General features: G+C 45.7%; 2 protein-coding genes across 7 annotated transcripts; both read left to right on the forward strand.

Moving 5' to 3' along the window:
• Positions 1-2,407: 2,407 nt before the first annotated feature.
• Positions 2,408-33,717, forward strand: SLC22A15 (solute carrier family 22 member 15). Its single transcript, XM_079960282.1, has 12 exons — positions 2,408-2,543; positions 5,570-5,782; positions 7,465-7,597; positions 8,976-9,140; positions 9,845-9,974; positions 12,813-13,028; positions 21,134-21,274; positions 22,459-22,544; positions 23,119-23,239; positions 25,529-25,601; positions 27,080-27,268; positions 28,314-33,717. Exons 1-12 carry the CDS (start codon positions 2,457-2,459, stop codon positions 28,395-28,397), a joined length of 1,638 nt encoding a protein of 545 aa, XP_079816408.1. The 5' UTR covers positions 2,408-2,456; the 3' UTR covers positions 28,398-33,717.
• Positions 33,718-39,823: 6,106 nt separating this feature from the next.
• On the forward strand, positions 39,824-54,345 carry MAB21L3 (mab-21 like 3). 6 transcript variants are annotated; one of them, XM_079960324.1, is made up of 8 exons: positions 39,824-39,930; positions 40,172-40,480; positions 40,900-41,086; positions 42,987-43,127; positions 47,715-48,006; positions 48,796-48,977; positions 51,172-51,366; positions 53,190-54,345. In XM_079960324.1, exons 3-8 carry the CDS (start codon positions 41,039-41,041, stop codon positions 53,421-53,423), a joined length of 1,092 nt encoding a protein of 363 aa, XP_079816450.1. In that variant the 5' UTR covers positions 39,824-39,930; positions 40,172-40,480; positions 40,900-41,038; the 3' UTR covers positions 53,424-54,345. The 6 variants fall into 6 exon arrangements, with proteins under 6 accessions (XP_079816450.1, XP_079816449.1, XP_079816451.1 ...); XM_079960323.1 differs by lacking the exon at positions 39,824-39,930 and having other exon boundaries at positions 39,959-40,480; XM_079960325.1 differs by lacking the exon at positions 39,824-39,930 and having other exon boundaries at positions 39,959-40,375.
• The last annotated feature ends 5,570 nt before the right edge of the window (positions 54,346-59,915 follow it).

The following is a 59,915-nucleotide window of genomic DNA, read 5'->3' on the forward strand; positions in this document are numbered from 1 at the left end:
GTGATAAGAAATGAATTCAAAATGCATTTTGTTGAAATGAGCAAATTAAACTGATTTGGATATGCAGAAGATATTAAAAATAAATTTAAGGAACTGCAGAAAGAGGGGAAAGGAAGTCGAGTTTTGAAATGTCAAAATGATTTTAAAATTCGTAAAATGGATAAACTTGAAAAGTATAATGTTTTAAAAAAGAATAGGTTGTTTCACGAGATGAGCATTTGGTATGATCCTTCTTATGCTGTTAATTCCAAGTGATGTTGCGTGCTATAACATCACCAAAAGCCGCCACTTTCTAATTTCTACAAATATGTGATATTAGCTAAAAAAAGCAGAGTCCCCACACAGAGCTACAGTTCCAAGCGTCCTTAAGAAACTAAGGATTATTTGGGGGAAGGTCGCATTACTGTACAGTGGTACCTTGGGTTAAGAACTTAATTCGTTCCGGAGGTCCATTCTTAACCTGAAACTGTTCTTAACCTGAAGCACCACTTTAGCTAATGGGGCCTCCCGCTGCCACTGCGATTTCTGTTCTCATCCTGAAGCAAAGTTCTTAACCTGCGGCACTATTTCTGGGTTAGCGGAGTCTGTAACCTGAAGCGGATTTAACCTGAAGCGTCTGTAACCCGAGGTACCACTGTACTGTCAGAATGGAGGGCATGACTTCAAATGTATGGTCTGGATGTGACCTGTAGATGTTTCCAGATGGGGGCTTAGTGGGTCTTTGAGACACCACAAAAAGGTTATTGGTGGCAGGTGTCCATGCAGCATACCTTTAAAACACATTCCTTCCCCTCATAAGAGGCTTTGTAGTCTGTGACGGGTTACGGGGAACTGTGTGTCTGCAAAGGGGAAACTACAGCCCTCAGAAATCTTGGAGGAAAAGGATGTGCTTCTAATACACTTTAAATGAATGTGCGCACAGTCGAGTTTTCCTGTGGAAAAAGTAAATCTGGATTTAGGGGATGCTGAGGAATACAGGCTGACATTTTGATGCCGGCACTGATCCAACAATGAACACTCATCTGAGGTGCACCGCTAAATCAGTCTGCTGAAATGAGAAACAAAAGAAAACTATCCGGAATGGACCTGAATGTGGGGGGGGGGGGGGGGAGACTGGAAGTCCACTTCAGTTCTAAAATAGAAAAGAGATTTGTAGTCTCAGATCGAGGTGAGAAATGAGCCCCTGTCTTTATTTCCAGTTGCAGGCCTGTTGCATCTGGCTCTGGCTGGCAGGAGCAACTTATCTTGGGAGATGCCAGGAAAACATGATGTTGACCATCTGGCGGTCCTGAAGTCTTGCCCAGCCCCGTTCCAAATAAATCCAGCCTGTTACAAACTCCCTTCTTGGCGGCTGCCTTGGCTTGTTTGAGGGCGAGGGAAACTTTGCCGCCCAACCCACAGCTACGCTGAAAGCATGAATTCCCATATCTATTTACATTATTATTGTAGTTGTTGTTGTTGTTGTGACGTGGGGTTTGTGATTTCAGCTCTCTTGACATCATATGCTGGAGACAGTTCTCTAGTAACACTTCTTTATTAAAGCAACAAGACTGAGACCTGAGGAGGGGAGAGCTTCATTTATAGGGACAGGGAACTAGCTAGAAAGGATACATTTTGGAGGGAACACTATCAGGCAATCACAGTCCTGCCTTTTGGAGGAAACCAAGAAGACAGAGGATCCAAATACAGCAGCTTAAATGAACCAATAGTAGCTGTACCCTCTGGAACCAAAAGGCAGTTTCTTTACCCTAATGCAAATACAGACAATAATAATACAGATATAAAATCCTTTGACTCAATACACAACAATTATTATTTTAGAATGGTTAGCATTTTTAATGGTTTGGTTTTTAATGGTTAATGAAACCAGGAAGGAGACAAAAGGGATGAATTTGATCTCTGGGTCATTTGATTGTAAGCCGCCTTGAGTCCCTGTCTGAGAAAAAGGCGGGGTAGAAACGAATGTTTTATATATTATTTTTAAAAATGCACACACACACACACACACATATATAATTATTGTGTATCTGGAGATACAGAATTAAAATGAGTCCGAAGGTTCGCCGCGAATTTTTTTGCCCGCCCGGTTTCGCCTCCGTCTCCGCTTCCCCGCCCAAACCTAGATCTACGAACTCCTGCCGCGTCTTCCGGGTCCAGTGAGAACTTCCGCTCAGCCTGAAGAGAAGAGGCCGCGACGCGACCGGATTCCGGCGGGCGGGGACTTTGGGAGGAGGGCGGGAGCATCTCGCGGCGTTGCCCAATCACAGCTCCGCCTTAAAGCCCCGGATGTCCACGGGGGGGCCGGCGCCGCCGTAACCAGGAAGTCGCGTTTCCAGGCGGACGTCGCGCTCCCTTCCTGGCACATGCGCACTCGGGCGGCGCGTCTCCTGTCAGCGCGGCGCCGGCCAGCGGGATGCGCTTCTCGCCGCCAGGAGAGCCGGGCCGGAGCCCCAGCCATGGAGGTGGAGGAGGCCTTCCCTCAGGTGGGCCAGATGGGGCCCTTCCAGGTCTGGCTCTGCGTCCTGCTCGCCGCGCTGCTCCAGGTGAAGAAGCCGGGCGGGGCGGCAAGGGAAAGGGACCTCCGGAGGCCTCTAGTCCGACCCCCGGCAACGCTGCAGTCGAGTAGGAGGAAGAGCAACGACAAGGATTGATTTGGGCCCCCCCAGCCACTCTGCGCAGCTCCCAACAGGATAGAACATCAAACATGAAAAGCTTCCCTAAACTGGGTTTCCCTCAGATGTCATCTAAAAGTCAGAGAGTTGTTTCTTTCCTTAACATCTGGTGGGAGGGCGTTCAGAGGGCGGGGGCCACCACCGAGAAGGCCCTCTGCCTGGTTCCCTGGAACCTCACTTGTCGCAGGGAGGGAACCGCCAGAAGGCCCTCGGAGCTGGACCTCAGTGTCCGGGCTGAACGATGGGGATGGAGATGCTCCTCCAGGATCTGCTGCCTGCTTGGTGGCCCCCCACCCAATGCTTTTCCAGGGAGGCTGACCTGGCCCCTTCCTTGCCTACCTTTAGGCACCAGGGGGAAATGTTTCCCTTCAACCAGACATTGGACGTGCCTCTGGGGTGGGGGTGGTGATTAGTTTCTGTTGCTTTTGCCTGTGTTTTATTATGTGTCCTGTGTTTTCGTTTTGTCATTTTATGTTGTGATCTTTGGAGGAAGGGCGGTGTGCAAATTTAGCAAGGAGTAATAACAACAATAACAACCACCTCTACCATGCCCTCATGGTGAAAAGGAGGTGCTGCTGGTCTCCTCCCACCCCTGAGCCCAGAATGGTTAGAGTGTTGGGCTACGACCTTGGAGACCGGAGTTCGAATCTCCCGTTCTGCCATGAAGCTTGCTGGGTGGCCTTGGGCCGGTCACCATGTCTCAGCCTAACCTCCCTCACAGGACTCTTTGTTGTGAGGGTGAAACAGGGAGGAGGAGAGCCATGGGCAGCACCTTGAGCTCCTTGGAGGAAAAGGTGGTATATAAATGTAAGTAAGGAACAAATAAATAAATAAATAAATAAATAGTGGGGGCTGCTCTCTGGGGTCTCCTGGGCTTTGCACCTACCTGGCATGATTCAGCGCACCCCCTTCCAACAATGGCCTTTGATTCCCATTTCAACCTTCAGGGGAGGTTGATTTGATCCCCCCTCTTTTTCTCTAATGTAGATCTTCACTCACCTCTTCTTCCCTGGTTCGTGTTGGGGGGGGGGGTGAGTCCTATTTGTGGTTTGCCTGTGGTGCCAAAATGTATTGGGCTGGCCCTGCACCAAGTAGATGGCTAGCCCTAAGGGCGACAGTCGCTTGGACAGTATAGCCTCAAGGAGAGTCACTTTGGTGGTGGTGAGTGCAGTGGCAGAGCTTCATGCTCCGGCATTGGGGGGCACATCACCTGCGGGGGCGGGACGCCCAGCGCGGGGGGGGGCAGCCGCGATCGCACCCCATCAGTATCGCGCTGCCAGGGGCGGTGCGCTCCCCCCCCCACTCCCCTTCGTCTGCCACTGGGTGAGGGTTCCTGTGTAGTTTGTGGCTGTCACACAAAGCCCAAAGGTGAATTGGAAACTACCCTTCAAAACTGTAATTGGAAACAGACAGGCACCTCCATTTTTTTTTGCTGGCCATGGCAAGCCTTTCTCCAACTTTGCAGCTGCAGAATTGGGTTTGGCCAGCAGTGCAGAGATCCCTTCTCTCTCTTTCTTCCTGCCTCCCCTTGGGTGAGGAAAGCTGAAGATGCTGTGGCTATTGTAGGCTGAGGTTTGCCAAACCCAACAGCCGGACCCAGGAAGCCTCCATATACTGAGTGTGGAGCTAAGCTCTGCTGCTAAGCAGCCAAACCAATAAAACACTGCCAGCTGTGCTGGCTCTGGAGCTGGGAAGTGAGGTGGTGGCTGCCGTCGGGTGCCCTGGAGCAGCTCGGCCACTCACGGCCATGTCAACAAGCCTTCAACACCCTTCGCAGTCCTAAAGTTGGACCTGGAGATGTTTCCCTGAGGAGGAATCATTCTGCCAAGCACAAAAATTATGGATCCCAGGAAATCATTCCATTCTGATCTTGGCTTTCTCGAAGACCACTTGGATACTCATGACTGAGAAGGCCTAGTTCGCGTTCAGATTGTAAGCTTGTGTCTGGTCTGTACTATTTCAGTGTACTCACAAAAATCTTTGTTGACTAGAAACAAGTTTGTTTAGCCTATAACTCATTTTGACGTGTGTGTGTTTTTCTTGTAGAAAACTTATTTTGTATGAAAGAACTTTGAATTATGTTGTAGTGGTAGAGAAATTCTTATAAGCAAACAGGACTATTGGTTCTTCAGGTGGCATGATCTAAATTTCACAGATATGTGTACAGTGGCCCAGAGGCTAAGATGCTGGGCTGTGAATCAGGAAGCCCCTGTTTCATATCTCTACTAGACAGGTTTACTGGGTGCAAGCGGGGCAATGCATTACTTTGGCAAATGCGTATTTAGAGAAGAGGACTGGAATGTGTGCGCTTAACACTTTCTTCACCATAGTTTGCAATTGGTTTCATATCCTGACTTGTTTTGAAGCTGCTGACAATAGTTTCGTGGTTTGGATGGAACTGGGGGCCTGCCCACATTTCTGTTCCATCATTTCAAGAGGTTCTTCTTTTCCCCACTACTTCCCCCAGGAAAACCTCTTGTTTACTGTTGAATCGGAACCAGAATCAATTGGGTTTGTTCCAATTTAGCAGTAAAACAGCAGGTTTTCCTGAGAAAGGCAGCAGAACAAATAAAAACCCCTCTTGGACCAGTGACTTCAAATCACAGGACAAATGGAAGTGTAGATGGACCCTGGAATTATGGTTATTGCAAAGGGGTTGTATAGCCAAGCAAAAAGAGCATTCATAGGATCTATTGCTATGAATTGACAAGGTGGGAGAAACATTTCCAAAGCTGAAGTATGTAAAGGTAAACCTGAAATACTGGCAATTCTCATTCTAAAAGGCAAATAACCTCTGAGCTATTGTGTAGATATGATCAAGGATATTTGTTATTTAAATGTCTGGAAGTTCTTGTTTGTTCTGGCATTGATTTTGATTCTGCTTCTCATTGTTTCAGCTCTATGTGGCCAGTGAAGCAATCCTCATTGCACTAGTGGGGGCAACACCGCCTTACCACTGGGACCTTGAAGGGACCTCTGCAAATAAAAGCCATAGTAATGAGTCGGTCAGCGAAGAAAGAACTTTTGGGAAGTGGCTCCTGACGGCCAATGGGAGTGAAGTTCAGAAACACATACACTTCAGCAGCAACTTTACATCAATAGCCTCTGAGGTAATTGAGCCAAGATTGTGGTGGGGATCTTGGCACTTAACCTTCTAAATTATTGCTACAAAATTGTAGGTGATCCATTAGAGAGAGAAAATCCAAATTCTGCAGTAATGTAAGATGCACCAGGTAAGATGTCCCAAAACAGTGAACAAGCTTTTTCGCAGCTCTCTTAATCAGACTGAGCAACACAAGCAAAATGGGAAGGAAGAGGTCAGAGAATATGGTGCAAACAAAATTCTGTCTTGCACCTAGCAGAGACTAATTAAGTCTGTGACCCTGGGCTCAGATCCTACTTAGCCAAGAAGTTCCCTGGGTGACCTTGAGCCAGCCGCTGTCAGCCTAGCCTACCTCACAGGGTTGTTTTAAGGATAAAATATGGGTGGATAGAACTATGTATACAACACTGAGTTCCTTGGGAAACGCGGGATATAAATGTGATAAACAAATGAATTTCCGTCATTCCCAAATTGAGATTGCTACAGACCACAGCCTTTTGGGATGCAATATTAATCTCTTCCTCTCCCACTGCCCTGCCATTTTGCTTAGGGTCCAGGCAAAAGAAGAGTTAAAGGTTTGCTCACTATTTTTGTCCCATTCTTGTTGGTTCAAAGTAAAGCCTTACCCAAATGTAGCTCTTATAATTTTTCAAAAATAAATGTTATGATCCATTCATAAACATTTTGTCTAGCTGTGATCAGATGAACATCTGGGACTTTTCTAAAAACCACCAGATTAATTCATTTGATGAAGTGGACTGGAGTCCATATAAGCTTATACCATAATAAATGTGCTAGTCTTTAAAGTTGTTCCTGCAAAAACACCTAGCATGACTACCTCTCTGGAAATCGTGTGTGTGTGTGCTTAAAGGGGAGGAACTAGTTTATGACTCCATAAAGAAGAATAAGATCATCCTTTCTTTACTGGGTTCATGAACAGTGCTATGCTTGAATGGTAACCTAAGTGTAGGACAATCTACTTCCTCACCAAGTCTGTTTCACAACAAGCATTGCATAAGTTCATTCCATACTTCAAAGGATATGGTTTGTAGCATTTGTGAAGTATTAATTTCTAAGAAGAACTGTGGCTGAAACATATCACTGTTTCTGAGAAGATCAGCACTGAAGCTAAGTTATGAAGTATATGTCTGTTTGCAGATTTTGGCAATGGAGGTGCTACACATACTCATTCTCAAAAGACATGTCCTATTAACAAGATTGCAAAGCCCCCACCTTAATGGATTATGTTCATGCACTGGAATTGTCATATCAGCCAGTAACAAGTCAACAAAATAATGAGTATGCCTTCAGGAAATGCTTTTGCCAATTACCCCAGAGTGTTACATTTGCCATTTATCCATTGTACAGAAATACACCTAATATGTACTCCTGTGATCTTTTAAGAGCTGCATCTTAAACTTGAAGCATCTCAATATTGGCCTTTCTTCGGAAGTTTTGCCACTCCTGTTTAGCTTCTGTATGTTGTACATGGACAAGAAATATGCAATGTTACCTATAGATATAAATCAGTAAGGAGAGAAAAGTACTTTTTATTTACAATAGGAAATAACTTTTTGTTGGGTGCTAGTTGTTTGGTGCATGATAATGTTAAAGATAATTTATGGATTTTAAAAAGAAGCTCTTGCCTTCTGTTGGATTCTGCCTAACTCTGCTTTCTTCTCCCCCTAGTGGTTTTTAATTGGCAACACATCATACAAGATCAGTGCTGCTAGTTCGTTTTTCTTCAGTGGTGTGTTTGTTGGAGTGATTACTTTTGGACAGCTCTCAGATCGTTTTGGACGGAAGAAAGTCTACCTTGTAGGTAAGTTGTCATCAGAAAAAGATGAAGGGAAAACCCTCCGTCTTTCTTAGCATAGTTGTATTCTCTGCTCTGTCCAGGTATTTTAAAGGAAAGCCATGAATTTGAGTACTCTATAGACTACACTTCATATATTGGGAATCTCCTCATAGCTTTCTCTTTCCACAACCTGTAGGGTTTGGTCACCTTCTGGGACATTGGAGACTGTTGTAGAGACAGGGGGGAGTATGGGCTGATAATAAGAGGTTTTTTAATTTCTTGTGAAAAGAATCCATGAATGGATTTTAATTGGGGCCCAATTGTCCCATTTGGATTTTGGGGAATTCTCCCTTGTGTCAGATTGGCTAGTGACCTTGTGGTGCTTTGCACTGTGCTGCTTTTCTCTTCCAGTAATGTGTGCTCATTACTTCAAGAACTTCAAATGGTCGTGGTGATCTGCAGTAGTTTGTTGCAGTTTTGTGGCTCAGTCTGATCTGCATTGTGAAGAGAAACTGCAAAGCTCTCCATATACTTGCAGCCCTATAGTTCTAACCTACTTGTCGGAAGCAAATAAAACAGCTAAATTCCTGTTACTCAAATATTCTGGATATTTATTTGTTATCCGAAATATTTGTAGCTTGCCTTCTTACTCACACATGGATCCAAGAAATTTAAACGATAACATGGGATTAGTTCACCCTCTCTAACTGAAGGCTCACAAACATAGTTACCAGTTCTCTTTTGGTATAACACACACCCTGGCACCAGGAACATCTAACAACAGATGACAGTTACAAGAGGCAAGGTTTGCCTTTGCCTGGGCTGCTGATCTTAAGTGTTGCCTCAGCTGCTCCATCTTTCTCTCCTTAGCAGCCCCCAAGCAGCAAAAAGGGCTGTGGGGACAAGATGGCAACATTCCTCACCCTGGCTCAGATATTTTGGCTGTTGCTGCCAGCTCCTAAAGCCCTGGCAAGCCCAATGTAAATAATTGCCTTTAAAATGGCCACTAGGAAAGCTTGATAGCAGCTGGCTATTAAAATGGGATAATCATATGCACTATTCATTGCAGAATTAGAATCCATTTAAAGATATGGGAGCTGCTGATTTTTAAAAAGAGAGAGGATAATTGTAAAACATGATTCCCTCCGTCGGGTGTGTGTCTTTTCCATAAAGCGAACCAGACAGCGTATCCTATCATACGTAGAGAACTTTTGTGTAAGATACAGTCAGCTATATTTTTCATTAACAAACACTACATGTGCTTTCTTGAGCAACCAAGCAGAACTGCATTAAAATATTGCACTGTGTCCACAGTGGCTAACTTTGGAAAAAGGGGAAAAAACAACAACCATCATTTACGTCTTGGGAGATGTTCTGAAGGAAATTTTTCTTTGCCTTCCAGGTTTTGCCCTTGACATTTTGTTTGCTGTTGCTAATGGATTCTCCCCTTCGTACGAGTTCTTTGCAGTCTCCCGCTTCTTGGTGGGAGTAATGAATGGTGGGATGTCATTAGTGGCTTTTGTCCTCCTGAACGAATGTGTGGGCACCGCTTATTGGGCTTTGGCAGGTACAACATTTAATTACTGATCTTTATATTAAAAGCTTAAAAAAAATTCTGGCAGCAAATCCAAATTTTAATTCATGTTTGAGAACTGCTTTATACATTGTGAGATTGACGGACACATCCAGGTAATCTGTATGCATCCAGCCATTAATTGATTGATTACCATGTGCACACATGCTTTTGTTGGAAGCTGAGACTTGCTCTTGCTTCCATCAGTTTGTAGATAGGGTAAAAAAAAAAAAAATTAGCTTGCATGTTATGGTCATGGTGTATCCTCCAACTGTAATGTGTGTAGTTTGTGTTCCCTGTATGCATACGATTGATCCTTCATCCACAAAGCTCTGCAAATTTTTTGTTGTAAAATGCTAAGCATTCTGATTCTTACACATTTAAAATACTAGCACAAACTTTAGACTCTGTAGGATGAGGATAACATACCTAATATATCACGTGTTACACTGCCTAAAATTCTCAGTCCAGTTCTGCTCATGCCATTTCACCCGCAAAGTTGACCTTTTTTTTTTTTTAGGAAGACCTCACAAATAGTGATTTTAAGAACAGGTTGTAGCATAATTTGTCTTCTCTTTCCATCTTAAATTATCTTTATCTTTGCATCTTTGTTCAGGTAGCCTTCTTTGCCTGTCTGTTTTGTGTTAACAAACATTAAATGGTCAATAACTCTTTTTTCCCTGTCTGCCTTATGTTAGGATCAGTTGGTGGCCTCTTCTTTGCTGTGGGAATTGCCCAGTATGCTTTGTTAGGATATCTCATTCGCTCCTGGAGAATTCTAGCAGTTGTGGTTAACCTGGAGGGAACAGTAGTCTTCCTCCTGTCTCTGTAAGTTACCTACCTTAAAATTGTTCTGATGGTGTTCATGAAAAGGTGTGAAAATCACTTATCACTGAATAGAAGTAGTAGTTATCTCTCTTTCTTGCACCCCTTTAAAGTATTTTAAGCTGTTTGATTTCTACTTTCCCTGATCCTACTTTCTCTAAGCCTGGACATAGATTTAGCCTCTTCTCATAGGATATTTCTAGACTCTTTCATCTTAACAGTCCTTAGAATCCTTTTCAGTGTCTGTCTTGACGTGTGCTCCCCAGAACTGAACACAAAGATTCAGGATGTGGTTTTAGCAGTGCTAAAGGGAAAAGGAGTACTACAGAATTGTGCCAGCACTGCTCCTGTTCACACAGCATAGCGTTGACCTTGGCCTTGTGCCACAGCATCACCTTTTGTCTTGTTAGTTTTATCCACTCTGCTCCCTAAATCTGTCTTTGAAGTGTTGCTGCCTTGCCAGATTCCCACCATTTTAAGTGCCATTGTGTGGCTTTTTCCTGCTTTGTCTTCCTTCCTTTATGTTCTGATAAACTCTGCCAAGTTCTGATCATCCAAGTTAGTTGCCACCTGTCCCAAGATTTCATAAGCTGTAAGCTTCAGACTTCTTTCCCCTAATGTCATCTGTAGCCACTGCTTTAGAGGTAGGCTTTCAGTTACATAGAGGCAGACACCTGTTAGGATGAAGACAGACGTAGGATTTGAAGAGCGTTTGCAAGAGGCATTCCATCTACATTATAAACTGGCATTGACATCTGTAATATACAGACACACACATTAAGTTGAGCACTGCATCAGCCTTCAGTCTTGCCTCTCTTGTGCTTCTAGCAAGTTGCTTATTTCTTTCCCTTTTTTTTTTGATGCCTATAAATTTTCTTATTCATTCAAATGAGGAAAAAAAGTTTGAAAATCAGTTGCAAAACTGCTCTGGAATTTTGGGTGGTAGGGAAGGTGCTTGATTGATGTAGGAAGTACATGTCCACCAAAACTGACTTTTCCTTGTTGAAAGTAAATTAATTTTTTTTTTTGTAGAGTTCAGTTGAAAGGGTACATGTGTGTGTGTGTGTGTGAGAGAGAGAGAGAGAGAGAGAGAGTGACTGGATGTATTTAGCAAACGGTCTTGGTTGCATCGGTGTTACATATGAAATTACTTGGCCAGGTGGGGAACAGGATTCTGCCTGCAGGCTGAATCCTGAGTTCCTCCATGGGCCATGATGATGGATGTGGGAGGCTGATTCCAGTTGGGTTTGCATTTGACACCAAATTTAAAAGGCACAGGGAGTGCACTTGAAAACCCCTCATTGTTCCTTTGCAGAGGCATCTTTACCTGTGTCTGCCCCACACCTGATGACAAGTGGGCGTGGCTTGGGGGAAATGGCTTCGTGGGCCAAATTAGGACCTCCATCAGCCTAATTTGGCCTATGGGCTGGAAATGTTTCCCATGCTTGTCTTGTACAAATTGAAAACTTCAAGCAGCAATGAAAAATGGATGATTTCTATAAGGCTGCAGTGACTTTATCTGGAGAAGCCCAAGTCTGTTTTGGGGGGGGGTGCTAGTGCATACCAGTCATACGCTGGTGGCAGGATAGAGCATTGTCAAGCAATGCATAATCTTTGAGCGCAATGTGATTCCTAGTACAAGACCTAGGTTTTACATTTGCCCATTGCGGTTTTGCTTTATTTTGGATAGCATTATTTGGTTGATTGCAGGAGGCTTTAGGCAATTCATACCTGGTGAATTGAAGTTGCTCCCTTGCTTGTGATAGCACAGTGGATAGAAGTCCATAGGCACCTATAATCTTCAAAAATTAGCAGCAGTCTGATTGCTAAACACAAATAATGTGAAGGCCTTTCCAAGATACATCTGTGCAATCCAGACTCTAGTTGAAATGTTGTAATTTCTTCTTCAAAAATGTTTCTAGTCTTATTGGGTGCAGAGTACCTTGACAAATTAAAGGTTCAGGGAGAACGTATTTTCCAAATAATTATGTGATTAATCATTTCAAAGAGCATACTACTAGTTTTAAGGTTTTCAATACAGTGCAATTTTGTACACACCGAGAAATAAGTTCTATGTTCAAGAGGGTTTCCTCCAAGGTAAGTATGCAGAGGGTGGCAGACTGAATTAAAGAATAGAATTGTAGAGTTGGAAGGGGCAGTGAGGGTCATCTAGTCCAACCCCCTGCAAGGCAGGAATCTTTCACCCAATGTGGGCTCGAACCCGTGGCCCTGGCATTAAAGAGGCTCAGGCTCTACTGCAGATAGAAGTAATTACAAGCATAGTTTAATTCATAAATACTTTAAGTAGGTCAAAATATTCATAATAGGTTATGAAATAAAGAAATACTTGAAAAAGGAAAGAAGTAATCTCTTTTAAATCTAAAAGTATAATAAAATAATCATTTTACAATAATGTAAATAAATTGTACATATGCATATTATGACAATGATAATTTATTATTTGTATTATTATTACAGAATATGCATATTTTGAATAATAGGGAGATGAACTGGGTCAGTGTCAAGTGCTATTCTCAATACGTTTCCATACCACTGCTTTCACACTACTTTTTCAAGTTCTGTATTAGGTTTACGTTTGCACATTCAGAATCTTCCTAAATTAGCTTAACATGGCTGCATTCAGCGCATATTGTGAGCTGCAGTCCTACAAAATTGGTCTTGTTTATCCCTGTGCAAAGCAGCAAAGATTGAAGTCTATTTGCAGTATAAAACTTGTTAATGATTGTACTTTTTTCTTTTTTACCAGAAATGCCAATATTGAGTAGTAAAACGACTCTAACGCCATCTGTGGAAAATTTTCTCTCTTTTTGTTCTTCGTAGATTCATTCCTGAATCACCTCGTTGGTTGTATTCACAAGGACGGCTGAGTGAAGCTGAAGAGTCCCTCTACCTCATTGCAAAGAGGAACCGCAAACCAAAGTGCACTTTTTCACTTAAACTCCCTACTGAACGGAGTTATAAAGAGACCAGTAGCATCCTGGACCTGTTCCGGTACAAGATCCTTTTGGGACGTACTCTGATCATGATGTTCATCTGGTACTTGCGCTATCTTTTGACCTGATTTTGAAATTGCTACTACTGTACTGTTCTGTCAGAGCTGCCTCCAGGTCCCAGCTCACAGAGGACCAACGCTAGGCTGTAGTTATGTACAAAAGTCTTTATTGAGATTCAGTCTCCATTTTAAAGCCGCAGCGTGCAGCTCTACGTCCCGACCTTAGACCGGCGAAGTCCTGTCTGAGTCTCCTCCCCCTCCACACCAGTTTAAGACTCTCGCTTTGCTCCACCTCTTCCTAAGTTCCTTTCTCCTCTGGGCCCTCCTGCCCGCTAGGGTCTCATCCTTCCTGGACTCCTCTGACGCTGACCCTGACGATTCTTGCCCCTCCTTCCGGCGGGCTTTAGGACCTGGTTCCCTATCCGGGCTACCTTCTGTGCCGCTCGCCTGTACCTTTGAACTTGGCGCGCGCGCCCAGCCTGCAACTTTCCTCTTAACCGTTAACTCGCTCTCCGATGGAGGCGTGGTCCACCCTGACTCATCTTCTCTCGCTGGTGGTGCATGTGTGGGCTCTGACACCTGGGACTCCTCCCCCCCACTACGCTCTGGTGGGGAAGCTGGTCCTGATTTGCAACTGCTGCTCTGGGAGTCCCCGCTGGCCCCTTGCTTCTGGGGTGTCCCCCTTGTGTCGCCCCTTGCCCTGCCCATCGGCGCCCCCTTCTGTGAATCTTCCGATTCGCTGGAGAGGCTCATGGAATCTATCGGGCTGCTGTCATATTCTCCTACGCTCCCCTCGGATTGCTCCCCCTCGCTTTCCATCTCCTCTCCTCCCTGCGCTCCCGCTGAGTCCCTGACATCCATCCCCCCCTCGAAGCCCCCCCTTCCCCCCTCCCCCTCTTCTGGCGTGGGTTCCGGGTGCTCCAATGCTCTGGGGGTGCATGCCGGATACCGGTCTTCCCCCCTGGCATGCTGCCAGTCCGTGACGGGTACATCGACGTCGCTCTCCTCCGCTTCCATCTCGTTGCCGGCGTGCTCGAAACCAGGATCCTCCCCCAACCCGTCCATGCCCCCTTGTTCCCCCATTTCCTCTGGGTAGTCTGCGTGCCAGGGCCCTCTGAGCAGTCTCCTGCGCCACTCCTCCTCGGGTTGAGTGTCCCACCAATAAGAGCGCTCCGCACCCAAGTCTGAGACCGACCCCTCCGGCAAGGTAGTCTCTGGAACCGTCTCCTCAGCCGAGGAGAACCCCTGAAACGTACTGGCTGAGAGTGTGGGGGTGAAAAGATATTCGTCAAAATAATCCTCCGGCATGGGCCTGTGTGGGAAGAGTGCGTGGAACTCGTCTTTGAGGTAGTGCTCCTCCACCGCATAGTACGGCACCCAGCTGTTGGCGCTGGCCGGGGCACCTTCCCTTGCGATGAGATATTCGACTCCCTCTTCCCCCCATCTCGAGTCCAAAATCTCCGTCACCTCGTTGAGTGGCCCCGCCCTCGGTGACCCCCCTGTCATGGGTGCATCTCTAAGCGGACTGGGAGCTGTTCCTGGCTCCTGAAACCTGTGAGGTGCCTTGTAGGGCGTTAGCACCGATCTATGAAAGACTGGGTGCATTCTGGAACCCTCCGGTAGTGTCAAACGGAAAGCCACTGGGTTGATCTGTGCCTCGACTAGGTAAGGGCCCAACTGCTTGTGTCCTAGCTTCTTCTTAGCTAAGGATCTGGCCGGCACTGCCTGGGCCGCTAACCAGACCCAGTCCCCTACCCGTATGTCCTCCCCCACTCTTCTGTGTTTGTCTGCTTGCATCTTGTATACGTGTTTTGCTAGGTCTAACTGTCTACGGAGCTGTTCATGGACCTCCTGTAACTCCTCTGCCAATGCCTCTGCTCCCTGTGGCTCCCCCTCCCCCTCCTTCTCTAAGCCCGGGAAGGTCCTGGGATGTCGCCCGTGGTTGGCAAAAAACGGTGTCACCCCCGTGGACACGTGTTGTGTGTTGTTGTAGGCAAACTCGGCCAGGGGCAGATAGTCCACCCAGGTCGAGGGCTGCTGGTTGGCGTAACATCTCAGGTACTGCTGCATGACGGCGTTGACCCTCTCCGCTTGTCCGTTGGTCTGCGGGTGTCTTGCCGACGCTAGGTTGACCTTGACGTTCAGGATCCCCATCAGCTTCCGCCAGAAACTCGAGATGAACTGACGCCCCCTGTCGGACAGGATAGACCGTGGCAGGCCGTGTACCTTGAACACGTGGTCTATGAACAGCTTGGCTGTCTGTTCCGCTGTGGCCACCTTCGCGCAAGGAATGAAGTGCGCCATCTTGGTGAACATGTCGACTACCACGAGTACTGCTGTTTTGCCCCTCGAGCTGGGCAGGTCAGTGACAAAGTCCAAGGCTACCCTCTCCCACGGTTCGGACGGGGTCTGTAGCGGTTCTAACAGTCCCGCCGGCGGTCTGTGTACTGGCTTGGCCCTTTGGCAGGTGTCGCACCTCGTGACGTATTCCGCGACTTCTCCCCGCATCTTGGGCCACCAAAAGTCTCTGGCTACTAATTCCACCGTCTTTTCCTTGCCGAAATGTCCGGCGCTGGGTGCGTCGTGTAGCTGTTGCAGTACTGTCGCGCGGAGTTCATCTCCCGGTACGTAGATGGCCCCCTTGCGGAGGAGCAGTCCGTCGCGTATCTGGAACTCGTCGTCCTTTGCCGTGCCGCTGCGCACCTCCTCCATCTTGGAGCGCGCGAAGGAATCTGTTCGCAGCTCGCGCCGTATCGCTTCCAGGTCTACTGTGGCAGAAGCGCATGCCCACGCCTTGGGTGCGAAAATGTGTTTGGCCGCTACCGGTGCTGCTTCCTCCAGATACTGCGGCTTCCTGGATAGCGCATCAGCCATGACGTTGTTGTCTCCGGGGATATATTCTATCCTGAAGTCGAAATCCGCAAAGAACTCCGTCCAGCGGATGTGTCTCTGGTTCAGGAACCGCGCAGTGCGCCAGTACTCTAGGTTCTTATGGTCCGTGCGAACTTGCACCGTGTGTTTGGCTCCGATGAGGAAGTGCCGCCACGCCTTGAATGCTGCATGAATGGCCAGCAACTCTCTGTCCCAGATGGTGTAGTTCTGCTCCGACTTGCTGAGCTTCCTGGAGTAGAAAGCACACGGCCTCCAATCCCCTTGCGGGTCTCGCTGCAACAGGACTGCCCCCACGGCTCTGTCGGAGGCATCCGTCTCCACCCTCATGGGCTTGCTGGGGTTCACATGCAGCAGTTGTTCCTCGGAAGCGAAAAGACGCTTGAGTTTCTGAAAGGACTGCTCCGCCTGCTCCGTCCAGATGAACTTCTTCTTCTTGGAGCTGAGGGTGTCCGTGATGGCCGCCGTCTGCATAGCGAAACCCTTGATGAACTTGCAATAAAAGTTAGCAAAGCCGACAAACCTCTGGACCTCCTTCCGATTGCGCGGGCTCTTCCAGTCCAGTACTGATCGTACCTTGGCGCTGTCCATGGCGATTCCCTTGTCGGACAGCTTGTAGCCCAGGAAATCCACCTCCGTCATGTCGAACTGGCATTTCTCCAGCTTGGCGTAAAGCCTGTGCTCCCGTAGTCTTTGCAGGACTTCCTTGACATCTCTCTCGTGAGCCTCCTGCGATTCCGAGAAGATCAGAATGTCGTCCAGGAAGCAGACGCACTTCTTGTAGAGGAGCCCCGCTAACACGTGATGCATGAAGGCTTGGAAGCAGTGGGAGCCATTTTGTAAACCGAAAGGCATAACCCTATACTCATAGGTGCCCAAGGGCGTGAACATGGCCGTCTTCCACTCGTCGCCCTCTCGCATGCGTATAAGATTGTACGCCCCTCGTAGATCCAGCTTGGTGAAGATGCGTCCCTTCCTCACCGTCGCGAGCAAGTCGTCGATCTTGGGCATCGGGAAAGCCGTGGGCTTGGTTTTCGAATTTAAAATTCTGAAATCAACTACAAGCCTCTTCTGGGGCGTGTCTTTTTTCTTCACAAAGAACACAGGACTGCCCCCCACTGCTTTGGATTCTCGGATGAATCCCCGCTTCAAATTGTGATCTATGAACTCCCTGAGCTCTTGCAGTTCGTCTTCAGACATGGAGTACAGTTTTCCGGTTGGCAGCGTTGCCCCCGGCAGGAGGTCAATCTTGCAGTCGTAGGGTCTGTGGGGAGGCAGCTTGTCCGCTTCCTTCTCGCAGAAGACCTCCAAAAACGCCTTGTATTTGTCGGGTACAGCTTGCAGCATGCCCAGTTGTAGCTGTGGGTCATCCTCTTGCCCCTCGTCCTCCTGGTTAGTCATGATGCAATGTTCTGCACAGTAGGAAGAGCAGAAGGTCAATTTACGCTGGTACCATGCCAATGCCGGGCTGTGCCTGTCCAACCAGCTCATGCCCAACACTATGGGCGTGTCTGACAGTTGGGTGACGTTGAAGCTGATGACTTCCCGGTGATTTCCAATGCGCATCACCATTGGCGGCGTTTGCTGTACCACCTGTCCCCCCAGCAATTCTCTTCCATCGACTGTCACTACTTTCAGGGGCATCGTGGCAGGCAGGAGCGCTATGCTATGTTGCTTGATGAAATCCACCCCCATAAAGTCTGCATTGCTACCAGAGTCAATGGTAATAGGCACTTCCATGGTGAGCCCATTGGGAAGCTGGAGTGTTGCGGTGAGCTGCACCACTGGTTTGGGCGGGAGGGGGTCTGTGGGCTGTAAGATTCCTGGGGACTGCTTCACTGATTCGTCTGGCTGGGCCCCAGCGGCTCTGCTTCCAGCCAGACTTCGTCGTTTCCCTGCTGCGGTTCCCTCTGCTGAGCTGCTTCTGTTACTTTTGCTGAGGCTGCATTGTGCTTGTGGAGCCTCTGGGGGCACTCTTTTGCCATATGCTGAGCACTTTCGCAGATGTAACACTTCCTGTTCCCTCTAGGAGGCTTCACCTTGGCTGCTCCTGGTGTGAGGGCTCTGGTCGCTGACTGAGCCTTGGCACCACCTATCTCCATCGGCTCCTCTCCCCCTCCCAGTGGAGGCGTGGATTGAGCGCGCGCTGAGTCTCTGGGGAAGAAAGGAGGTGCCCTTGCTGGCGTGCGTCCCCAACGCCCTTCATCTTTGCTCCAGGGACGTTCTTCCAGCCGCACACCAATCGTCAACGCCTTCTGGACCACTTCTTGAGTGCTCCGTGGCCTCTCCCCCCTTGCGATTTCGTCTTTCACAGCCCCGTTGAGCCCCTCCCAGAACAGGTCCCTGACGGACGCTGAGTCCTTTTCCCATCCCAGCGCGTTGACCAATGCAAAAAAGCGGGAATGATATTGCCTTACAGTGGCTCTGCCTTGTTTCAGACCGTGAATCTCTTTTCTAGCGACATCCACATCTATCTCCGATAAAAAACAATCGTCCATCGCCTTAATGAAGGCTTTTGCGTTTTGGAGGGCTGGATCATTATCTCTCCACAGATTGCGCAACCACGCTTTAGCTTCTCCATGGAGATGCGTTAGTATGAAGCCTACTTTCTCCTGCTCATCTCTAAAGTCCTTCTCCAGCAACTTTAGCGCAAAAACTACGTCTGCTCTGAAGTTAGGATATTGCTGCAGACTCCCATCGAAATGCGACACCAGGCTCCCCCCTCTCTTCCCGAGCCCGATCCCTTCTGATTTGGCTGCCGGTGGCCCCTGTTTAGTCAACATTTCCAACCTGTTTTGCAGATCCTTGCAGACAGCATCTGATTCCTCTTCTCTCCTCCTTGCCGCTCGTATTTCTGCGTTAAGTTGTACCACGGCTTCTTGCAAAGCTGCCAGTCGTTCTTCTGTAGTCATCTTGTGCTGCTTTTGTGAGCTCGCGAAGCACCAATCTTCGCCCCTCGCTGCGTCCTCTCACGTTGCGAGGTTCTTTGAAATTTGAGACAGGACTTACTGTCAGAGCTGCCTCCAGGTCCCAGCTCACAGAGGACCAACGCTAGGCTGTAGTTATGTACAAAAGTCTTTATTGAGATTCAGTCTCCATTTTAAAGCCGCAGCGTGCAGCTCTACGTCCCGACCTTAGACCGGCGAAGTCCTGTCTGAGTCTCCTCCCCCTCCACACCAGTTTAAGACTCTCGCTTTGCTCCACCTCTTCCTAAATTCCTTTCTCCTCTGGGCCCTCCTGCCCGCTAGGGTCTCATCCTTCCTGGACTCCTCTGACGCTGACCCTGACGATTCTTGCCCCTCCTTCCGGCGGGCTTTAGGACCTGGTTCGCTATCCGGGCTACCTTCTGTGCCGCTCACCTGTACCTTTGAACTTGGCGCGCGCGCCCAGCCTGCAACTTTCCTCTTAACCGTTAACTCGCTCTCCGATGGAGGCGTGGTCCACCCTGACTCATCTTCTCTCGTTGGTGGTGCATATGTGGGCTCTGACACCTGGGACTCCTCCCCCCCACTACGCTCTGGTGGGGAAGCTGGTCCTGATTTGCAACTGCTGCTCTGGGAGTCCCCGCTGGCCCCTTGCTTCTGGGGTGTCCCCCTTGGGTCGCCCCTTGCCCTGCCCATCGGCGCCCCCTTCTGTGAATCTTCCGATTCGCTGGAGAGGCTCATGGAATCTATCGGGCTGCTGTCATATTCTCCTACGCTGCCCTCGGATTGCTCCCCCTCGCTTTCCATCTCCTCTCCTCCCTGCGCTCCCGCTGAGTCCCTGACATGTTCAAATACAACAAGATAGGCATGTTCTGTCTTTCTGGGAGGAAATATGTGGCTGTTACAGCCCCAAACTCTTTTTTAAAAAAACAGGCTGCAAAATCCATTTGGAGTTTTATGCTTTTAAATATTTTTTACAAGAACAAAAAAAACTGTAGCATATCGAAGATCAGAGCCTGTGGGATTATTTTAGTACATAATTACACAAAGACCAAGTGGTCCTTGAATGGTAGAGTAAAAATCATTTTGTGGGCACATTTTCCACGTGGCTTGACATTTTAATACGAATCTTACAAGACAGTTTGAGTAATGTCTCTTTGTTAAATAGCTGGAAGACCACTGGCATGTACAAATGTGGTTTATGTTGTCTGGATCAAAGCAGAACCTTTTTTTTGTTTTGTTTAATGAAAGAAATAAGACTTGGAGGTTCAGTGATCTGAATGGAAAGGTTGGCTTTAGGAGCCTGTAAAGAAAGCAGTTTCTCCCACGGAAGGCAACTAGAGAACACCAAAGGAGGGAGGTGCCAGGGTGTGTGGGTGTTTGGTGTGCTTTTTCTGGACTTTTAGCTGCACTGGTCTGCTCTTTTCAAGCCTGTCATTTAGACTAGCAAGGATCGCTCAAGGGTCCCCGGGTGCTGATTCAGTGCACCTGATAATCTAAAAAAAAAAAAAAATACCCTGCCTGGAAATGCTTTAGATACCCAATGCCAAAATGTAATTCGTATTTATATTGCCCTGATCATCAATTTGTTATGCTGATATTATGCTTGACCTTTAAAGCCCTTTGAGGCCTAGGACCCTCGTACCTACGGGACTGCCTCTCCTGGTATGCCCCGCGAAGGACTCAAGGTCCATAAAGAGCAACGCTCTAGAGGTCCCGGGCCCTAAGGAAATCAGATTAACCTCAACCAGGGCCAGGGCCTTTTCAACACTGGCTCCGGCCTGGTGGAACGCTCTGTCTCATGAGACCAGGGCCCTGCGGGATCCTTTCCGCAGGGCCTGTAAGACAGAGTTGTTCCACCAGGCCTTTGGCTTGGAACCAGCCTGATACCCTCCCCCTCTTTCCTTTTCCTTCTGTGATGGCACCCCTCTCTGGGGACTTCCCTGGCTTTTCTGGCCCCTGGAGGACCAGTCTGGATAGTTGGCCTTGGTGAAGATTTGACGTTTCCTCCCCCCAAACAGTTTTTGATCTGGGCTTCCACTGAAATGAGGCTGCATTTAAGTAGTATTTTAATCTTGTTTTTAAGTTGTATTTTAACATTTGTTTTCATACCTGATGTTAGCTTCCCTGAGCCCGGTCTTGGCCGGGGAGGGCAGGGTATAAATAAAATTAATTAAATAAAAATAAATAAATAAATATTGAGAAGCCCCAGTCAATAAGTTCCATGCCTAAAGCATAACATCCTTCTCTGAGTTCAAGGTTACAGCCACTCTATAGGCAGAGAACTAGAAGAAGCAACTTTGCATTTTACATCTCTTCCTTTTTACTCGCTACAGGTTCGTATGCAGCTTGGTTTATTACGGTCTTACTCTCAATGTGGGTGACCTGGGTGGCAGTGTCTATGCCAACCTGGCTCTTTCTGGGCTAATAGAGATTCCGGCATACCCTCTCTGCATCTACTTGATTGGCAAAAAATGGTGAGTGTTGGAATGCTAGATAAATTTCTTTTTTACCTCTTTCTTTCTTTCTTTTGAGTGGCAGCAGCAGTGGGTGAGGTTGTGGATACTTCCTGGTGAGAAGGGGGAAAGGAAAGAACTAGAAAAAGCAGGCAGCAGGAAGAGATCTCGAAAGATCCTGTCCCATCCAGAGGAAGGGGGAGGCAAGAAATCATCTCAAGAGATTCCCTCTTCTGCGGGTCTGCGCACGTATGCCCCTTCTCCTAGGTAGATGCTATTCATGTAATCAGCCCTCTAGCCCGGTCATCTTTCTCATGATTATCAGTTTCATTGCTGTGTGTGCTGCTTAGCCTGAATCTGTTCTTCTGCAGTAAGCAATGCTATACTATTTTCCTCTAGTGTGGGAGGTACTTATATTTCTTCATTTGAAAATAATTGAGATTGATCCCCAAGGAAAGGTGAATAAGAAGATACTGGCATAAAAGATACTGGGCATAAAAAATTAAACCAATACATGCGGGAATGCAACGTGCATGAAAAACTTTTTTTGTCAAGCTCCAGAGGGGTAGCCTTGTTAGTCCATTGCAGGAAACACTACAAAGAGTTTTGTAGCGCTTTAAAGACTGAAATATTGTGAATGTGGCATGCATATATCTCTTGAGGTGGTGTTGTGGTGTGTCTCGTCACATGAGGTATATTGCAAGACCTGGCATCATGATGAATCTCACGATGTGACATGACATGGTGTTTCACATCACTTGGCATTATATGGCACATGATATGACAACCTGACATGATGGTGCATGAAGTAGTATATCTCATGAAGCATTCATGCACAGGTATAGAGGAATTACTATAAATGGGCCCCAAAGGGAATGGAATATAGAAGATCTAGTAGGTTTATGATGACTCCCAATGATAGTAATTGGTGACAGCGCAAGTCTTCCTAGGTTTGCTCTCCTAATTTAACACCCGTAGTGGGTGTTTCAAGTTAAGAGTAATTAGGAATTTGGGTAATAGGTGCCTGAGATGATTTTGACATTCTAAGAGATATTTGTTTTTATCTCTGCTTCTCTTCAAAAATCTGGAATACCTTTGTTGACTGGAGAGTAATAGGCTTCCTGCACTGAAGCCCTGGATGGAAAGGGAGCTTGTTTTCTACTTGCTTTGCATTTTCATTGTTCTCTCTCATTCCGGTTCTTCAGGTTTGGCCGTAAACGGACGCTTGCAGCATTTTTGTTCCTGGGAGGACTAGCCTCTCTTATCGTCATGTTTCTTCCAGAAAAGAAAGGTAAAAGTGTTGTTCTTTTAACTATGGAGCAGACTGCAGGAGGCCAACAGCTTGCAATGCAGGCTTTCTCAAATCTGTAGGGGAGCAGCAATCTCCAGCTGCTTATATGGAGAGTTTTGCCTTGGGCAGCTGGAACCAGACACGCAAGAAATAACTGATCTTAGAAGCTTGAGAAGTAGTTAAAAATGTACCCCATCTAATTTCCAAGTCCAGCCTCTCTAAGAGTGTCTCCTTTGGAGCCCACAGCAGAAGACTTGGTCATGTTCACAGGGTCTCTTCTGAGTAAATCTTAGTTGGACACCATGAATGGAACCGTTCCTCTTCTGTGAACACAACATTAAATGGCGCTTCTCTTCAGTTCCCCAGTACAAGGCCAGGTGGCCGTTTGACCAGAGTGTGCTTTCTGTCTAACAAGCTCCCTGAAACTCCTCCTCCTTTGATAAATGGGAACAGGCTGGTTTCCCTGTTGCCTAGCAAGGGGGCGGGGGCGGGGGGTCAAATTTCAACCTAAAGCCAAAAGGCCATCCTTGCTTACTACAGCATCTTTACAAGCTTTGCATTTCTCCCCCAACAGCTACAGGAGTGTTTGCCATTGTAAACAGCCGCTCATTGTCTTTACTGGGGAAACTGACAATCAGTGCAGCATTTAACATTGTCTACATCTACACATCAGAACTTTATCCTACAGTGATCAGGTAAGACAGGTTCAGTTTGGTGGCTTCTGTTGTCTATATGAGACCACCTGACTTTTCTTCTTCTTGGGAGGCACCGTTCAGTTTAAATTCATAGGTCCTTGTTTTTAGGGTGGGTTGCAGTGTCTCTCTATAACTGCAGGTTCTTTCCCTGAGGGGCTTGCAGATGAGGATTCGACTTCTCCCCATTCCCAAATGCAAAATTTAAATGTGAACATCCCTGTTTAGCCAAAGAAATCCACTTGAATGTTAGCTTCCTTTTGTGGGAATGTTGAGGAAAGTAGGAGAGGATACACTGATTGAATATTATCCCTCCTCACTCACGCTAGTGAGCAAGGAGCAGAACACCTTCCCTTGCACATTGCTGGAAGCAAGTTGATGGATTCGTTATAATCATTTAAGTTAAGCAATCCAGTCTGGCTTGTCCAGTCTGGATTGTTCCTGGTAAATTTCCCCTTTATTTCCCTCTTAAAAAGAATAATAACACGACAGTCTTCTTTAAAAGTAATGGTACTTTCAGTTCACAGTAGTATGCTGAAGGCAGGCTTTATCTTGCAGTTACAGTTACATCTGTAGAGAAAAGAAGTCTGAGCTAGGCCTCAGACTTTCTACCTTGTGGCTTCCATCCTCTGTACGGATGAGCCTTGTGCTGCTGGCTAAGAGCCAGCAGAGGAATCCGAAAGTAGAAAATGGTAAAAGGTGAAAAGAGGAAGATGGCTGCGTTGCTAGCCCTTTTGTAGGGTCTGCTAGGGTCACGCCCATCTACCTGGTCACACACGGGGGGGGGGGGGAGGCTTCAGAGCAGGTATGACAGGAAGTCCTCCCTTCTGAAGCAACATTCTCCTGTGTGTCCACTCTAGGCAACAGGAAATGTTATATTTGACTGCTTCAGTTATGATACATCCCACACCTTTATTATTTAGTCTGAGGAGTCCATACAGAAATGCTAAAGGAGTTTGTTGTTTCTCTGGGATTAAGAAGGCATTCAGAAAGGAATGTGTTAAGCCCTTCTGCTACCCAGGAAGGCAAGGAACATGTGACTAACTCTCTGTGCTGTATCCTATCCTCTAGGCTTCTCCCAAGTATGTTCCTTTGCCTTTGCCTAGGACTGAGCTTCTGTTCAACCTCTCTTAGAACTCAGCTTCCCTCCTCATTTTAACATTGGCTATTCTTCCTTAAAAAGTGACAAACTACTTTCTCCTTCTGTTTTACTGCCTTCTCCCTTTTTAAAAAAATGGCTTCTTTTTTGCTTGTGGCTCAGTTGGTCACACAAGAAGCAGGAGCTGTTAAAAAAAGAAGAGGAGGACACAGTGTGTCCCACGGGTCAAGCAGCCTTAAGCAAAAAAGTCGCCTTCCAGTTCTGTGGCTGAGCTGTCCACTGGCAGCTTCCACTACAAACTCATTCATTCTGCTCCAGGCCAGGTGGAGCTGCTTCAGCTTCCACTGTACTGGGAAGCCAATTCCTACTGCCATCAGGGGTGTATCTCTTATCCAGTCTACTTTTGAGTCCTTCCATGCCAGGGAATGTGCAGAACTCATGCAAAACTTCTGGAAAGCTCAGCAGCATTCAAAGGAGAATGATGCTTATCTCCCATATGTGGTGACTTGGGAGTAACTGATGTGGAAGTGGGAGGCATTCTGTGCACCATTTTCTGTGCTAGGCACCATCTTCAGAGGCAAAGGATTCAGGCAGAGCAGAATTTCTCTGCCAGGAGGTTGAACAGCCATCTAAAGCAGATTTTTCATTAGAAAACAGGCAACATTCTACCCCTGCACAAAATAATTCATTCTATTTCTCCTTCAGCCTCCCTTGAATCCACCTCAGTCAATAATATATATATTTATTTAGGTGATTTATAGCCCAATCTTCATTAAAATTATCCCAGAGCAGGATGTAAAAATTGGTAATGCATAATAATACAATATAAAAAACTAAACCACAGCAATAGATCAAAAGTACATCATAGCACCGCAAGAGTGACAGACCATTGCCTCCAGTCATTTAAGCAAATGCTTGACTAAGTAATGTCTTTACAAGTTGCCTAAAGCTCTCACCATTGAAGTGTACCACAATAATAGGGGTGAGGAGGGCTGTGTAGCCTCATAGAGAACCACCTGGGGCCACATCCCTGTGGGCAGGCAGTGCTCGCCGTTGCTGAGCATTGTCAGGCTTATTAAGTAGATATTTTCAGCAATCTGCAGGTACTCTTCAGGACTTGAAAGCATAGTCCTAAGCCAACATTAGTTAAGGAAAAATGCTTCATGTAAATGTAACTGTTTTATTTCCTGCAGGAATGTTGGAATGGGAGCCTGTTCCATGTTCTCCCGAATTGGTGGGATCATCGCTCCTTTTGTTCCGTCTTTGGTTTGTACTGATTTTTCCTTCTCTTACCCACGCCTTCCCCCAAACTGGACAGTAGCAAAATGTAAAGTACATTTTGCATGGGTTCAGTTTGGCTTTGACTCTGACGTTCAGAATTCTTGAAAATTGCCAGGTGCGTGGGACAGTTGGCTTTGGGGTAGACACGACTTTTGCTGGCTGATGCAACTTTGAAGAGTCCTAAACTCCCCTTGCACATGATAATGCTGTAGTAATAGTTTCCTGTGAATAAAGATGTGTGTGAGAGAAAGGGACAGGGGAGGGAAAAGGCAATGCAGAGCTGCCTAAGCATTCAGGTGGGCCACCTGCAGCTGGTGGACCTGTTGAAAATAGATGAACAAAGCCACTTTGTAAAGGCTCAGTCCATTGACCTCTTTAGTCAAGTTCTCACTGCTGTGCTTGCCAGCAGCTCTTCAAAGATGTTGCCATCTGAGATCTTTTAAAACCGGAAACACTGGTGAGAGCGTGTGCTCTCTCAGTTGAGCCCCGCACCCTCCCCAGTGTGGCTGCTTCATTGACTGTTCTACTGCCTCTCTTTGGCAGCTCTCCCTGTTCATATTTGTGAGAGGAGAGTGGGAGCCAGAGCTCCTTCAGAGAGTTTTTGTAATAGTCTGTCATGAGAGTTGTTCTGTTCCTTCCACCCTTGACCCTGACAGCTGTGGCTAGGGCATAGATGTCTGAGTCTGGTTCTTCTGTCTCCCCTCTCTTCCATACTGTCCCTCTCTCCAGACTCCATTTTTGTAACTGTGCTCTTGCACTACCCAATTTTTGTTGTCTCTGCATGCATAATTTGGGGTCAGTTCACATTACCAATAGGGACGCAGGTGGCGCTGTGGTCTAAACCACTGAGCCTCTTGGGCTTGCCAAGCAGAAGGTCGGCGGTTCGAATCCACGCAACGGGATGAGCTCCTGTTGCTCGGTCCCAGCTCCTGCCAACCTAGCAGTTCGAAAGCACGCCCAAAAAATGCAAGTAGATAAATAGGTACCACTGCAGTGGGAAGGTAAACGGCGTTTCTGTGCGCTGCTCTGGTTTCGGTGTTCCATTGCGCCAGAAGCAGCTTAGTCATGCTGGCCACATGACCCGGAAAAATTGTCTGCGAACAAACGCCGGCTCCCTCAGCCTGTAAAGCGCTGCAACCCCAGAGTCGTCTGTGACTGGACTTAACTGTCGGGGATCCTTTACCTTTACCTTTTTCACATGACCAGTACATGTGTTGAAGATGTGACTTCCTCTAGTGGGTCGCTGCAAATTCTCATGCTGTTGTGTGTGGTTGTTTCGCCGCAGTTGCAGCCTGTAACTGGCCCAACATGTGATTTGCCAGTGCAGAACAGCTGAAAGAAGGTTGAATAGCTGTTATGTCCTTGCACTGTCATTTCACAATTAACATGAACATATTTGAGCCCTAGCTACTACTGCTGCTGTTTTTTATATTTGTTCTTTCTTTTCTTTTCTTTTTTTACAGAAATCTGTGCAAGGGTCTCTGCCATTTATTGTGTTTGGTGTGGCAGGCTTGTTCGCTGGTCTTCTGAGTCTGTTATTGCCAGAAACCCTAAATAGCCCCCTGCTGGAGACGATATCTGATCTACAGGTTTGCTCATATCGGCGGCTAGGAGATGAAGCTGTTTCGCTGCAAACAATGGAAAGCTCACGGGTATGAACCTTTGCCAGTTCCCCTCCTGTTACAAAAGCTGTCAAGTTGAATAGGAAGTCCCAGCTTCTTTAGGGTTATGTAGTATCTGCCACTGCAGATGGGCTCCAAGGAGAAGATATTAAATATTTAGTTGTGCCTTTTAGATATGTTAACTGCTAGGCAAATGACTACATCCCAGACAAATAGCCACTTTCTCTCTGGCTGCCAGCTTTAGATCAGAGCCTGCTTCCTCCTTTATTTCAAAGGATAGCAACTGTTACCTATTCATTCTTCTCATTGGCCCCCCACAAAAGAATATTGAGTTGGAGAGAAACAACAGGAGGCCCTCATGCTATTGAACATGTGAAGACAGCATTTCCTAGAGGAAGGGGAGCAGCCACCATGAAGGAACAGTGTTCTGGCATGCTTATTGTGTCTACAAATATCCTGTCCTACCCAGCAACAAGAAACAGAAAGGTCGAGCCCAAAGCCCTGTCAGCGATGAAGGAAGCAAAATTGACTGGCAGCAGGGTTTGGCTGCCATTTTATTGTCAATCATAGCTGTGGAGGTTTTGGAAGGGGAAATCCGTGGTGCCAGATAGGTTGAGCGCCTCTCTCCCTTGACTTAAGAGTACAAAGTGATAGCCAGTTCAGGAAGAAATGCAGCCACTCGCCTGCTCTGTGCTTTGTAAAAGTCAGTGACTTCTTATTCTTGATTATAAGAGGCGAGCCTCAAAGGTGCCATAATTGTGTTGCCCAGGTTGTCCTGTTTGCAGCGATAGTAATGACATTTTAATGTTCGTTATAGAGTGCTGAAAACACTCACTATGCTTTATTTCGTAAGATTTATACACTCCTTGATTTGGTGGGGGGGGGGACTTTAGTATTATCCACTTTTGTATTATCCCATATGGAGGTTTGGGTTGAAGCTGGGTTATAAAGGCTTGGTGGAAACTGAAAATGACCTAGTGAATAGTCTTGCAAGGCTGAGATTAAACATCTGAAACATTTTACTCGAAACTGGGCGAAGGATAGCTCTGATATCAGAATCTCATTTTCCTTCTAGTCTGACCACGATAGTTCAGCTGGGAGTGGAAGTGAAGATGAAGAGTTCTATGATGCTGATGAAGAGACTCAAATGATCAAGTGATGGATAAAACACTTCTGTTAAATGCTGTGTCCTTTATGAATTATCCAGCCAGCTTTATCTGAACAAGCCTAAAAGCCAGGAGCAATCAGTGAGCAGAAGAACCGTACTATTGTGTCTGCTTTTAGGAGAAAAGTAGGACACCGTTGACAGCTCTTGCAAATAGGATGACTGCTTGTCAGTGACAGCTCTGGCAGATGTAGACTGCTCCTGATTTATAGACAAGTAAGGCATTTGCAGGATACGCATTGTCTGACAGCACTTGTGAATCCTAAAAGCGGCTCCAATGTTTAGCCAGCTCTCTTCTGCATCTATTGCAGGTTTTTCCCTTGACTTATTGGAAGTGGTCCGTTTGTTAAGCTTGGATTTTATGCTACCCTGGTGAAACTTGATTGTGGAGAGGCACTGTTAACGATTTAGTGGGTGAAATGTGAAGTACTGCAAGATGTGGCAATTTTGCTGTCAATGCAATTCCTGGCGGTTCTGCATTGTGTGTGATTTTAATCTTGGGGTAATGCAGAAAGGGGATCAGGCATGGTTCTATATAATAGAGCAAGACTGCAGAGACCTGTAATACAGACCAGCTGATTTAAAAGGCGACTGAATCACAGGAATGGTGGATTCACAACTTCATTTTTAAAGTTTTTATTTTAATTTGCCTTTGTTGACCTGTTACGTTGCCTCTTTTGGATATTTCAGTGCCATTTGTCATGTATACCTTTGGTGAAGGAGTCATCAAGGTGAGATAACTCATTTTGCTTTGGGCTTACCCTTGCCTTACAATTGGGTCTTGCTGGTTAAATGGAAGGGAAGTCTAGCAGGTGTTGCTAATTTGGATTCAAGCTGTGTTTGGTTTCTACTTGTCAAGGGCCTACAGCTTCGTGTTTACAAGGAAGCTTTCCCTTTTTCAGAAGTGTGCGGCTGTGTGTAGCACTAGACACTTCTTCCTCCCCTTTAGACAGGAGCAATTTGAGCTGCACAATAATCCACCCAGTGCCATCTCCTCCGTGCTTCAAGCATACTGATACTTACATCGGCTCCCTTTTCCCTCCTGTATTTAAATGGGAGAGAAGAGACTTGAGGCCTGAGATGGGAGCTCCTGAAAGCTTTTCCAATCACCACCTGTGATTGCAAGTCAAGGGTGGTTGTGTGTCCATTGAAAGGTTTCCTACTGCTCATGCAGTCATCGTGTTCAATGGGTTCAGTCTTAATGGATTCAAGATTACACCTAGATATGAAGCAGGTATCGTTGCCTCTCTCAACTTGGTGAAGATCTGAGAGCTTCCGTTTTGAACCGAGCTCCACATTTGAAACAGATATGTGCCTAACACTAACTAGGTAACAATGGTCAATGGCATCTGGGCCAGCAGTTCTTGGTGCTTTAGAGACTTCTTTGGTTTCCTATCTTGAGGCAGAAAACTGGAAGACATGGTCTAGGTTAGGAGACCTTTTCCAACCACGGTAGTTGCTCCAAATTGTTTTTACCAAAACTAAAACAGCAGTAGGAAGCCTATCTGTGCTGGCAGGTTTCTACAAGACTAACTGAAGCTCATGCTCCACTTTATAAAGGGACCAATCTTCACAGGATCAACTTCTTCTTAATCAGTCCAGACTCACAGACTAGAAGGCATTTTGTGTCTAAAGATCTTCATGTTCCTAGGCAGGGGCTTGATGTTTGTTTGTTTCACTTTTTACTCAAGTCGCAGAAGATCTGCTAGCATTTTGTTTTTCCCAGGTAGCGTTTTGGTTTCGGAAGAAGCACATTTTCCTGGCGTCTGTTGAGAAAGCAATACTCTTGCCTAGGACTTAGCTCCGGTTACGAAGGCTAGGCTGAGCTTGTGTGTGTTTCATGGGCACCTATTGACAAGTGAACAGCAACACATTCCACTTTCCCTGCTCACAATATTTTATACATTATCATTTTTCATCATAGTTTCCTTTTAGTGGGGAGGTCTATTTCTGAGCTTTATATCCCTCCCAATATGCAAACACACTGTAAGGAAAGGGTGAAGGAGCAGGCAGTCGGCACTACACAGCTCTCCTCCCTCCCACCCCTTCTGTAGCTGATGGGCTTTGGTTCGCTCAAAACCATTTGCTCCTAACAAATGCAGGAGGGCAGGGGAGACTGGGGGGAAATGTTGTTGGAAAAGTAGAAAGGCTTATGAAAGTTGTCCCTTTTTTTCAGGGACAGAAGCTCAGTCAGAGTGAGAAACTGCTATGAGGCTGTAGTGTCTTTCAGAAAATCCCTCCTCCTGAAATTGAAAAGTGGTGCTATCCTGCTTCGAAGGCCCCAAGTGCTTGGAAACTTTTGTCTTTTCATTAAGATAAGCTGCATTAAGAGTGCAGTGAGTGCTAGGGTCAGACTACACCAGAAAGGAGAGAAGTTGGAAGCCTGCATGCTTACTAGGGGTAAAATCCTGTTGAAATTAGAGGGACACACCTTGGTAAGTGTGCATTAAATTGCACTGTAAGGGAAAATGCTTTTGCAGATTCAAATAAAAATCTGGATTCGTAGGTTTTCCTTCTTGTGTGCAGGTCCTCTTTTAACTGATTTCTCCTTTGACCTTTCCTCATCAGTTCAAACAGACAGTATTGGGAGCCTAAAACAGGTCCAATATATAAAAACCCTTTAAAATGGGTAAATCATGATCAGTGATGGAGTGATGCTACTACTGAGCACTTTGAAATCCTCAAATGATCGTTTTTTTGCTTCATTTAGTAGTTGAAGATAATGCTTGTGTTGCTGTATAATACATCTTTAAATACTAAATTTGTGTGTGTTTGTGTGTACACACACATACACGCCTGGATTAGTAAATGAGCTGGCACAGTGGAAATGGAATGCCTTGCCTGGAAGCCAGGAAGGAATGTCTTGACGGAAGAAGGCCAGCCACTTGCAGGTGGGTAGTTTTCTGCTAGTTTTTCAAAGCCCAGGAAGGAGAGCCTTAGTAGAAAGGAGCACACTCAGGCCAAACAAGAGTATGTGCTCACTTTCCTCGCTTTGAGTGTCTTGAGAGGAGCACTTTTGGATGACATTAAACCTTTTCATTGGAGGCATTGTTACAAAGCAATAAAGTACTGTAAATGAGAAACTTACTGGAACACAGCTGCTTTCATCATCTGAATGGGAGATCCAGGGAGAACCACTTCCGAAGCCTGTTCACCTGTGTCTTCTCCCAGCCTAGCTATTTTTAGACGGCTGTTCCAATTCATTAAATCTAACATAAGAAAATGAACTTTGGTTTCTCTTGCTTAAAAAACAAAACTGTACACAATGTTTAGGACCTCATAAGCCCTGATATAGGTAAGCTGTTGTAGAGTCCCATTGAATGGAGTTCTGGTGACTGCGGTCCCACTGTATATATATTTCTCAAGGTGAGAAATCTCTGGGAGGAATGAGAAGGTTTGTTTTTTCTCATAAGCACTTTAATGTCTCTGGAAGGATTTATTACTTTGCAGACAGCACCTAGCCAAAGAAATAAATGTCGAGATCTCGAAAAAGTTACCGTACATTTTTATTGTGTGGCTATCTAATATAGCCACGGCTTAATGTTAGCCAAATCTGGAGCAGGGTAGTTGCCTGGAAGAGCAAGGCTCTTGAGGGGAAGCTCAAACTGGTTACAGCCAAATCAATCCCTGGAATGTCTGCTTTAATCGGTCACTGATAAATTTGCTCCTTTGGGGGCATGTTTAGTACGTGGCTAAAGGGCAAACTCATTTAGGAGCTCACAGCTTCTTCAAGTTACCCCAGATATATATATATATATTTTAGGGACCAATTTAAGGAACTTGATGCATCAGTTGCTGTTTTGTCACACAAATGGTACTGCACTTAAAAAACAAAACAAGACACCTTGCCAACATACGAAAGGGCTTGACTGGGTGGGATCAGATTGACTGGTGGGATCAGATTCAGTCTGCAGCTACTGTACTTCGCCGGAGCTTGCCATTCTTAACCCTAAATGATAAGCTATTCAGAAATGTTAATTATTTTTTTAAAACAATGTTTTATTAGTTTTTTTATACAAAATTTGACATTGTTCAGTTCACATTCAATATAATAATTCCTTACGTCTCTGATGCTCCTATTGTAATCCTTTATCTGCTGCCATATCTACTATTTATTTTCCATTATATTGTAACTTGTATTACAATAATTTATTTCTTCTCCTTCCCTTGCCTGGAATTCAAATCCTGCTCGCGATTTCATTTGACTGTAATTTTTCTTAAATAGTCCAAAAAGAATCTCCACTCTTTGACAAAAATTTCATCTTTTCGATCTTTTTATTTTTGCTGTCAACTTCACCATCTCAGCATAGTCCAATAACTTTCAAATCCATTCTTCTTTTGTTGGAACTTCTCCTTCTTTCCACTTCAGAAATGTTAATTGTAACTCATTCAAAGATGTCTGTGGAGCCAGTATCCTGAAGGTGCTTTTATGAACAGTAAATGCTGTTATGTTTCTTAATACAGAATTTGGGGCACTGAATACAGGAAACATATGGGCATGTACACTTCTTAACACATGTGAAAAGAGACTCTTGCTATCAAATGTATTTTGTGGGTTGCTAAAATCATCGTCTTGTTCTATAATGGTAAAGGTGTAACTTTCTATGTACTGCATTCCTATACATGCTAGCCCTGTCCTTTTAAATATGTTTGTGTCACAGTTGAGGACGCTCTTGGTTCAGATGTGTTTTTGTTTTGTTTCCCCAGCTCCCCATCCTCACATTTGCCAGATTAATTGCTGGATTTTAAAAACTAAGAGGCAGGGTAGGGTGTAGACAAAGTTTAAGAAAGTTGAATGCAATCTGTGAGAGCTTTGTTTCCAAAGAACTTTGCATACATTATTCCATTGCATTCAACAGGTTTTTGACCCAGACACAAAAATCAACACCATGAGCAGCAACCCTGTTTTCAAGTCAGCTTCTGATCTCTCAGAAAGGCGACACTCTTGCCTGAAAATATTTATTCGCATCATTTGGCTTCAGCCCCATATAATAACAGAATATAGTAGAATTAAAACAGAAATTCACTAGGGAAACCTTTGCCCCATTGGAAATGTTAATGATCTCTGAAAACTGTATGATTATAATTTTACATACCTATGTAAACTCATTAGGACAATTTTACTTGTGTAGGATTTGGCTTGTAGCCTGAGGGTTTAAGATATTTTCCTGTATTGGGCAACACGTTGCCAGTTTAAAGCTGTAAAACTGCCTTTGATTTGCACAATCTGTGTAATGTGTGTTTGACTTACTTTGTGTGCCTTTTCCCTCTTTTCCCACTTCCAAAACCTCAATAAAAACAAGGCCATCTGCAATATTGCCTACCCAGTTTTATGCTGATTTATCCACCTGCCTGCTGCTAGCACAAGGAGTGATTTCTTTGAGACCAGATATTTATACCCATCCCTGCAAGGAATGACAAGGTAGAAAGCAGTTCCATTTAGAGTGACACCATCCCAAAGGGCTTGGGAAGCTAGAACTGTCAGTGTGAATCAATACTTTCCCCTCGATATGCTGCAAACTGCTGCTAGCAACAGCCTGGAGCCACTGAAATGAGAAAACGGGCTTAGCATCACAGCAGGAGTGAGGATGAGCAGGGCTAGAACTACTTGGGATGTACAGCTAGGAACTTGCTGGCATACTTTAGAATTTAGATATTAAAGGGAGAAGATGGAGCTTGACTGCAGGATTAAAATTGTACTAAAACTCTGAAATCGTAAGAATCTTAATGTGGCTAATGTTAACTGATCGTCAGGTAAGGCACAAGTTCTGCCATAAGCAGAATAGGGATTGATGGGGGGGGGGGAATCAATACTAATAGACAAAATAAAAACCAACAAATTGCCCCCTGAGAGTTCTCAAAGAACTCAAATGTGAAATTGCTGGGCTTGTGTGTCAGATCAGCCTCCATACCTGTGGACTGGAGAGTCACCAATGTAACACAGTTTTTTTCAAATGGGATCTGCCTGAGAAGATCCTGTATATTATAGGCTGGTTAGTTTAACGTCTGTCCTAGGAAAGCAGGTGGAGAGTATTGTTAAAGATAAAACAACTAAGCATATAGAAGAATAAGCCTGACTTGAAGCTGTGCTCGCCCGTCTCCATCGTTGTCTTTTCTCAGGATCTGACACTGTTTTGATGACCCAAAAGCTCTGAGAGCCCACTTTGTTGTCTCATGGTAGTTTGCAACACCACCTCTGGCGGCCATGTGTCCTGCAGTGACAACATCCTTACAATTTTATTGTATGTATGTGTGTATTATTTTCTCCCAAAGCAGTTCCCCTCAGCAGAAGAGAGAAGCCCTGCCATCAGGTTTACAAAAGACACACAAGGAAAGAATGGTTCTCAAAAAGCAAGTTACACTTATATGGCAAAGGAGTGGGATCAGTTCTTCAAGGCCAGTACACAAGAGCTAGGCTATAGGAGAGCATTTATATTTGGTTCAGGCCAGTCTGCCCTTTCCTTGTTTACATGGCAGCTTATAGTTCTCGTTCCTTTGGCCAATGGATGGGTCCAGGGTTTTCCTTCCCGTTGCTTATGGAGTTGCTTATTTCTCAGATGGGTGAGACCAGATGAGTATCCTTGTCTTTAAGTTATTCCTGGGAGGCAGGATGTGTGTGTTCAGTCCCAGTGGTCCGGGGTCCCTTGGCAAGTGGCAGAGCGTGGAGTGTGTTTTCCTTTCTAGGTCCAAGGCAACAAGTTTAAAAATCATTTAAAATCTAACAAAAAAAGTTTTTAAAAACCCTAAAAGGAATTAAAACAGAATATATATATGTTTGTGTGTGTGTGTGTGTGTGAGTGACCATAAGAATCCAAAAAAAAACTAAGAAAGTCTAAAAGAAGGGTTAGGAACATCAGACATAAGTGGAGGAGCACACAAAGCTAGTATATATAAGACCACAGCTATCAGTCTCCAGAGCACTCCAGTACGAGTGCTCATTATCCTTGGTTCTCGAACTTAATCGGTTCCGGAAGTCTGTTCCAAAACCAAAGCGTTCCAAAACCAAGGTCACTTTCCCATAGAAAGTAATACAAAACAGGTTAATCCATTCCAGACTTTTAAAAACAACCCCTCAAAGAGCAATTTAACATGAATTTTACTATCTAACAAGACCATTGATCCATAAAATGAAAGCCATAGACAATTTTCTGTACTATGAAATAAGACAGTATTATAGATCATAAAAATAAAAATTAAAACAATTTCTTACCTGCACTGATGATCATCATTCCCCGGGGGTGGGGTGGGGCTTTTATCCATTTCCACAGTCAATCAATCAATCATAAAACGAACAGGCACAAAAATGAAAAAGACACACAAAAACACAAAAAATAGCAAAAACAAGAGACCAAATATCACCTCAGAACACTGCAATCAGAAACGGAAGGCTTTAATTACGATGGGGAGGGACTTAAATTAGCAGCACAAGCCTAAAAACGGGAGGGGAAAAGACTTAATTATGGTGGGGGGGGGGGACTCAAATGAGCTGCGCACCAGTGAAAACAGAAGCTCAGGAGCACGTTCGGCTTCCAAGGCAAAGTTCAAAAAACGGAACACCTACTTCCAGGTTTGCAGCGTTCCGGTTACTAGTTGTTCGGGAACTAAGCTATTCACAAACAGAGGTACCACTGTATCTAGTTTGTGGCCCAGGTCATCATCCGTCAAATCTTGAGCGCTGCTGTGCAGAATCTGGCAACACTGTGTGTGGTAGCAGGGTTGGTATCTGAAAGCAGCAGGGAGGTACAGAATTGTCCTGCGCGCCCGGGGTACTTACGCAGTGATGGGGAGATGAGGCTGGTACGAATGTCTCTATAATAAAAGACACTGGGGAAGCACATTCTCTCTTGTTTCTACTTGTCCAGAGTCCCAGGGGCATTGCCTCTCCAGATAGGCAACCTTCCTCTATCGGCCTTCAAGGACAGGGCGAGGGGAGGGCATGGCATCAAGCCAAAGTCCTCTGGTGCTTAGGGACTTCGAGTTTAGCTAGATAGGCCATCGGAGAGGCAGAGTACCTGGGGGATTCATTGGCAATACAAGTTGGGGTCCTGGATAGATCCAACTGGCACTCAGTGATTCCTGAACAACCTCTCTGCTGCAATATTTCATGCACAGACCCTTGCCAAGTGGTGTGGTCTCTTGCAAACATTTTCCATAGTGTGGCCATTGCATGAGTTCATGAAAGCAGCCGGGTTTATTGCACAATTTTCTGCTTTCTCCCAGCTCTTGGCTGTTGCATTTGTGTGCCTCCATCCAGAGCTTGGTAAGTTTTTGTTTGGTTTTTGCATTGTCTTGTGAGCTGGTGCTTAAAGAATTCCTTGGGTTTCTATTGGGTAATATTTGCATACTGCTGTGTAATAGTTGCATACTCCGCTCTGTTGACTCAGCTGTTTTGAAAATTCCAAGGACCTTTTCCAAGGTGAGCTCACAATCGTCTAGCAAACTTCTCTTGGTGCTGTTGTCTTTGATTCCAAATACTAGCTGGTCATCTAGGGTTGCCATATTCCCAAAAACTTTGGGGGGGAACATCTCCCCCCAAAACCAAGTTGTTGGCCCACTGACGAGGACATCTTGTCAAAAGACCCTCCCAAACTGGGAGATGCCCTTGGGATGATGCCCACAAGGGAGAAGGCAAGCCATTGCCCTCAAAGCCTCTAAGGTGGCCCTGAGGACAATCTTTAAAAATGAATCTAACCATGATATGGTTCCCTATGTTTCTAAATTTTGAGGGATAGCAAAAGAAGCAGCATGGTTTTCCTGGACAAACCAGAAACCAATAATCTGCCCGGGCGCCAGTTTCCTGCCCAATTCCCGGACGTGTCCGAGAAAACCCAGACTTATGGCAGCCCTATGCAGGACTCAGTTAACTTTCCTTAATGACATGTATTGCTTAGTGGCCTGAGATCAGTCACAAAACTCTAAAGAGGTTCTCTCTCTGCAATAGCATTCTGAACATGCAGCATTCAAATGTTCAAATTCTATGTCCTTTTCAAGGTTTTTCTGAGAGGAAGTTATTGGTTTGTTTTGGTTTGTTCTTGTTTTTATTATGTATTTTGTGCTTTTATGCTGTGGAACGCCCTGAGATCTTCTGATGAAGGGCAATATACAAATTTAATAAATAACAAGAGACCATATAACACTGGTCTTGAAAGACCTACATTGGCTCCCAGTATGTTTCCAAGCACAATTCAAAGTGTTGGTGCTGACCTCTAAAGCCCTAAACGGCCTCAGCCCAGTATATCTGAAGGAGCGTCTCCATCCCCATCGTTCTGCCCAGACATTGAGGTCCAGCTCAGAGGGTCTTCTGGCGGTTCCCTCCCTGCGAGAAGTGAGGTTACAGGGAACCAGGCAGAGGCCTTCTTGGTGGTGGTGCCTGCCCTGTGGAACGCCCTCCCAGCAGATGTCTAGGAAAGAAACAACTCTTTGACTTTTAGAAGACATCTAAAGGCAGCCCTGTTTAGGGAGGTTTTTAATATCTGATGTTTTATCGTGTTTTTAATATTCTGTTGGAAGCCACCCAGAGTGGCAAGGGAAACCCAGCCAGATGGGTGGGGTATAAGTAATAAATTATTATTATTATTATTATTATTATTATTATTAACAACCACAACAACACTCCACTTCTAGTTTCATTTGTCTACATCTCGGTGGCAAGAAATCATGCTCTCTCTCTGAATACAGATTTAGGATTAACTCATTTTATTTTATATCTAAGCTCGCTTTCCCATTTAGCTTTATCGTTCTGCCCGAAGATAAATTTTGCAACCTCCAAAATCTTTGCAGGGCTCCCAGGAGAAGTCTTACTCCAGAGAAGAAATCACCTTTTTACTGTGGTTGAGACTGACATAGCAGTAACAGTCTATAGGGCAGATTTAGGTGTGTTGCTTAAACAAACAAACAAACAAAAAAGCACTGTTGGCACACTTGATGGAGCTGACAAATATTGATCTACCCTCATCGGCGGCAATGAAGAAGGCCTTGGTACATGACTTTGCTGCTGTCACAACGAATTAGCGACAACATTGTACAGCTCTCTCTGTTTCCAAGCCTCCATCCCGTGACTCATCCAATCATTAAAAAGAAAAAATGATGTGCAGAATATCCTCAAAATAGCCAGGTCAAACATGCTCCTTTGCTGTTTATAGAATGAAGTGCATACTCCGTGACGGAAGACTGCACAGTGTAGTAAAATTGAAGAAGAGAACCTTTGGTTACAGAACTCAGTCTTTGGTAAGGTGTGGTCAGAGCTCCAAAATTCAAGTTATTAAAATAGCCTGTAAGGCTTTAAAATTCAGTCCCCTAACAATTAAAAGAAGCTAAGTAGTACAGTGGGGGTGATAAGTGTTCCAATATGTTTCTGTTGTAGGGAACACATCTCACTTTCTGGGGGGTGGGGGGGGGGAATAAAAAAATAAAAACAGGGTGGTTTTTGACATCTATTCTGTCTCCAGTCTACCCTGAAAAGTTGTGAGAATGCTATATCTACGCTGGAGAGAGGGCAAAATACCACCATGCTAAAGAGCTTGACTTACAGAAATCCTTCCTTACATTTTCTCATGCTTTAAAGCCAAAGTAGACCCAACATCAGTGAACAGAATCTACTGGGGTTTTGTTTTGTTTTAAGTGGTAATGGCAACAATAGCTGTTTGTCTTGTCCAGCTTTTTTTTTGGGGGGGGGGGGGAACAGCTTGAGGAAGGCATTTTAATAAGGAAAACAGCATGAAAGAATTAACACCCCCCCCCCCGCCGCCCCATGCTATGATCCCAATGCAAGTCCCCGCTCTATACACAGGTGCTATTGACACTTTACAGTTTAGCAAATCGTGGTGATCCTGTTCCTAGATCTCTGGGATCAAAGGTGCCTTGAAAGTAATCCAAATGTTATCTTTTCAAAGTTGCAGGAAATGGTAGTACACCCTGGGCTTTCGTGGTATTCCATAACAGTCCATACATTTCCCCCCTTGGTTGCACATTTTTGCCAGGTATACTGTCTTTTCCAAAGGTAAAGGTAAAGGACCTTTGGAAGGTTAAGTCTAAGGCGACTCTGGGGTTGCAGCGCTCATCTCGCTTTCAGGCCAGGGGAGCCGGCGTTGGTCCACAGACAGCTTTCCGGTTCATGCGGCCAGCATGACTAAGCCGCTTCTGGTACAACGGGACACCGTGACGGAAACCAGAGCACACGCTGTTTACCTTCCCACCGCAGCGGTACCTATTTATCTACTCGTACTGGGCTGCTTTCGAACTGCTAGGTTGGCAGGAGCTGGGACAGAGCAACGGGAGCTGACCCTGTCGCGGGGATTTGAACCACTGACCTTCTGATCGGCAAGCCCAAAAGGCTTAGCGGTTTGGACCACAGCGCCACCCGCGTCCCTTTTTCCATAGGAAGCACCCCTATACCAAGTCAGATCATTGACCCATCTAGCTCAATATTGTCGACACTGGTTGGCAGTGTATCTCTAGAAATGTATCTTGTCCGGACAGGCAAAGGTTTGGGTGTGTGGCTTTCAGCAGTGGGAGGAAAAGAGCACAGGTGAGGCAGAAGGACTTAGTCTTAGAGGCTGGAAAGATAGGCATCTGACTTTCAGCCCTAAAGTGGATTCTCTGCATATCAATCTTCCTCTAGTCATGCGACCCGCATCAATCTGTCTCGTCACCAAAACATCAGAATTGAGCTAGGGACAAGAACAGCCAACTCCAGTCCAAATGTCTTGGGTGGTTGAGGCATGAAAGTTGCAGGAACGCCCTGTGTGCTAATACTTTTTTATTTGCAGATGTTGAGGTCTTTCCAATCCCTTGTGGCTCTGCAAGACTATCCAGTGAAGAGACTGCAAGCTGCCAAGCCAAGCCCAACTGTTTGGAGTGAATCTCTGGCCTTGTGCACCACATGCCTCTGACGCAAGCTTTTGCAAAAACAAACAACCACTTCGATTGATAAAGAACCCAATCAATTGTTTTCCCTTCCTGAGCAATTTGTGGTGGGTGCGCTTCTGTTCGTTTGGGCGGCTGGCAGCTAACGAGAGGCGGCTTAGTCTGTGTTTACAGTCAAGAAAGGCGAGTGGCTGGCAGGCAAGGCCCAAGTGGTGTGGCATTTACAGTAAATACTCGCAGGAGGCAGAAAGGAGAGAGAAGGAGCAGAGGCCTTGCACTGCAACGCCAAAGCGTATAAAACCAAGGGCTCCGTTGCAGAGAAGGGGGGGGGGGGAGGTGGAAGATGATTTATTTTGCAAAGGATATGGGCAAGAGAGCTTGACTGAGCAAGGAGGTGTCTTGTGGCTCTCAGCAATGGCTGAGAAAGTGCGCTGCATTTTCATAAAATATTAGCTTTTTATGAAACTCTTAAGTCTGCACATGTTAAGATTGTTTGCATTTTTTAAAATGAAAACAATCAAACCCGTTTTCTTTTTACAGGGGGTCGGACTGGGAATGTCCTTAAGTGCTAAGCTGCGCATGGGTGCTGTAATGCGGGACAAAAAGATTTGCTTTCCTTCTCCATATGCAGGAAAAACAAGGTTTCTAATGAAATAGTCAAGGAAAAGCGCATGTGGAAACCCCGGGATTGCTGCCCCGCGCCAGTGTCAAGAAAACCCTGCAGGCACAAAGGATTTTCCTTGGAGATCTGTTGAAGACAAGTCCTTGCCATGAAACCACTCGCAGAAGAAGCTGTAGAACAATACATTCAGAATAAGGTAAGGAACATTGTGGCGGTTCGGAATTCTGTTTTCATGCTAATGAGGCAAAACCAGTGTGTTTCTTTCAGTGGGGGGGGCGCAGGGGGACGCACACCCCTCAACATTTGGTGAATCTAAGCTTGGCCTCACTGAGGGGCAGTATTTCAATATGAGTAGGAAAGTGAGAGTACCCCTAAACATTTTTAACAGGAAAAAAAGCACTGGGTAGAGCTCTCCAGGTAAAGTACCAACTGAATGAAATTTTGGGAAGGATCAGCAAAATCTAACCCAGGAATGTCTCTTGCTCTGAAGTACCCAATCTTGGATCTACAGCAGAACCATTATGAACAAATGCAAGAGGATCTGTGGTAGTTTTATTCTGTCTGCTGGAGCCAAACAGGGCAGATGCTCTCTATGGAGAGAGACGAACGGCTAGAATCATTTGGCGGAGGGTGGGGGTTCCTTCAAATTTTCTTAACTGTAGGAAGTCTTTCTTCATTAACTTGTCTGCAGAGACAGGATTTTAACATGGAAAAAGGCAGAGTGAAAAGCCCCTCCCAGAAGCACTGCAGATGCAAGACACCTTCTGTCCACAGCTGCACTTACATTTTCAAAACACGTGGGAAATATTGTTCTGTCACATCTAATTTGGCCCTGATTTTCTCAGTAACTACTCAAACTGGGCATTAACAGAAGGACGCTTTGGGCTTGTCCATGTTTGGGCATTATGTAGCTGTTAATCCACTTTGCCCCATCAAATTAGAGTCTACATCCACATGTATTTGAATCTGTATATGAGAAGCAGCTTCATTCTTTCTCGTGTTTCCGTTTGTGTTCCCCCCCACCTTCTGATTTCTTGATGCACACCTTGTTCTTTTTGTTTATTATATAGTCACACAAGAAATCTAATTGACTTTGACCCTTTGCCGGAAATTTGATATATAGGGCAATAAAGATGAGTTCTGAAGCCTCTTAATGCCTAAAAATTGTAATTTTATGATGTGAACTGTCGTGAGATCTACAGATGAAGGGAGGTATACAAATTCAAAATAATAATAATAATAATTTCATTGCAGCTGACACTTTCATGGGCAAAAGTCTGCTTTGTCAGGTGCATGAAGTGTAACCTAAGTGTATAAACCTTGAGGGGAAAGGGGGGGTGTCAGTTATTTGTTCCGTTTTTACAAAAGGCCAAGCAATTCAAGTGATAGCTTTAGATGCTTCACAGTACAATGAAGAACGCAAATGAATTCAAAGATCCAGCCAAGTAAATGTAAGTTCCAGTTTGGGTGTAAGTACTCATAATTGAAGACAGGAGTGCCTGGTGTGCTCTGGTCCAGGGGGTCAGGAAGAGTCGGACATGACTAAACAACAACTCAGAATTAAGCATAGGAAGCTCTGCCATGTAAATAATACCTAAAGGGGGACCCTTTAGATATTTCCCCAACCCAAAAGATTTGGGGAGGGGATTCAAGTTCTGTTCTACAAACAGAATCCTTCCACTAGCAGAACTACTGAACTGGACAGCGCCCTCTGAACTGGAATTCCCATGCCATTTGCATCCAGACTCACATACATGGGTACCTGCACACACAGCAAGGTTCACCTAAATAATATGTCTTCCAGAAGGTCTGTGGTTAAGCTGTGGACTAAATGCCACTTGGGGGTTGCTTCCGGCAGTCGCGGAGGAAGGGGCTTTGGTACCTGGGGGCGTCCCAATGGAGTGGCGCCTGCCTGAGCGATCACCCCAAGGGGGAGGCACCTGCCCACAGCGACGCCCCCCCCCCGGCTGGCACCTGGAGCAGACTGCCCTCCCCACCCCCTTCCTCCACCACTGCCTTCTGGGTCTACCATTCTCTGATTCTGTACAGTCTGGAGTCCGAAACAATATAGTAGGAATGTTGGATTTTGTCTGCAGGTGGACCTGAGGCACCGAGCAGTGGCCAAAACAGTGGATGAAGTGCAAAAAATCATACAACGGCTTACCAACGAAATTAGCAACAAGGATTCTCGTTTCCAGGCAATTTCTAACTCTGGGATTCATAATGAAAACATGAAGGTAAGTGTGCATGGGGTCTTCGGCTTGAACCAGGCCTTCTCGGTTGTGGCGCCCTCCCTGTGAAACACCCTCCCATCAGATGCCAAGGAAACAAACAACTATCTGACTTTTAGATGACATCTGAAGGCAGGCCTGTTTAGGGAAGTTTTTAATGACTGTTGTTTTAATGTATTTTTAATATTTTGTTGGAAGCCACCCAGAGTGGCTGGGGAAACCCAGCCAGATGGGTGGGGTATAAATAATAAATTATTATTATTATTATTATTATTATTATTATTATTATTATTGGTGCATTGAGTCCACAAGCGGTTCTGAACCCTCCTCCTCATGGGAGCACCATCTGTCCATTATAGACTGCAGGATTAAAGCTACACTTGGTGCCTCTGGCTTCTTGCTCTGAACTACAGTTCTGGAACCTTTAAAGGACAGTGTAAGGTCTGGGTTGTGTGGGAAGCAGTTTGTGGGCAACCCGGAGTTGTGGAATGAAGGCGTAATTCAGAACCAAAGGGCAAGCCAGAAGGCAGATTTGAGGAGCAAGCCAGAAGGCAGGACTGATGTACAACCAAAAGATGCAAGAAGAGGCTGGAACTCAGGATGTTTTCATTGATTCCAGTTCATAACCTCAATACCCCCTGAATGGGCTTCTATTACCACTCGTATTCAGCCATCAGTTACAATCAGAGGCATACTTCCTTGCAATTATTAAAACTGGGGCTGGATCTACGCAGACCTTTTTAACGTTATTAGAACGGCATTAGATAGATTGTTCTAAAATGTCACAGGGCAGACTGGTAAATTTCAAACGTTCCTTACCTTGTTTTTCCTGTCAAAATGCAGTTTCCCAGCTGCCAGTTCCTGGTTGCTCTGCAACGCCCTCTGGTGTCACCTTTCAATGACGCATTATTAACGTTACAAGCAAAATGTAACATGCCCATCCATCTACGTTAGGAAAATCATTCCTTAACCCTTCCTTGATGTTATAACCCGTGAGCGTAGATCTGCCCTGGGTGTACCACAATGCCAGTGGAAATTGATGGAAGAGAATGGATGGGACCACTGGTGATACACGGATGCCTTTGGCCATAGAGATGTTCTACTCTGCACCAGAGAAAGTATGAGCTTCTGAAAAGAGTGAGGGAGATAGACTACAGGTGATGGGAACTGAGGTCTGAGGCTGCAGTCCTTCTTAGCTGGATGTATGAATTCAGTAAGACGGAGCAGATAAGGTCAGTAGGAGCAGATATGGTTCGGAGTCTGCTGTTCACAATAGATGCTGTCTGGGAGCCTCCTTGCATGTTGGTTATTTGCTGCCCAGACCGTTCCAGGCCTCGCTATTTCAGAGGCTGTAATAAAATACGACCTCCCTCATCTCCCATGTCCAGATTCTGTGGACTGCACAAAAACACCCATGTTTTGTCAGTTTCTGCCACTGCAGAGCAATGATGCGATTATAGGCTGGTCATTTTCTTCTAAGAGATCTTGTGGGGCATGGCAAGCTTTTGTGCAAGGTAGGGAGATGTGGAGAGGGTGGTCTTCAACATTCCTTCTACCTTGGCAATTCCATGATTTGATAAAGATTCTCATTCTATTTAGTAAGTAAAACCCCTAAAACAACCCTTTGTAAAGGAAGTTTTTTAATAACTCTTGCAAGCATCCAGAGAAAGGCACAGTTTCATATTTAATGGTTGGAAGGCAGGCCGTAGGGAGAAAATGTTTCATTTCTGCAAATCAGCAACGGTTCTTGTCAACTGACTAAACTTTTTTTGAGAGAAACTTGCCTTCGTATTTTTTTAAATTTAATGTATTTGAATCCCACTTTCCCCCCAAAGAGCTCAAAGCAGTATACATAGTTCTTACCATTAGTAGCCTTAGGTAAAGGTAAAGGGACCCCCGACCATTAGGTCCAGTCGTGGCCGACTCTGGGGTTGCGGTGCTCATCTCGCTTTACTGACCGAGGGAGCCGGTGTACAGCTTCCGGGTCATGTGGCCAGCATGACTAAGCCACTTCTGGCGAACCAGAGCAGCGCACAGAAACGCCGTTTACCTTCCCGCCAGAGTGGTATCTATTTATCTACTTGCACTTTGACGTGCTTTTGAACTGCTAGGTTGGCAGGAGCAGGGACTGAGCAATGGGAGCTCACCCCGTCGCGGGGATTTGAACCGCCGACCTTCTGATCGGCAAGTCCTAGGCTCTGTGGTTTAACCCACAGTGCCACCCGCGTCCCTTAGTAACCTTACAGCTAAGTTAACTCCAGGTGAATGCTTAGAGGGAGGGTGCAGCAAATGGTGATATCCAGGTAAGACTTTAATTTACATGCATCCGTGAGAAGGGGCTGAACCTGCAGACCTCAGAATGGTGGGGGTTCTGAACAGAGGGCTTATTTAGACATCAGGCAGGCTGGTTCAGACTACTGAAACACTAGCAACATGTGAGTACCGATGATCATCATTCCCAGCCCCAGGGATCAATATGGGTAGCTGAAAATCCCAGGGACCATAGTTCTCCTTTGAAGTGCCCCTTCTACATTCCTGGCTTGGGGCTAGGCTAGTTTGACATTAACCAGCAGCCTCAGAGGTCGCTGGCAGAGTCGCCCTTGAGATGACTTATGGAAATTGGGAAACCCATCAGGTCTTGGCTAGGTGGCAAGCTGTGGGGCGGGGGAGGGGGGAGGGAACGAAATGTCCCCACAAGTCTCCAGACCTTGTGGCAAGGTGAGGGGGGAGCCAACAAATGGTGGCACCATTTCTCCCTTCTCCCTCACTTTCCTCATTCCAGTTCTTGGAGGCCGATAGCCGTTTTCAGAAACGGCACTTGCAGCAAAGGGACACCGCATTTTCGTAGACTGGAGAAGGTTGTGAGGCTGCCACCGCAAGCTGGTTTTCAGCATTGCAAAACCTGCGGAGATGACTGCAGTTCCTGCTGTCTCGCTCTCTCTGCCCTGAGTCCCCCACTCACCTCTCTTGCAGGCAGATAAGGTAGAAAGAGACTGAACTGATATAGCAGGCAAAGACCCCACAAGGGAAGAAAGTAGCTCAATGTCGTGTTTCCCTTGTTTCCCGAAGGACTGGACAAGGTGTGCTTCAGAGTGTTTTGAAGAAGTTCCATCTCCAGGCTGCAAAGCTGGCATCTCTTTGGATTTCAACCTGCCTAGTGATTTGCATTAACGAGAGCTGCGTTTTTAGTTAGCCAACTAATTGCCTTTTACTGCATCTGTTCTGTCTACTTCTTTTCTTGCTGCCTTTCAGGATCAGCCAGCCTTACTGGCCAAGTGGTCAGCTCTGCTTCAGGGGAAGAGCCCCTTCCACCCGTCTATCCAGGTACAAACACCTTGCCTAGGTTCCCTCCGGGTCCCCTCATGTCTGCTTCCTCCCTTGATCACCACCACTCTCACTCCACCAACTACCCTAACTCACCTCTTCCCTAGCCAAGACCTCCCAAAATGTATGAAAGCACAAAGTCAGGCTTTTAAGTCACCTGCTGCCTGAGAAGTCTCACCTGAAGAAGGGGGCTTCACATTTTGTGGGCCTGCACATTTTGCTGGGCGTATTCTAGTCCCTGGGCTTTACGTGCCACGGAATTTGTCATCCCCACTAAAACCACGTGGGACTTCTTTGCAATGGCACATGAACAATAAATTCCATCTGTACTTATGCCTTGTAATTCTTTTCTGAGGAATCCCATCCTTGTTTTATTCAGACCTCTGCTGTTGTTTAAAATGGCCACTTTGCTTGCTTTTCAGTGTCCCTCCCTTTTCACTGTGCTCAAACTTCCCCAAGGATGTTAAGCCCTCAAATATTCCATAGTACGTTACTCAAACACCTGCTGTTGTTTCAAACAACCATTTCTGTTATGTACTGAAGTTCTCACCCTGGGCCAGAAGGGGGATACTGTAGATAGTTTTCACTCAGATCCACATATGCAAATAAGGGATTGAAAGTGACTTTCAGTGATTGGATAGTTACAGAAAGTGGTTACTGTTGCGTTGTAGTGGAGCTCTATATAAGCAGGCTGGCTGAACCCTTCAGCTCAGTTCTGTTCTGGCCTGTGAATAAGCAAGAGCTGTTTGAAGAATCGCTGTGTCGTCTGATATGTTCACCCACAACTTAACAATTTTCCTCTCAGTTCACTCAATCCCTGCTTTAATTAAAACTCTTCTGTTGTTTTCAGCTGCCTCTTTTCCCCTCTCCGTCTTGCCTGCCCCTCACTCCTCTGCTGGGGCCATTGCTGTTGTGCAACCTGCCTTCACTTTTGCTTCCCTATCCCAACCTGACTTCATGCAAATCCAGGATAGTGATACAGCACTGCCAATCTTCCCGTGACGATTGCTTGATGGCATTCTTACATTATTATTACTATATAGAGAGATAGATCATTTCCTCACTGTTAGCAGATGTAGTGAAGTAACCAAGGCTCCAGTACTTAACATATATACTTCTGAGTAAGCATGCTTAGGGTTGCATTCAGCCGTGAATCAGGAAGCCTCTAATTCAGATCCGACCCATGGAAGTGTGGACAAGCCCAAAGTCTGTTCTAGTTTCCTGGCCATCCTAGCCGTTTCCTGTTCCAACCTTTCTGAATCTGTCTAGGTCTTAACACCCGGCCAGTTCCTCATCACCGTCCCCTTGCTTGGCCTGTCTGGGTACAAAGAAGGCCAAGTACGGCATTGGCGCTACTACACGACACATGGAGCCAAGCTCCTGTCCCCTGTCAGGGACCCGGAGGAGCTGCAGCAGTGGTTGGAAGTGGAGCAGTTCTCCAAGAGCCTCCAACAGTGGCACGAGGCAGATGTGAACATCGAGGGCGACCTCGTGCCTGCCAAGGTCCTGGCTGTCTTCCGAGAACTTGTGGAGAAAGCGATCGTATCTCACAATCTCACAGGTGAGTTCACTGGGGCAGGTGCGAGAGGAAGTGGCTCAGGGGTTTTGGTAGCCCTTTCCCACAATCAACCACAGGCACTCATGGCCTCTCCAAACCTCGAACAGATATTTCTGCCGGGTCTACACACACACACACACACACACACACACACACACACACACCAGCAGAGTGGTCCTGGCCCTCATGACAGACCATACCACAAATCATCATCATCATCATCACCTCCACCACCATCATCATCTGCATTGTGACTTGCAGTGATTTCTAATGATCATAGTTTAGATCATATTTATTGTAATTAAGAGTGAATTTCTGTTTAATTATTTGCTGATGTTTTCAGAGTTAATTTTATTGCGTACTATTATATTCTAATAGATTGTTGAATATTAATTTCTTTTATATAAGCCATTCAGTTTAAAAGTTATATTCTTTTATGCCTTTCTGTATTGGACCAGATTATTGTAAGGGGCATGTTCTTGATTGTTTATTTTGTTGCTGTAAACCCCCTTGTGCAAGTAAATATAAAAAGGTGGTATACAAATTAAAAGTGAAATGAAATGAAACTGCCTTTGTAACTATAGATACAGACTGGCAGAAGCATACTGTGATAAGGGATTTTTGGGGGGGGGTGAGCGCTGCTAAACCCAAGAAATTAATGAATGTCAGAATCCAGCTAATATTGGGCATAGGAAGAGGAAATGCAAGCTGCAGAATTGTGCCAGGCGAGGAATCTGCTGCAGTCCAGTTTCTGCTGACAAATCCCCTTTGGGTGCCCTTTCCTTCCCCCAGAGCGAGTCAGCATTTTGGAAGGCTTCAGCCCAGTGGTCCATGTTGCTGTGGAGACATCCGACGTCCAGGTTGAGGTTGAGCTGGTTCCGACGATTGAGATCCCAACTTGTTGGCCTCGGAAAATCAAGTGGCCCCGATGTTTCAAGCGCTGGCCTAGCCAGGAGAAAGTGCAATGCGTCAAGGTACCAGGCCAGGATGCGACCGTGACTTTAGCCCCAAGCTGATCTTGCAGAGAGGGGCATGTGGAGGGGTAAGAGAGCAGGATTTAGGCCAGGGGTGTTCCCAAAGTGCGGTGCGCCACACGGGTGTGACAGGAGAGGATGTATTTCTTATCACTAAAATAGTCAGTGTGGCACGGGCAAATTTTTATTCTGAAAGTGTGGCCCACAATAAAATAAAATAAATGAGAACCAATGATTTAGGCCATAATGATTTGAACAGTTAAAACTAATATTCTGCTCTGGGGTTCAGAAGTAATACTGCCCCAGCCGTGGAGACGGAGCGTAGTCACTATGGCCAGTAGCATTCGATAGCCCCCTCCTTCGTGAAATATATCTAGGTTGGCAGACGCTCCAAGGGTCCCTATTTTCCAGGGCCATTCTGGATTTAGAGAAGCTGTCCTGGTTTCTGATTTGATCCTGGAATGTCCCGCTTTTCCTTAGGATGTCCCTATTTTCATCGGAGAAATGTTGGAGGGTATGGAGTTATCTAGCCCCCAAGGTGTCTGAAGGTAATCCTGTATAGGGAAGGGTTTTTTTAAAAAAATAATAATTAATGTTTTCTTATGTTTTTATATATGTTGGAAGCTGCCCAGAGTGGCTGGGGCAACACAACAAGATGTGTGGGGTATAAATAGTAAAATCATCGTTCTGGAATGGGACGTCCCTATTTTCATCGGGGAAATGTTGGAGGGTATGGGTTGGTGGCCATCGCTACTATGGAGTGAGTTCCATAGTTTAACTAGGTGTTGTGTGAAGAAGTGTTTTCTCTTATCTGTCCCGAACCTTCGAACTTCCCACTTCATTGGATGCCCACAAGCTCTTGTGTTAAGATGGGGGGACGGACTTTTCTCTGTCCTCTTTCTGTTTGCCATGCCTGGAGTCTGGTGCCAACTGGCAGTGGAGACTTGCAGCACCATCCCTGTAAGCAAGGGAAGAAAAGCAGGAGTCTTTTTTCAAATCCTCTACTTACCAGGGAGAGGTGGCCAATGTACACAACCCATAAAAGTATGAAGAGGGCACCCTTTCTATTTAATGCTACTAGGTTGGGGGAAGAGTGTAACTTCCAGATCCCTCTTGACCAATTGCTTCTAAGACCCTATGCACTAGATCAGGGTTTCCCAAACTTGTGTCGTCAGCTGTTTTTTTGACTACCACTCCCGTCATCCCTAACTGGCAGGACCAGTGGTCAGGGATGGTGGGAATTGTAGTCCAAAAACAGCTGGAGACCAAAGTTTGGGAAACACCAGTCTAGACAGTGACTTCTCCCATATTTTCCCTTTTGACTGCTAAAACATGCCTAATGTTTTGTTAATCTGGACCAGTTAAAAACTGTGGTGGCACGTGAAAGGCCGTTTACGTTCTCTTCTCCGGATATGCATCCAGCCTCCTCTCGCTGGAGAGTCCCCAGAGCCCAAGCCTTAACACAGCTTCTAGATAGCCTGTTAATAAAAATAAAAATAAAATTTATTTATACCCCAACCAGAGCCAGGCTCAGTAAAATTACAATAAAAGCATAATGGGGGGGGGGGACCAATTTAAAATACAGGTTAAAAAGCAATTTAAAATGCAGCCTCATTTTAAAAGTAGCCCATAAATCAAAACCATAAGGGGAGGGAAACAGAAGGGTCAGACTGAGTCCAAACCAAAGGCCAGGCGGAACAGCTCTGTCTTGCAGGCCCTGCAGAAAGATGTCAAGTCCCACAGGGCCCTGGTCTCTTGTGACAGAGCCTTCCACCAAGTCGGGGCCAGTACTGAAAAGGCCCTGGCCCTAGTTGAGACCAATCTAACCACCTTGAGACCTGGGACCTCCAAAGTGTTGTCATTTGTGGGCCTTAAGGTCCTCTGCAGGGCATACCAGGAGAGGCGGTCCCGTAGGTAGGTATCCCATTGAAGGCAATGGGATAAGCATGTAAACGTTGCTTTTAATTTAGCACATTTTAATATGTTTTATTTGCATAATTCTGTACCTTTCAATCTGTTTCAGAGTATTAGTAAGCACCCTGGACCCTTGGGATAATTGATGGATTGAAACAGTGCAAAGGCTGCTCCTATGGAGCTGCTCAACCAATCTCTCAGCTGGGGGGGGGCGTCCTCTGCCTTCTCTCCCCCCCCCCCGTCTTTTCCTTCCCCAACTTGCTCTGCTTCTTTTCTGCAGTCTTTTGGCTTTGACCTCTTGGCCTCTTCCAACTACCACTGGTACCTGAGCTTCGCGAGAGCTGAACACATCCTGATGCAGGGACTCGACGAGGACGGCGGTTGCCGCATTATGTGCTTCCGGGTTATGAGGCAGATGAAGGAAGATGTCTGGTGTGCAGGAAACAAGCCAGTCCTCACAGCCTTCCACCTGCAGGTGTGTGCGCAGCCAGTGAGGCATTGGGAAGGGGGGAGAGATCTGTACCCCAAAACAAGAGGAGATGTTTTGGAGGACTGGCTCCTTAACGCTTCTTCATTGCCTGTGGTTTGCTAAGGGATGGACAGAGCAGAAGGCAGCTGACTCTCGCTTCCCCACACCTCTGGCTCCATCCACTGTTGACCTCTGACAGAGTAGTCCCAACAGAATCTGACACTTGACAGAAAAAGGGGTTTCCACCCTTGAGCCGGGTCATTACTCTGACTGGATGCCATTATTAAGAAGGCCGTCTAATTCACTTGTGCTAGCAAGCCCCCATGTTCTCTCTCCTAGATGGGACACTTTCTGCAGACCCACACAGGGCCTGACATTACACGATAGGCTTGTGTGATGGAGACACCAGGTGTGGTGCTTCTAAACGTTCTGGTATGTTGCTAGGCTTTCAGTTATGGAAACAACTCCATATAAACGAAGATATACTACGTAGGCCAGACACTAGCACTTGCCAAAGATGTGCTAGTGAGTTTCATGGAAATCATTTTTGGCCCAGATTTTGTGTTTGTGATATTTGGGGAGTGGGAAATGGTCTTGCCCAGGCTTCCTCAACCTCGGCCCTCCAGATGTTTTGAGACTACAATTCCCATCATCCCTGACCACTGGTCCTGCTAGCTAGGGATCATGGGAGGTGTAGGCCAAAAACATTTGGAGGGCCGAGCTTGAGGAAGCCTGGTCTTGCCCTTTGTTTTTCTGGCAACCAGGCTCAAGCCACCCCCCCCAGGCTGTTGTTGTCCCCCCCCCCCCACAGTATACTGGAAACCCCAAATTCTCCTGGGTATCAGGGGTCCAACTTCAGCAACAAGTGCAGCAGGCAGAAGAAGATGCAGCTGGCAACTTACTTTTCATGCCAGAGCAACAGGGAGCTTCACTGAGAAAACTGTAGCATTTCTAAACTACAGTGGTACCTTGGTTCCCAAACTTAATCCATTCCAGAAGTCCATTCCAAAACCAAAGCGTTCCAAAACCAAGGCGCATTTTCCCATAGAAAGTAATGCAAAATCGATTAATCTGTTCCAGACTTTTAAAAACAACCCCTAAAACAGCAATTTAACATGAATTTCACTATCTAACGAGACCATGGATCCATTAAATGAAAGCAATAAACAATGTACTGCAGTCACACAGTCAGTCAATCAGTAGCTGAACTGGGTTCCATGCCGTCACAAAAACAAAACATAAAGAGCCGCAAAATCAAAAACGCAAAATAAATAGCAAAAACAGACAGACCTCAGCGTAACACTCAAAATGGAAGTGTGGCACTCAAAAGCATTCGCAAACCGGAACACTTACTTCCGGGTTTGCAGTATTTGGGTTCCAAGTTGTTTGAGTACCAAGGCATTTGAGAACCAAAGTACCACTGTATTTACTTTTAAAAAAATATTTATTTATTTATTATTAATGTTGCAATACATATATGAAATATTTACATAGTGATACATATACATTATATTTGTAAATTCACATTTTCACATTTCATTATGTACCAACATTTATCCATTTCTTTTTTTGCTGCTTATTTCTTGCCCTGTGTCTATTTCTTGCCTGTGTGTGACTTCCTTGTTATTATTTTGTAACTTTATTATGGAGATAGTATTTTTGTATCTTAATAATTAAGCATTTATTCTTATATATCTGCTTGACTTAACTTTGTACCACTGTATTGACTTCAAGGTTGGGAGCCATCCCATGTAGACTGTATCCCACCCCCCACCCCCCGTACTTCCTGCGTTGTTGAATTCAATGTGCCTCATTTGTGTCTTCTGCAGATGGTGCTTTTCTGGACGTGCGAGAAGTACCCTCGCTCCAAGGACTGGTCCTGCTTCCGCAAAGGCTTCCTGCGGATGGTGCGCAAGTTGCACAAATGTGTGAGCCAGCACTTCCTGAAGCATTACTTCATCAAAGGCACCAACCTGCTGAAGTATGCCAACACCAACGACCTGGATATGGTAGCGGGCAAGCTGGCTGTCTTCTTGGAGAACCCTACGCTTCCTCTGGACTGAGAGAGATGGACAAGCAGACTCCTCAGCCAGGTTTTGCCCTGTTCCTTAGTTCCTCCGTGTGGTGAGTAGTGAGGATAGAGGCAAATGGACCGGCATCTGGGAGCAAACTCTTCTGTCTTCTGCCTCTCCGTGAGTGCTGCCCACTTCTGTTTTGTACCTTCTCTAGGTGGGCTAAGCTCGAAAGCAGTTTGCCATATTTGGATCCAGAGTTTTCTTCTCCTGGTCAGCAAAATTGGGGTGAAGGATAAAGGACTGTTGTGCATTTATCAATGCGCTAAAAAGTTGGGGAGCATCTTGAAAAATCTGATGGGTGTGTGTGTGTGTGTCTCAGAGTCCTTGATCTGTTGGTGAATGAACCTTACTTGCTGGTTGCTAAATACCTCCATTGCTTCTTTCGGTTTTCCTTCCTTCTTGCCCCCAAAGGTTACCTTCTCTTGTTTTTAGGAATAACCAATGTCTGACTGCATGGACAGCAAGAAAGATATATAAATGAAAGGAGCACAATCATAAATGCATCTGGGCAATGCATGCAACTGGATCCAAGTCAGAAAGCCTGCCAGTTATGATCTTGTCTGGAAGCTAGTGGCATGCGTTGCTCGTTTGAGTTTGTGTTCGCAAAGAGCGCAATATCTGCCAAATGTAACATGGGATGTAGCCCTCAGGTGTGTGAATGAGAAGACAGGCTTCCAATGTTTGGTGCTACCTTTGTTCCTGCCATGTTGCCAGCTTTCCTGCAGTGGCATTCAGAAGTGACTGCGACGGGATACTTATTTTTCTGTGCAATGTTCAGGGTTTTTTTAATCAGAGACCCTTTAAGGGTTCAGTAGAGCACATTCTAGAATAAAATGTTTTTACCTCAATTAGTTACACTTGTGGACAGCCGGTGGCGTGAATAAACAATGGTCAAGGTTTTTAAAAAATATACAGGACTCTCAACAGCTCAGGCTTTTTCTTACAACCGGAATACATCCATCCGCCACACTGTCCCACTGTCCCCATTGCATGAAGCTGTCGTCTGGCCAATCACTGGACTGCTTCCAATAGGGAAAAAAAAACCTAAGTGACATGGTAAAATATCACATGGGAAGGGTCGTTGAAAGCTGCATCTAGACATAGTGCTTACATGTCTTTCAGGTGATTCGTTGCCAATGTAAATCTCTTCCACGTGCACAAGACACTTAAATGCAATTTTTGAATTTTGCTTAGAGTGCAAAAGTACACAAAGGTGGGCCTGAAATTAGAGTCAGAGGTGCTCAGTTTTTCTTGTGAGGGGCATAGGAAAGTTTCTCTGGGTGGGTTTAAATGGCGGGGGGAATGTTACCTGGGTGGGTTTCTGTGGGTCAGCATGGTTTTTGGGGAAGGTTTGTGTGGGTGGGTTTGGTTTTTTGGAAAATGAGCCGTATCTCAAATCTTGAAATGGCTGACGACTGCTCTGCTAGAGGGAGGGGAAAGGAGGCAAGGAGGACAAGAAGAAGAAGAAGAAGATGTGTTTAGTTCAGTGTGTTTAGGACTTGTTCCAGTAGGGGATAAGAGCTAAGGGCTTTTGCCAAAGGCTTTGTAGAAAGGGGCTTTGAAAGTGGAGACAGCATCACGTGCGTAGAGTTGTACCTTGGAAGCCAAACGGAATCCGTTCCAGAAGTCCGCTCGACTTCCAAAAGGTTCGACTTCCAAGGCGTAGCTTCCGATTGCAGCCAATTGGAGGCCACGGAAGCTCCGCCAGACGTTCAGCTTCCAAAAGAACGTTCGCAAATCGGAACACTCACTTTCAGGTTTGTGGCGTTTGGGAGCCAAAACGTTCGACTGCTAAGGCATTCGTCAACCAAGGTACGACTGTATTTTGAGAGGAAACATCAGGTACCAGAGACAAGATATAAATAACCCTCATTTCAGACCCAGTGTGACTCCAAAGTGATTCTTATTCCTGAAAGTTTGATCTGGCAAACTCTCACACAGCATTGCGTCTGGCAACCCTGTCAAAGTCGCAAAACATTGCGCTGCCTTCAGTAGCCACCAGATGGTGGCCGTGCCCTGGCAGAAAGCAAAACTCCTGCTACTGACGTCAAGCGATAAAATCACACATGGTACAAATATTGAAATGCAATTTGAAAGGGAAGGGGTGTGCTAAAGGGGAAGCAGTGGCGAAGGGCCCCCCCCCCCAAACAACCAGAAAGCTGGAGGGGAGAGCTTCAGGGCCGGACAAGGTCACCCAAATTAAGGCATGGCTGCTTGTATCAGAAGCACAGCTTAAGAAAGACTCCTTCAAAACAGTCACCGTTTCATGGAAAGAGCAGAAATGAGGGTCATGCCTGAGCTCTTGATCTGAACCGCTCTTTCAGACTCATCTGTCTATTTCAGTTATTAGGCCTCCTGGTTTGCTCCCAAGGCCTCTTCTCAGCTGCAGCGGTACAGGAAGTGTTGCACCCCAAGCGCCGTGACGTATTAGCCTGGAAAGTGGGACTAGCATCATTTGGACCCAAGGGGGCTTCTGAAAGGAAGATTCTGCTCTGACAAACGTGGCTTCAGCTCACTCATCTCCTCAAACCAAAAAGTACACATGTCCCCCCTTACTTCTTCTTTCCATTTTTGGCAAGGACGGCCATGAAAGGCTGCGGATCTTAGGGAGAACCAGGAGAGGAGAAGCAGCTCATTCCCCTCGGTCTGAGGGGTTGTTTCCCCACTCAAAACTGCCCTGAGCTTCTTTTCATCCTGCGGCAAAATCCACATTCTGCTGGTCGAGATGCAGTTGAGGGGAAGGGAGTTGACTTGGAAAATGCCTGCCCTCCCTCCATCTGCAGCTTCCTGGGGCTGGTCTTTTAATCAATAATAAAAGTGGGAAAGGCTATACAGTTGGGTTTCCAAAAAAGGGAATGGGAAAGTCCAGCTCTCACTGTGGTGATAATCCTGTGCACAGGCTGTGCAGCAAACAACTGTTTTCAGGGCACACCTTATTTGTATGGTTGTAAGTTGTTTTAAGTTTTTAATATGGTTTTGATGCCATAACCCATCCTAGAACCTTAGCTTGAAGGGCAGGGAATAAATCAACAATGATGATGATGATAATAATAATAATAGTAGTAGTAGAATGAAAATCCAGGTTTAGACCTGCTTTTACAGAGAGGGTGACCTCTTTTGCCTTCAAGTTTCCACGTAACGGGCAACCTCCTTGAGAGGGAGTGATCCACCCTCATCTCTAACAGTGTGCCAAAAAGAATCCAAAACTTGTGCTTAAAGGTAAAGGTAAAGGTACCCCTGCCCGTACGGGCCAGTCTTGACAGACTCTGGGGTTGTGCGCCCATCTCACTTAAGAGGCCAGGGGCCAGCGCTGTCCGGAGACACTTCCGGGTCACGTGGCCAGCGTGACATCGCTGCTCTGGCGAGCCAGAGCCGCACACGGAAACGCCGTTTACCTTCCCGCTGGTAAGCGGTCCCTATTTATCTACTTGCACCCGGAGGTGCTTTCGAACTGCTAGGTTGGCAGGCGCTGGGACCGAGCAGCGGGAGCGCACCCCGCCGCAGGGATTCGAACCGCCGACCTTTCGATCGGCAAGTCCTAGGCGCTGAGGCTTTAACCCACAGCGCCACCTGCGTCCCTAAAACTTGTGCTTAGGAACCTTTTAAGTAATATGCATTGTGCATAACAGCAAATATCCTGTGTGTCATATTATTCTTAGTGCAATATGTGTATATTGACTGCAACAGTCTTTTTTCCCCAGCAAGCACTGACAGTGAGGAGTGAGATGGCATCGAACGGAAACATTTCTAGTCCAATAACAAATGTCTTGTGTGCCGTATTATTATTACTGTCATCATCATCATTATTATCAGTGCAATATTTGTGTATTTACTGCAATGGTTCTCCTCCCCCCCCCCCCCCAGCAGGGCACGAGATGGCATGAAGGCAAGAACGCAGGTGGGTTAGGAGCCCTGGGGACAGAGAGAGGGGGGGGAGAGGGGGGAGAGAGGTGGGCAGGACAGGGCTCTCTATCCACAGTCTCTTGCCCCTTTAAAGAGTTTGCTTTACCAGGAGAGACTAGAAGTGTGCCTTCTCTAGGATTTAAAACCTGAAATCCCGAAGAGACCATAGGATGTGCTTGAGCTCCAGCTGCACAAAATGGCAGGCGTGTGTCAGCTGAGAAGTCCCTGAAGAGGCCGGATAACTCAGGCTAGAACTGATTTGTATGCAGATATGTCCTTATTTCGCCTCTGGCAGCTCCTGCTTTGGCATTGCTAATAATTACTTGCTTCTTCCATAACTCCCCCAACCTGGCCTTGCATTCCTGGCCACCTGTAATTTACAGGCAAAGTGGTTTGGTGCCTGAGTATTTTTATACCGACCCTTCCTCCAGACAGGACACCAGTTGCCTTTCCTTCTGGTTTTACTCTCTTATTTATTTTACAGTGAAATGGCCTTACTTTGTTATAAAAAGGGTGAGGGGGAAGCAAGCAGTTGATCTCTCCTCAAGGACAGACAGAAATTGACTTAATTAAGAGGCGATTCTGAACTTTCCCTTGAACCAGGCTGAACCCACAAAGAGGAAGCTGCAGGTCTGGCATTGAAATGGCACAATATTCTTTTTTAAAGGGTCACAAATCAGGTCAGAAAAAGCACAACGGTTTGACAGCAAAGTTCTGTGGGCTCCATAAAAACACAGCAAAAAAAGGATTGCAAGGGCTAACTTGGAAGCGATTTGTAAACCTTAAGGGGTGTGTTATATATCATTAATTCCATTCTTGAAAATGTGCCCCCTCCCATATAATTCCCATAAACTGAACCATGCTTCCATATGAGAGATGGGGAGGGAGGAAGACAGATGAGTTAGTTGAAGGCTTGCACAAAATAATATGCCACCCAGTTAGGTTTGCCAGATCGGTAGCACCCCAGGACCTCTGAGATTTAAGGGTCCAAACTTTAGGCCTACAAATGATTTCACCAGGGCAGCCCTTGGGGATTCCCCCCACCCTTTGTGTTCCGTCCCACCACTGAGCCCTGGAGATGGAGGTTAATTGGGAGAGGGGAGAATGGAGCAGATGAAGGCAGGACCCCCCCCCCAGCCTATGCAATAATTTGAAGCTGGCTCCTGCAAGACTGAATCTTGCAAGCTGCATGCAGAGCCTGATTGATAGAGATAGAGATAGAGATAGAGATAGAGATAGAGATAGAGATAGAGATAGAGATAGATGATAGATAGATAGATAGATAGATAGATAGATAGATAGATAGATAGATTTTTTTAAAATAAATGTTTATTAGAATTTCCAATTTAATACAAAAAACAAAAGTACAAAAATACACAATTAAAAAAAAAACCAAAACAAATATAATTTCCAATACTTATTTCTATTACCTTGTTTCTCGGACCTCCTCTCACCTCCCCCTTTTGTATTCCAATTCAAATCTTAATTCAGCAAATCCTTATTGTAACTTATTATAACTTATTTTAACTTATTACTCCACTTTTACCTTACAGCTGGTAACCTCTTAATTTCTGTCCAACAACTTTCTAACATTCATTAATTTTACAATATTTCTGCAAATGATCTTTGAATTTCCTCCAGTCCTCTTCTGCCGACTCTTTTCCCTGGTCTCGAATTCTGCCAGTCATTTCTGCCAGACCCATATAGTCAATCATCTTCATCTGCCATTCTTCCAGAGTGGGGGTGATAGATGATAGATAGATAGATAGATAGATAGATAGATAGATAGATAGATAGATAGATAGATATAGATAGATAAATAGATGATAGAGATGATAGATGATAGATACATGATAGATATAGATAGATGATAGATAGATAGATGATAGATAGATAGATAGATAGATAGATAGATAGATAGATGATAGAGATAGATAGATAGATGATAGATAGATAGATAGATAGATAGATAGATGATAGATACTCTCGCCCTCTCCACCTGGAGACTGCAGGTCCACCCTGGAGGTCTGGGTAACAAACAGCACTTGTGCAGTTCATGGTCAAACAGCCCTCGAAAGACACGGCAACCAGTGTGTTGTCACAAGGTCAGCTTAACATGCTGAGAATGTCAACGGGCAAGTAGAGGGAAAGGAAAGTTCTGTTGTTGAACTTGGGGAAAGAACCGCAGAAGTGTTTTGCTGGTTCCTCAGCTCCAAAGTCGCCTCTCAAGCTCTGCTGCTTTTTTAGCTGCCAAAATTGGGTACCATGGATGTGGATTGACAATTGACAATCGTTTCCTTTTTCCACTGGAAACAGGATTCAACCTTGTTCATTCATTCATTCATTCATCCATGCTGTTTTGGTTGTATGGCTTGATCCAGAGAGCAATAGACTTGCTCAGAAGGATATGTCAATAATGAAGGGGGGGGGGTTCTTTGAAACACTAGCATCTCCCTTGCTTTTTTTTTTTAATGTAAAAAAGCTCTTCTTTAAAAAAAAGAAATGCATTGGTCTAGCCAAAAAGAGACACCTTTTTCATAATATTTGTGAAATTTCTGTAACTAAGGTACACCTGAC

The sequence above is a fragment of the Podarcis cretensis genome (genome assembly GCF_951804945.1).
Source record: "Podarcis cretensis genome assembly, chromosome: 17".
Taxonomy (NCBI): domain Eukaryota; kingdom Metazoa; phylum Chordata; class Lepidosauria; order Squamata; family Lacertidae; genus Podarcis; species Podarcis cretensis.

Excerpts from the sequence above, each read along its gene's own strand:
- MAB21L3 (XM_079960327.1), top strand. The coding sequence starts at position 41,039 with ATGAAACCACTCGCAGAAGAAGCTGTAGAACAATACATTCAGAATAAG. Across the intron at positions 41,087-42,986 it reads AACAATACATTCAGAATAAG|GTGGACCTGAGGCACCGAGC; the intron begins GTAAGGAACATT and ends TTTTGTCTGCAG. Across the intron at positions 48,978-51,171 it reads AGAAAGTGCAATGCGTCAAG|TCTTTTGGCTTTGACCTCTT; the intron begins GTACCAGGCCAG and ends TCTTTTCTGCAG.
- SLC22A15 (XM_079960282.1), top strand. The coding sequence starts at position 2,457 with ATGGAGGTGGAGGAGGCCTTCCCTCAGGTGGGCCAGATGGGGCCCTTC. Across the intron at positions 9,975-12,812 it reads GTAGTCTTCCTCCTGTCTCT|ATTCATTCCTGAATCACCTC; the intron begins GTAAGTTACCTA and ends TGTTCTTCGTAG. Across the intron at positions 27,269-28,313 it reads AAACAATGGAAAGCTCACGG|TCTGACCACGATAGTTCAGC; the intron begins GTATGAACCTTT and ends TTTTCCTTCTAG.